Source organism: Tachypleus tridentatus, chromosome 1, assembly GCF_004210375.1.
Source record: "Tachypleus tridentatus isolate NWPU-2018 chromosome 1, ASM421037v1, whole genome shotgun sequence".
In the NCBI taxonomy this organism is placed as follows: domain Eukaryota; kingdom Metazoa; phylum Arthropoda; class Merostomata; order Xiphosura; family Limulidae; genus Tachypleus; species Tachypleus tridentatus.
Window position 1 is genome coordinate 16038496 of NC_134825.1, and position 67586 is coordinate 16106081.

Sequence of the window (67586 nt, forward strand, 5' to 3'; positions counted from 1 at the left end):
CTACTTTCCAATTTTCGAACTTCAGTGACTTTAGTTGTTTTTGTTAGCTGGGCCTTGCCTGGACTTCATTGTTGTCAACTGTAATATTTTCGGTTGTATTCTATTTTTGTGTTCTCTCCTCTATTATTATTGCGACTTACCGCTATTGTTTGTTTGTTTATTTATTTATATTGTTGTTGTTGTCTTTAAGGTAACAATACGAACGCAAATACTTTTACATGTTTATTCTACTACTTGACCTCGATATCTCATCCAATCAAATCAACCGAACACATGTAAAGGGGCGGGATTTGATAACAGCACGTGAAAGACCAGAGCAGTTCACCTTTAGTACATAGTTTGGGTTTGTCTGTTGTAGTGTTGAGCTTCGAGATACTGTTTAATTTTTGTGGTTAAAACGTTACGCTATGACATGCAACCAAGTCTGATCCCTTACAAGGATTTTGTCAATCATGTATTTTCCAGAGACTGTGATGGTTTCGTACACTGTGGATAAACTATCATGACGCAGTGGATCTGGAAGATCTGTTTCCTGGGTTTGTTCCTTGTTACAGGTACGTGGAAGCCTCGCTGATTTTTACCAGTTACGTCATCTACGCATAGGTGTGAATGTGTCTTGACCTTTCTTTTAGCCAAATGTGACACACGTAATTTTAAATAACCTTCATAAACATCCTCAAAATCAATCATACAAATAGGAATAGACACTTTGATCGATCTGAAGCGACTGAAAACTTTATAGTTCGTTTACTTCTAAATTGTCTATTAATTAAATAAGAAGTTATATATGTTTCAGATAGAGAGGCAGAAGAAGTAATCAGTAAACCAAATTGATTTAAATTATTCATGTACAATAAAAGAGGAATATTTTTTCCTCTCCTGAAAATAACATGCGGCCTCTGTGTTTCCACACACGTATGTCGAAAACATATAAATCGATGAACACAACAATTTCACAAAAGATGGGAAGGGCCCGGCATGGCCAGTTGGATTTAGATACTCGACTTGTAATCTGAGGGTCGCGGGTTCGAATCCCCATCACACCAAACATGCTCGCCCTTTCAGCCATGGGGGCGTTATAATGTGACGGTCAATCCCACTATTCATTGGTAAAAGAATAACCCAAGAGTTGGCGGTGGGTGGCGATGACTATCTGCCTCCTCTCAAGTTTTACACTGCCAAGTTAGGAACGGCTAGCGCAGATAGCCCTCGTGTAACTTTGCGCGAAATTCAAAACAAACCAAACCAAAGATGGGAGGTCTGTGTGTTTGTGTTTTTTTGTATAGCAAAGCCACAAAGGGCTATCTGCTCAGCCCACCGAGGGAATCGAACCCCTGATTTTAGCGTTGTAAATCCGGAGACATACTGCTGTACTAGCGGGGGGCAATGGGAAGTCAGTATGGGACATTTCTCCCAAACTTGATCCAGATTCAAATTGGGATTCTGGATCACTTTAAAACATTTTTATAATGAGAAAATAGTGCATTTTCACGTTTTGGAGTTAATAAGTGCAAATTTTGATCGCACTTGTATCAAATGTCATGGACCCATTAAGTTTGAGCCTCCTCATCACATTAGATACTGAAATACACAGAGTTTCAACTAGTATATTTTGGTCATCACTAGGATTTGGTTAAACTTTAAATTAATCTGAGTTGGGTCTACACAAAACTGGGGCGAAAGTAACAATAACATAGTATTATTGATAAAAAGCACGATCAGAGCAACTAGGGGAGAAAACACGTGCGTAACATGATAAAATCAAGATAATATGACAAAATCAGAGGCGTCGCTAGATACTTAAAGGATTCAGGGCTCGGGCGCCGGGAGATTTCGGCGTTTCAGTGTGATATTGAATATGGTTTTCTATTCTAATTTTTCAAGACCCAACTGGCGAAATAGAATCAGGTTAAGGGCGTTGTGTACTAGCGACGCCTCTGATTAGCGATATTATAAAATAACTTATTAGAATCAATATACTGGTTAATAACATCACGTGCGTTATTTCAAGACCCTCTTCACTTTTAGCCGGGTGATCAACAATTTATGAGAGTGAGAATTGAAATGTGTGAACTGTGTGGGTCAAAACGTACGTTACATAAGGAACCACGTTAGTCTTAGCCTAATGATAAACAAACTATGATAGTCAAAAGGTCCATCATTTCTGGACCTATATTACTCTTACCACGATAATGACTAAGCTATGCCAGTCGAAAGGTCGCGTTTTATGCGTTAAATGTGTTTCTTTACTGAAGTTAATAAATAACACTACTTGTTTTATGATGTTGGAAAACAGATTTGTTGTGCTTAACAAATAGTCATGTCTAAAATTATTTAAACTTCCTTATACATAAATAAAAAGATGGAATATGACTGAAACTAAATGTCTGAGCTTAAGAAAGATCCTGATAATGTATTAGAGATGTTTAATTTGGCTTGTGGTACGTACCCTTATGTGTAAAATAACAAACCTTTTAGTAAGTCAGTCCTTCTCATATCCTGTTTGTTCCGTGCTCTCTCTCTCTAACCTGAATCTGGCGGAAACCGTAAAAGTAAGACCGTGTCGTGACATCACGCCTCGCATATTATATTACCGCCATTCAAAGTCACAACATGCCAATGCATAAGCACGTGTAGAAAGTTGCACGTGATACGTGCTCACGTGACTACGAAAATCATTCCTTTTATTTGTAAAACTATGTCGTGAAAAGCGAGTTATGTTAGGGTTAAGGTAGATGTTAAACCGTCTCTCTAAACTGGTATAGAAGTTAACAGTCGATATATTATTTACTTATCTCGTATTCAAGGGGAACGTTTTTTGCCTTTTTTTCAGTTCTAGCGTATTAAATTATAAAGATACAATGTTTCAGGCAAAAACATCGAATTTCTGGAAAGGTATAAATTTTAATTAAATTTATTATTACTGTTTAAACTTTAATTTTTATTAGATCTTTTTTATGATTTTCTTCAATTGCAGTTCCAACTTTTCGTGCTTAGGCGTAATAGGGATTTATACCCAGAAAAAAACAAGGTGGGTATTAATTAATCTATGCCCATCTAGCTAGCTGTTCATTCTAAATTGCTAAGATGATAAAGGAAAGCTTACATTGGCCTTTTCTTTCAAAAACTGTCGGTCTGATGAAATTCAATCGGTTTCCTCGTTGTTTAAGTCAAGTTTGTACGCGCTATTCGAAGAAAGAAGCATAGTTCTCGCAAAGATATTTCATTCTTTTTATAGTAGTAATTTTAGTAGCACGTTTCATAAATGCAATTTAAGGACAATGTTCAAACCATGAAATTTAAAAACAATGTCCAACATGTCATGGTTAGACTCGCGGCTGGTAATATGACTATATAGAGTAAAACGTCTCTTTGTTACTTTATGTACGGCAATTCTTTTTAGAATTAGGGTTCTAGAATAGAACACCGTTGTTGCTATTTTCTAGATAACTATCTTCTCATGAAACTCCTATTTATGTGGTAATCATGAAGCGGCGAGAGCAAGTGAAACAGGTTTTTCTCTCGTGACACTATGTACCCTTTCTGTCAATCTTCCAACAAACTGCTAAACAGAACGTGACTGGTAGAAAATGTTAAAAATTCGGCGCTCCTTGTTCTATAGTCCACGTTCATTATGTCGTCCTTGTATTGCTTCGTTTCTTAATATTGTTAGGTATCGTTTAATATGTCATGTGCTAACCGCTAAACGCCAAAATGTTTGGTCCATAAATTCGACTTTTTGTCTTTTAAATTTTCAACATGTCCAGACGATTAACGCTAGCCTTGTTCATTAAATAAAGGAAAACTAGAGAGGGTTCATTTTCAGCAGGTCTAGACGATTAACTCTAGCCTAGTCCATTAGATAAAGGAAAACTAGAGAGGGTTCATTTTCAGCAGGTCTAGACGATTAACGCTAGCCTAGTTCATTAGATAAAGGAAAACTAGAGAGGGTTCATTTTCAGCAGGTCTAGACGATTAACTCTAGCCTAGTCCATTAGATAAAGGAAAACTAGAGAGGGTTCATTTTCAGCAGGTCTAGACGATTAACGCTAGCCTAGTCCATTAGATAAAGAAAAACTAGAGAGGGTTCATTTTCAGCAGGTCTAGATGATTAACGCTAGCCTAGTTCATTAGATAAAGGAAAACTAGAGAGGGTTCATTTTCAGCAGGTCTAGACGATTAACGCTAGCCTTGTTCATTAGATGAAGGAAAACTAGAGAGGCTTCATTTTCAGCAGGTCTAGATGATTAACGCTAGCCTAGTTCATTTGATAAAGGAAAACTAGAGAGGGTTTATTTTCAGCAAGTCTAGATGATTAACGCTAGCCTAGTTCATTAGATAAAGGAAAACTAGAGAGGGTTCATTTTCAGCAGGTCTAGATGATTAACGCTAGCCTAGTTCATTAGATAAAGGAAAACTAGAGAGGGTTCATTTTCAGCAGGTCTAGACGATTAACGCTAGCCTAGTTCATTAGATAAAGGAAAACTAGAGAGGGTTCATTTTCAGCAGGTCTAGACGATTAACGCTAGCCTTGTTCATTAGATGAAGGAAAACTAGAGAGGCTTCATTTTCAGCAGGTCTAGATGATTAACGCTAGCCTAGTTCATTTGATAAAGGAAAACTAGAGAGGGTTTATTTTCAGCAGGTCTAGACGATTAACGCTAGCCTTGTTCATTAGATGAAGGAAAACTAGAGAGGCTTCATTTTCAGCAGGTCTAGATGATTAACGCTAGCCTAGTTCATTAGATAAAGGAAAACTAGAGAGGGTTCATTTTCAGCAGGTCTAGACGATTAACGCTAGCCTTGTTCATTAGATGAAGGAAAACTAGAGAGGCTTCATTTTCAGCAGGTCTAGATGATTAACGCTAGCCTAGTTCATTTGATAAAGGAAAACTAGAGAGGGTTTATTTTCAGCAAGTCTAGATGATTAACGCTAGCCTAGTTCATTAGATAAAGGAAAACTAGAGAGGGTTCATTTTCAGCACGTCTAGATGATTAACGCTAGCCTTGTTCATTAGATACAAGCAAGGTAGAGAGGGTTAAGTGTAGAACACAGTTGTAACGGCTATTATTGTTAAATGAATTGTTTTGCACTATTGGGTGTAAGCAATAATACAATGTAGAGTCCACGGAATAACTAGAAATATGTTTATTTATTGGACTAGAGATTTTACAACTATCACCAGTAAATAAACATTTCCCTAGTTATTTCAACTGAAACTAAAGAATATATACCATTAAAGAGTAGTTACTTAATTTAGGCGTTTCTATTTGTTTATACGAGAGTTCTAGTAATTGGTCTTTCATAGTAAAATGTTAATAACCACCGATTATCGTGAAGTCAGACAAACCATAAATATTGTTTGAATTTTATCTCGTAAATAGTCTCCATGTCAAAATAAGTTATCTTACTTTTTAACCGAGTAGCTGTCAGAGGCGGTGACAGTACCAAAGTTTTGGGAACAAGTGGGTGGCAAGCCTTTTTTTGAAGGGGGAATAAAACATCTTTTATTCACGTGTAATATTTACAGGAACTCGTGTTTCCCCATCACGTTAAACTACATTGGGTTTCAAAAAGTAATTAGTTGTGCGTTTAGAATCAAACCGAGAAATTTAACTGAAACGTAGTAAATAATATTATTTAACTTCTGTACCACGTGATAACTCTAGATAAGTTGACAGTACACTTAAGCCAAGATGTGGTAAATTCTGGTATTTAACTAATGTACCACGTAGTAGCTCTGGATAAGTTGACAGTACAACGTATCAAAGATGTAGTAACTTATATTATTTAACTTAAGTACCATGTGGTAGCTCCAGATAAGTTTACAGTACAACTTATCAAAGATGTAGTAACTTATATTATTTAACTTAAGTACCATGTAGTAGCTCCAGATAAGTTTACAGTACAACTTATCAAAGATGTAGTAACTTATATTATTTAACTTAAGTACCATGTGGTAGCTCCAAATAAGTTTACAGTACAACTTATCAAAAATGTAGTAACTTATATTATTTAACTTAAGTACCATGTGGTAGCTCCAGATAAGTTTACAGTACAACGTAGCCGTGATATAGTAGCTTACATTATTTAATTAATGTACCATACTCTCTTGTTTTCTAACGTCGAGTGTCTTACTGCAATAACTGAGTTGTATCTTTGAAGATAAATGTCTTAATTTTTTTTTCTTTTTTTCCTCTTTTAAAAATGTTTCCTCTTTTAACTAAATTTTCTGTTGATAACGTTCTTAATAATAAGCACTAGGTTTCACTTTAAGAGAGATTTATTTGACATAGAGTTAATATCGTTAACACTGGCCTCAATTTAGAAACAGAAAGAAATATGGTGCAATATAATAATTGATATTTTATCTAAACCAACTCATTTCCTGATGGACAATTCGAAGCATCATCAACGTATCAAATTGGCCTTGAATGTTCTTCCCCGCGCCACTAAAATTCCGGCCCACCAGGCCAGATGTTTATCCGGAAGCAATGCTCATCCTTGACTTTGTGTTTCATACTTAGATCCCGTTATTTCAGGAATATCACAACCGTTAAATTTAACACACCAATGTAACATGTTACATGCACAGGTTTCGAACGTCATGTAGGAGTTCTTGGCAGCCTAACGTGGCAGTGTTGAAAGATAAGATGATGTCATTAGACATTGAGAGAAGGTATTAAAAACAGTTTAATTACAAGTCCACCTGAAAATGAAATGATTAATTTTAACCGATTAAGATAATTTGAAAGTAACACCTTGTGATGGACTCTTTCACTAATTTGTTTTCACATTTCGGATTTGAAGTCTACAAACGTGATATCATGCACTCAGATCCCTTCACGTAGAAAAACTTCTAACGATACGATTAAAACGAGTTTTAGTAATTGTTGTTATTCCTACACATAATTTATAAATAAATCCGATCTCGTCAAAAGTAAAGTATAAGACCATATTTAACACAAAAAACTTCATATAAGGGTGTGAGTGATCAGTTTCAGTTAGGGTGTTAGTAACATAACGTTCTTATTGGTTAGAACACAGTGAATTTTAATTAAGTTGTCATAAACATAAGGATCGTATTGGTTAGAATAAATTTCATTTAGGTTTTGGTAACAAAACGGTCTTATTCGTTAGTTTGTTTTGGAATTTCGCACAAAGCTACTCGAGGGCTATCTGTGCTAGCCGTCCCTAATTTAGCAGTGTAAGACTAGAGGGAAGGCAGCTAGTCATCACCACCCACCGCCAACTCTTGGGCTACTCTTTTACCAACGAATAGTGGGATTGACCGTCACATTATAACGCCCCCACGGCTGGGAGGGCGAGCATGTTTGGCGCGACGCGGATGCGAACCCGCGACCCTCAGATTACGAGTCGCACGCCTTAACGCGCTTGGCCATGCCGGGCCCTTATTCGTTAGAACATAGTTTTAGTAAGATTGTTAGTAACATAACGGTTTGACTGGTTAGAAGGAAGTGAGTTCCAGTTAAGTTGTTAATAACATAATGTTGTGGCTGAGTGAAAAACAGTGAGATTCGGTTAGACTGTTAAGTAACAGAATGGGCTTATTGGTAGGAACACAATGAGTTTCAATGCGATTATCAGTAATACAACTGTCTTATTGGTTAGGAAACAGTGAGTTTCAGTCAGATTGTTAGTAACATAACGGTTTGATTTTTGTTGTTGTTTTCGCGCAATCGTACAGGATGGATTTTTTGCGCTACACGTTCCTAATTTAGCAGTATAAGACTAGAGAGACTGTAGCTCGCTAATACCACCCAACGCCACCGTTTCGTTTTATACTCTTTTACCAACAAATAGTAGGATTCACCCGTAACATTTTAATGTCCCCATGGTTTAAAGGGCGAGCATATTTGATATGACGGGGATTCTCACCCATCAATTTCAGATTACCAGTCGAGCGCCCTAACTACCGAGGCATGCCGGACCTAACATGATAGTGTGGTTTGTCAGAACACTGTAAGTTTCAGTTTGGTACTTAGTAACTTAGCGGTCTGACTGATTAGAACACAGCATGTGTCAGTTAGGTTGTTAGTAATAGAATGGTGTGACTAGTTAGAACACAGTGAGTATCAGTTAGAATGTTAGTAACATAATGTTCTTATTACTTAGAACACAATGATTTTCAGTGAAGTTGTCAGTAAAACAACTGTCTTATTAGATAGGAAACAGTGAGTTTAAATTAGGTTGTAAGTAACATAAGGGTCTGACTTACTAGAACACAGTTTCAGTTAGGTTGTTAGTAACATAATTGTGTTATTAGTTAAAATACATTGTTTTTTCTTTAGATTGTTAGAAATATAACGGTCTGACTCATTAGAACACTGGATATTTCAGTTAGGTCATTTTTAACATAACGGTATTACTGGTGAGAACACAGTGAGTTTCAATTTGGATGTTAGTAATATACTGGTTTGACTTATTAGAAAACTGTGAGTTTCAGTTAAATTGTTAGTAATGTAATATTCTTAGAACACAATGAGTTTTAATGAGGTTGTCAGTAACACAACTGTCTTATTGGCTAGGACACAATGAGTTTAAATTAGGTTGTTAGTAACATAAGGGTCTGACTGGGCAGAACACATTGAGATTCAGTAACGTTTTTACTCAGATAACACTGCACAACAGTGGGTATTCCTTATAAATATTTGGCTGCTGATCATGAAAATCACATCCAAAATTACCCATCACGTACCGTTTCATCGAAATCTTCAGTTTCGCCAGGACATTGCTACAATGGAAAAACAATATCAGGGCAACTTGAATCCGTCAATGCTTGCTGACTGCTGTTGAACACTGCAACGTGATGCACCGGACATTGAGTACAAACGAAAATCAGGAGAAAAACACTTTTAATTATGTTGAATTTAATAGCGTATTAGAAACATAAACGCAATTAAATACATTATTGCCGGTAAACAGTTAACTGTCTATTTCTCAGAGATCTTACGTGATGAAGCAAAACCAAAACTATATTTGTGCATACCTACCCAGGTACCTGTCACAATCGGAAAATATCTTTTCAGAAAGCAAAACTTTTCAAAAAATTGTTGTGCAGTGTAATGGTTCAACTGGTTATAGCATAGAAAGTTTCATTTAGTTTGTTAGTAATATATCGGTTTTTCAGGTTAGAACAGAGTGACTTTCAGTTATATTGTTTGTAACATAACATGTCACTGGTTGGAACACAGTGAGTTTCAGTTAGGTTGTTGGTAACATAACATGTCACTGGTTGGAACACAGTGAGTTTCAGTTAGGTTGTTGGTAACATAACATGTCACTGGTTGGAACACAGTGAGTTTCAGTTAGGTTGTTGGTAACATAACATGTCACTGGTTGGAACACAGTGAGTTTCAGTTAGGTTGTTGGTAACATAACATGTCACTGGTTGGAACACAGTGAGTTTCAGTTAGGTTGTTCGTAACGTAACATGTCACTGGTTGGAACACAGTGAGTTTCAGTTAGGTTGTTGGTAACATAACATGTCACTGGTTGGAACACAGTGAGTTTCAGTTAGGTTGTTGGTAACATAACATGTCACTCGTTGGAACACAGTGAGTTTCACTTAGGTTGTTGGTAACATAACATGTCACTGGTTGGAACACAGTGAGTTTCAGTTAGGTTGTTGGTAACATAACATGTCACTGGTTGGAACACAGTGAGTTTCACTTAGATTGTTGGTAACATAACATGTCACTGGTTGGAACACAGTGAGTTTCAGTTAGGTTGTTGGTAACATAACATGTCACTGGTTGGAACACAGTGAGTTTCAGTTAGGTTGGTGGTAACATAACATGTAACTGGTTGGAACACAGTGAGTTTCAGTTAGGTTGTTGGTAACATAACATGTTACTGGTTGGAACACAGTGAGTTTCAGTTAGGTTGTTGGTAACGTAACATGTCACTGGTTGGAACACAGTGAGTTTCAGTTAGGTTGTTGGTAACATAACATGTCACTGGTTGGAACACAGTGAGTTTCAGTTAGGTTGTTGGTAACATAACATGTCACTGGTTGGAACACAGTGAGTTTCACTTAGATTGTTGGTAACATAACATGTCACTGGTTGGAACACAGTGAGTTTCAGTTAGGTTGTTGGTAACATAACATGTCACTGGTTGGAACACAGTGAGTTTCAGTTAGGTTGTTCGTAACGTAACATGTCACTGGTTGGAACACAGTGAGTTTCAGTTAGGTTGTTGGTAACATAACATGTCACTGGTTGGAACACAGTGAGTTTCAGTTAGGTTGTTCGTAACGTAACATGTCACTGGTTGGAACACAGTGAGTTTCAGTTAGGTTGTTGGTAACATAACATGTCACTGGTTGGAACACAGTGAGTTTCAGTTAGGTTGTTGGTAACATAACATGTCACTGGTTGGAACACAGTGAGTTTTATTTAGGTTGTTGGTAACATAACATGTCACTGGTTGGAACACAGTGAGTTTCAGTTACGTTGTTGGTAACATAACATGTCACTGGTTGGAACACAGTGAGTTTCAGTTACGTTGTTGGTAACGTAACATGTAACTGGTTGGAACACAGTGAGTTTCAGTTAGGTTGTTGGTAACATAACATGTCACTGGTTGGAACACAGTGAGTTTCAGTTAGGTTGTTGGTAACGTAACATGTCACTGGTTGGAACACAGTGAGTTTCAGTTAGGTTGTTGGTAACATAACATGTTACTAGTTGGAACACAGTGAGTTTCAGTTAGGTTGTTGGTAACGTAACATGTAACTGGTTGGAACACAGTGAGTTTCAGTTAGGTTCTTGGTAACATAACATGTCACTGGTTGGAACACAATGAGTTTCAGTTATATTGTTTGTAACATAACATGTCACTGGTTGGAACACAGTGAGTTTCAGTTAGGTTGTTGGTAACATAACATGTCACTGGTTGGAACACAGTGAGTTTCACTTAGATTGTTGGTAACATAACATGTCACTGGTTGGAACACAGTGAGTTTCAGTTAGGTTGTTGGTAACATAACATGTCACTGGTTGGAACACAGTGAGTTTCAGTTAGGTTGTTCGTAACGTAACATGTCACTGGTTGGAACACAGTGAGTTTCAGTTAGGTTGTTGGTAACATAACATGTCACTGGTTGGAACACAGTGAGTTTCAGTTAGGTTGTTCGTAACGTAACATGTCACTGGTTGGAACACAGTGAGTTTCAGTTAGGTTGTTGGTAACATAACATGTCACTGGTTGGAACACAGTGAGTTTCAGTTAGGTTGTTGGTAACATAACATGTCACTGGTTGGAACACAGTGAGTTTTACTTAGGTTGTTGGTAACATAACATGTCACTGGTTGGAACACAGTGAGTTTCAGTTACGTTGTTGGTAACATAACATGTCACTGGTTGGAACACAGTGAGTTTCAGTTACGTTGTTGGTAACGTAACATGTAACTGGTTGGAACACAGTGAGTTTCAGTTAGGTTGTTGGTAACATAACATGTCACTGGTTGGAACACAGTGAGTTTCAGTTAGGTTGTTGGTAACGTAACATGTCACTGGTTGGAACACAGTGAGTTTCAGTTAGGTTGTTGGTAACATAACATGTTACTAGTTGGAACACAGTGAGTTTCAGTTAGGTTGTTGGTAACGTAACATGTAACTGGTTGGAACACAGTGAGTTTCAGTTAGATTGTTGGTAACATAACATGTCACTGGTTGGAACACAGTGAGTTTCAGTTAGGTTGTTGGTAACATAACATGTCACTGGTTGGAACACAGTGAGTTTCAGTTAGGTTGTTGGTAACATAACATGTCACTGGTTGGAACACAGTGAGTTTCAGTTAGGTTGTTGGTAACATAACATGTAACTGGTTGGAACACAGTGAGTTTCAGTTAGGTTGTTGGTAACATAACATGTAACTGGTTGGAACACAGTGAGTTTCAGTTAGGTTGTTGGTAACATAACATGTCACTGGTTGGAACACAGTGAGTTTCAGTTAGATTGTTGGTAACATAACATGTCACTGGTTGGAACACAGTGAGTTTCAGTTAGGTTGTTGGTAACATAACATGTCACTGGTTGGAACACAGTGAGTTTCAGTTAGGTTGTTGGTAACATAACATGTCAATGGTTGGAACACAGTGAGTTTCAGTTAGGTTGTTGGTAACATAACATGTCACTGGTTGGAACACAGTGAGTTTCAGTTAGGTTGCTGGTAACATAACATGTCACTGGTTGGAACACAGTGAGTTTCAGTTAGGTTGTTGGTAACATAACATGTCACTGGTTGGAACACAGTGAGTTTCAGTTAGGTTGTTGGTAACATAACATGTCACTGGTTGGAACACAGTGAGTTTCAGTTAGGTTGTTGGTAACATAACATGTCACTGGTTGGAACACAGTGAGTTTCAGTTAGGTTGTTGGTAACATAACATGTCACTGATTGGAACACAGTGAGTTTCAGTTAGGTTCTTGGTAACATAACATGTCACTGGTTGGAACACAATGAGTTTCAGTTAGGTTGTTGGTAACATAACATGTCACTGGTTAGAACACAGTGAGTTTCAGTTAGGTTGTTGGTAACATAACATGTCACTGGTTGGAACACAGTGAGTTTCAGTTAGGTTGTTGGTAACATAACATGTCACTGGTTGGAACACAGTGAGTTTCAGTTAGGTTGTTGGTAACATAACATGTCACTGGTTGGAACACGGTGAGTTTCAGTTAGGTTGTTGGTAACATAACATGTCACTGGTTGTAACACAGTGAGTTTCAGTTAGGTTGTTGGTAACATAACATGTCACTGGTTGGAACACAGTGAGTTTCAGTTAGGTTGTTGGTAACATAACATGTCACTCTTTGGAACACAGTGAGTTTCAGTTAGGTTGTTGGTAACATAACATGTCACTGGTTGGAACACAGTGAGTTTCAGTTAGGTTGTTAGTAACATAACATGTCACTGGTTGGAACACAGTGAGTTTCAGTTAGGTTGTTGGTAACATAACATATCACTGGTTGGAACACAGTGAGTTTCAGTTAGGTTGTTCGTAACGTAACATGTCACTGGTTGGAACACAGTGAGTTTCAGTTAGGTTGTTGGTAACATAACATATCACTGGTTGGAACACAGTGAGTTTCACTTAGGTTGTTGGTAACATAACATGTCACTGGTTGGAACACAGTGAGTTTCACTTAGGTTGTTGGTAACATAACATGTCACTGGTTGGAACACAGTGAGTTTCAGTTAGGTTGTTGGTAACATAACATGTCACTGGTTGGAACACAGTGAGTTTCACTTAGATTGTTGGTAACATAACATGTCACTGGTTGGAACACAGTGAGTTTCAGTTAGGTTGGTGGTAACATAACATGTAACTGGTTGGAACACAGTGAGTTTCAGTTAGGTTGTTGGTAACATAACATGTTACTGGTTGGAACACAGTGAGTTTCAGTTAGGTTATTGGTAACGTAACATGTCACTGGTTGGAACACAGTGAGTTTCAGTTAGGTTGTTGGTAACATAACATGTCACTGGTTGGAACACAGTGAGTTTCAGTTAGGTTGTTGGTAACATAACATGTCACTGACTGGAACACAGTGAGTTTCAGTTAGGTTGTTGGTAACATAACATGTCACTGGTTGGAACACAGTGAGTTTCAGTTAGGTTGTTCGTAAAGTAACACATCACTGGTTGGAACACAGTGAGTTTCAGTTAGGTTGTTCGTAACGTAACATGTCACTGGTTGGAACACAGTGAGTTTCAGTTAGGTTGTTGGTAACATAACATGTCACTGGTTGGAACACAGTGAGTTTCACTTAGGTTGTTGGTAACATAACATGTCACTGGTTGGAACACAGTGAGTTTCAGTTAGGTTGTTGGTAACATAACATGTCACTGGTTGGAACACAGTGAGTTTCAGTTAGGTTGTTGGTAACATAACATGTAACTGGTTGGAACACAGTGAGTTTCAGTTACGTTGTTGGTAACGTAACATGTAACTGGTTGGAAAACAGTGAGTTTCAGTTAGGTTGTTGGTAACATAACATGTCACTGGTTGGAACACAGTGAGTTTCAGTTAGGTTGTTGGTAACATAACATGTCACTGGTTGGAACACAGTGAGTTTCAGTTAGGTTGTTGGTAACGTAACATGTCACTGGTTGGAACACAGTGAGTTTCAGTTAGGTTGTTGGTAACATAACATGTTACTGGTTGGAACACAGTGAGTTTCAGTTACGTTGTTGGTAACGTAACATGTAACTGGTTGGAACACAGTGAGTTTCAGTTAGGTTGTTGGTAACATAACATGTCACTGGTTGGAACACAGTGAGTTTCAGTTAGGTTGTTGGTAACGTAACATGTCACTGGTTGGAACACAGTGAGTTTCAGTTAGGTTGTTGGTAACATAACATGTCACTGATTGGAACACAGTGAGTTTCAGTTAGGTTGTTGGTAACATAACATGTTACTGGTTGGAACACAGTGAGTTTCAGTTAGGTTGTTGGTAACATAACATGTAACTGGTTGGAACACAGTGAGTTTCAGTTAGGTTGTTGGTAACATAACATGTAACTGGTTTGGAACACAGTGAGTTTCAGTTAGGTTGTTGGTAACATAACATGTCACTGGTTGGAACACAGTGAGTTTCAGTTAGATTGTTGGTAACATAACATGTCACTGGTTGGAACACAGTGAGTTTCAGTTAGGTTGTTGGTAACATAACATGCCACTGGTTGGAACACAGTGAGTTTCAGTTAGGTTGTTGGTAACATAACATGTCAATGGTTGGAACACAGTGAGTTTCAGTTAGGTTGTTGGTAACATAACATGTCACTGGTTGGAAGACAGTGAGTTTCAGTTAGGTTGTTGGTAACATAACATGTCACTGGTTGGAACACAGTGAGTTTCAGTTAGGTTGTTGGTAACATAACATGTCAATGGTTGGAACACAGTGAGTTTCAGTTAGGTTGTTGGTAACATAACATGTCACTGGTTGGAACACAGTGAGTTTCAGTTAGGTTGTTGGTAACATAACATGTCACTGGTTGGAACACAGTGAGTTTCAGTTAGGTTGTTGGTAACATAACATGTCACTTATTGGAACACAGTGAGTTTCAGTTAGGTTGTTGGTAACATAACATGTCACTGGTTGGAACACAGTGAGTTTCAGTTAGGTTGTTGGTAACGTAACATGTCACTAGTTGGAACACTGTGAGTTTCAGTTAGGTTGTTGGTAACATAACATGTCACTGGTTGGAACACAATGAGTTTCAGTTAGGTTGTTGGTAACATAACATGTCACTGGTTAGAACACAGTGAGTTTCAGTTAGGTTGTTGGTAACATAACATGTCACTGGTTGGAACACAGTGAGTTTCAGTTAGGTTGTTGGTAACATAACATGTCACTGGTTGGAACACAGTGAGTTTCAGTTAGGTTGTTGGTAACATAACATGTCACTGGTTGGAACACAGTGAGTTTCAGTTAGGTTGTTGGTAACATAACATGTCATTGGTTGGAACACAGTGAGTTTCAGTTAGGTTGTTCGTAACGTAACATGTCACTGGTTGGAACACAGTGAATTTCAGTTATATTGTTGGTAACATAACATGTCACTGGTTGGAACACAATGAGTTTCAGTTAGGTTGTTGGTAACATAACATGTCACTGGTTGTAACACAGTGAGTTTCAGTTAGGTTGTTGGTAACATAACATGTCACTGGTTGGAACACAGTGAGTTTCAGTTAGGTTGTTGGTAACATAACATATCACTGGTTGGAACACAGTGAGTTTCAGTTAGGTTGTTCGTAACGTAACATGTCACTGGTTGGAACACAGTGAGTTTCAGTTAGGTTGTTGGTAACATAACATGTCACTGGTTGGAACACAGTGAGTTTCAGTTAGGTTGTTCGTAACGTAACGTGTCACTGGTTGGAACACAGTGAGTTTCAGTTAGGTTGTTGGTAACATAACATGTCACTGTTTGGAACACAGTGAGTTTCAGTTAGGTTGATGGTAACATAACATGTCACTGGTTGGAACACAGTGAGTTTCAGTTGGGTTGTTGGTAACATAACATGTCACTGGTTGGAACACAGTGAGTTTCAGTTAGATTGTTGGTAACATAACATGTCACTGGTTGGAACACAGTGAGTTTCAGTTAGGTTGTTGGTAACGTAACATGTCACTGGTTGGAACACAGTGAGTTTCAGTTAGGTTGTTGGTAACATAACATGTCACTGGTTGGAACACAGTGAGTTTCAGTTAGGTTGTTGGTAACATAACAAGTCACTGGTTGGAACACAGTGAGTTTCAGTTAGGTTGTTGGTAACATAACATGTCACTGGTTGGAACACAGTGAGTTTCAGTTAGGTTGTTGGTAACATAACATGTCACTGGTTGGAACACAGTGAGTTTCAGTTAGTTTTTTTTAGTAACGTGACGGTCTGACTTGTTAGAACGCAGTGAGTTTCAATTAGGCCCCTAGTGATATAGAGGTCTGACTGTTTTGAACACGTTAAGTTTCATTTGGGTTGTTAGTAAAAGAAGAGTGTTAATAGTTAGATTACAGTGAGTTTCTGTAAAGTTATTAGTAACATAACGGGCATACTGGTTAGAAAGAATTAAGTTTCACTTAAGTTATTAGTAACAAAATGGTGTGACTGAATAGAAAACAGTAAGTTTTATTTAGGTTGTTATTAAAGGAACTGTGTTACTGGTTCGAGCACAGTGAGTTTCAGTTGGGTTGTCAGTAATATAACGGTCTTGTTGGCTAGAACACAGTTTCAGTTTGTTTGTTAGTAATATAACTTTCTTATTGGTTAGAACATGTGTATCAGTTTGGTTGTTAGTAACATAACGTTCTTATTGGTTAGAACATGTGTATCAGTTAGGTTGTTAGTAACATAGCGTTCTTATTGGTTAGAACATGTTGTGTATCAGTTAGGTTGTTAGTAACATAACGTTCTTATTGGTTAGAACATGTTGTGTATCAGTTAGGTTGTTAGTAACATAACGTTCTTATTGGTTAGAACATAGTGCGTATCAGTTAGGTTGTTAGTAACATAACGTTCTTATTGGTTAGAACATGTTGTGTATCAGTTAGGTTGTTAGTAACATACCGTTCTTATTGGTTAGAACATGTGTATCAGTTAGGTTGTTAGTAACATAACGTTCTTATTGGTTAGAACATGTGTATCAGTTAGATTATTAGTAACATAACGTTCTTATTGGTTAGAAAATGTTGTGTATCAGTTAGGTTGTTAGTAACATAACGTTCTTATTGGTTAGAACATGTGTATCAGTTAGATTGTTAGTAACATAACGTTCTTATTGGTTAGAACATGTGTATCAGTTAGATTATTAGTAACATAACGTTCTTATTGGTTAGAACATGTTGTGTATCAGTTAGGTTGTTAGTAACATAACGTTCTTATTGGTTAGAACATAGTGCGTATCAGTTAGGTTGTTAGTATCATAACGGTTTGAATTTTGTTGTTGTTAGTTTGTTTGTTTTTCGCACAATCCTACAAGTTGTTAGTAATTAAACAGTTTGACAAGTTAGAACACATTAACTTTCTGTTAGGTTGTCAGTAACATAATGGTCTGGCTGATTGGAACACAGTGAATTATAGTTATGTTGTTAATAACTATGATTTGAGTGATTGGAACGCATTGAGTTTCAATTGGGTTGTTAATAAGAGAATGGCGTGATTCTTAGAACACAGTTTCAGTTAGGTTCTCAGTAACATAACAGTCTAATTGGTTCTAACACTGAATTTCAATTAGTTAGTAACATAATGGTCTGACTGATTAGACAACATTTAGTTACAATTAGATTATTAGTAACATAACGGTGTGATTACTTAGAACACAGTGAGTTTGAATTAGGTTGTTGGGAATATGCAAATATGAATTGCACCTTTCAGAAAACCATCAATACAAGACCAGAAACAACTGATGAGTTCAAAACAGTATAATATTGAAATATATTAATGTAATGTAAAGACGGCGTCCGTACTGCAATAGTGATAAACATAAAGATAACTTTTGTAAAGATAGTATCCGTACGTCGGTAATGACAAGCATATCGAAAAGGTTTCTAAGGAGAGAGGAGAAATACAATAATAATGACACTTTTTGACTTCATTATTAGTCACACGTATCCACTACTGGGTATGACCCCCTTTTGTCTCCAGAATAGTCTGAATTCTTCACGGCATGGATTCAACAAGGTGCTGGAAACATTTCTTAGGGTTTTTGACCCATGTTTACTCAATAGCATCACGCAGTTCCTTTAGATTTGTCGTTCACGCTGCAAACCTCCCGTTCCACTTGATCCTACAGGTGCTTTATTGGATTGAGATCTGTGGTCTGTGCAGGTCATTGTATTATGCTGAAGTCACAATGCAGAGAACGCAGTAATGGAATCAGCTCGAGATGATGCGTGCTTTGTCACATGGCGCATTATCCTGCTGAACATAGCCATTGTAAAACGGGTAGTTTGTGATAATAAAAGGATACAGATAGTCAGCAACAATGCTAAGTAGCTTTCATATGATGCTCAGATTGTATTAAGGTTCCTAATATGTGTCAAGTAAATATTTTCCACACCATTACGCCACTACCAGCAGCTTGTACCGTTGACACAAGGCAGGATGGATCCATGGATTCACGCTGTTTTAGCCAAATTCTGATCCTATCATCTGCATGTTGCAGCAGATATCGTGATTTGTCAGACCAGGCGACGTTTTTCTAATCTTCTATCGTCCAGTTGTGGTGATTTCGTGCTCACTGTTACCTTATTTTCCTATTCTTAGCTGACATGAGTGAAACCCGATGTGGTCTTCTGCTGCTGTAGTCTGTTTCAAGATTCGACATGTTGAGCGTTCAGAGATGCCCTTCTGTACATCAATGTTGTAGAGTGATTATTTGAATATTTGTGGTCTTCCTGTCAGCTTGAACGAGTCTCACCATTCTCTCCTTGGCAAAGTGTTTTAGCCCACAGAACTGCCATTCACTGGATGTTTTTTTTTTCGTTGTTGTTTTCTACACCATTCTCTTTAAACTCTAGAAACTGTAGTGCGTGATAACCCCAAGAGGTCAGGAGTTACTGAAACCATCACGTCTGGAATTAACAATCATTCCACGGTCAAAGTCGCTTAGATCACGCATCTTCCTCAGTCTAATGCTTTGTCGAACAACAACTGAACCTTTTGATCATGTCTGCATGTTTTATATATTGAGTTGCAACCACATGATTCACTCTTTGGCTATTTACGTTAAAGAGCAGGTGTACCTAATAAAATGGTCACTGAGTGTATAACTATTCTAAAGAAATTGTCCATACCACGTTAATGACAGGAATACAGACAAGTGTTATAAATAATTCGTCCATACTACAACAATGGCAGCATTATAGACAAGGATTGTAAAGAATGCATCCATACTGAAACATTGATAACAATATATGATAGATGTGTATTTTAAAGAAGGAATTCATAAAACAATAATGAATAAAAGAAGTATATAGCAGGTGTTTTCTTGGTCTTGACTACACTGGATTTTTATGAACAAAAGTTCATTATTCGAAACTGATTACTCAGCAGATAAGAACGATAGTGAGTTCACTGTTGTAGTTGAAGTTGTATGAGTAACGTGTGTGGTTGTTTATAGTATGTGAACATATCACTATTCTTCTATATTTGTACAATAACTTAGAGAATCTCTACAGTTCATGGGTGTTCTTAGCAATTACCTGAAGCAAAATACTCCAGCTGTTCGATAATATTTACTATTAAAACAACCGGTTCTAATGTCCTTGATCCAGTTTCTAGAAGATGTAGAGTAATCTGTTTTATTCATTTTTGTGTCATCCTAATCGCGTCTGAAGGCTGTTTCTTTCTTTTTTTTTTGATATTGATAACTCTGTTGCTAAATAATCAACCCAGAAGGTTCTTCATATTTTTACTTATAAAGATCAATTACAGAAACTCAATCGAATCTCTCGAACTGAGCTAATTCTGTTTTCTACACATTTTATACTTTTCAACCCTTGAGTGGTTATGGTTTGCGTTATTTTTGTCAATTTATTTACCGAATTTTTCAGATACTTAATGTTTTACTTTAAACGCAGCGACCGAAGTCTTCACTTAAATTGTAGTTAGTTGCGGATCATTTACTCAACTATTTATTGTGCTAAACTTTGGAAAAACAGTGGATATTGAAATTATCTTACAATAATTGACATCAACAATTATAGTAATTGTTAGTCTACAGGAATTACTGTTACAATATTATCAGTATTCATTTATGTTAATAACATTTAGGTATTCACTCGTGTCATTGTTCACTTATCAGTACTGTTATTTTACAGGAAATACTGTTACAATATTCTCAGTATTAATTTATGTTGATAACATGTATGTATTCGCTTGTGTCACTGTTCACTTATCACTGTTGTCAGTTTACAGGAAATACTGTTACAGTGCTGTTCTACAAAGTTATCCTGCACTACAAACTCTTACTGTGCTACAATACTATTAGTAAAAACTAATAGTGTGTTACAGTACTGTTACTACAAACCCTTATTGTGCTACAATACTATTAGTGAAAACTAATAGTGTGTTGCAGTACTGTTACTACAAACTCTTATTGTGCTACAATACTATTAGTGAAAACTAATAGTGTGTTACAGTACTGTTACTACAAACCCTTATTGTGCTACAATACTATTAGTAAAAACTAATAGTGTGTTACAGTACTGTTACTACAAACCCTTATTGTGCTACAATACTATTAGTAAAAACTAATAGTGTGTTACAGTACTGTTACTACAAACTCTTATTGTGCTACAATACTATTAGTGAAAACTAATAGTGTGTTACAGTACTGTTACTACAAACCCTTATTGTGCTACAATACTATTAGTAAAAACTAATAGTGTGTTACAGTACTGTTACTACAAACCCTTATTGTGCTACAATACTATTAGTAAAAACTAATACTGTGTTACAGTACTGTTACTACAAACTCTTATTGTGCTACAATACTATTAGTGAAAACTAATAGTGTGTTACAGTACTGTTACTACAAACCCTTATTGTGCTACAATACTATTAGTGAAAACTAATAGTGTGTTACAGTACTGTTACTACAAACTCTTATTGTGCTACAATACTATTAGTGAAAACTAATAGTGTGTTACAGTACTGTTACTACAAACTCTTATTGTGCTACAATACTATTAGTGAAAACTAATAGTGTGTTACAGTACTGTTACTACAAACTCTTATTGTGCTACAATACTATTAGTCAAAACTAATAGTGTGTTACAGTACTGTTACTACAAACTCTTATTGTGCTGCAATACTATTAGTGAAAACTAATAGTGTGTTACAGTACTGTTACTACAAACTCTTACTGTCCACACTACTGTTAAAAGAAACTTGCACCGTGCTACAGAACTATTAGTACAGACATATACCGCGTTACAATACTGTTATTACAAAGTGATAGCGTAATACACTACTGTTAATACAAATATGTACCGTACTGAAGAACTGTTAATATAATCTTATACAGTGTTAAAATACTGTTATTAGAAATTGATATCGTACTATAGTACTGCTAGTGCAAACTTATATCGTTCTACAGTAGTGTTGCTACAATCTGATACTGTATCTACAACGTGTAACAATTACTTTGTGTAATAACAAATACTTTATAAAAACGTATATGCGTGTAAACGTGTAATGTAATAAAAACTTGTAACTGTTTTTACCTGTAATAATTTCTAGTCTATATAAAGTGTTATAGCACGATTAGTACAACCTAATACCACATTAACAATGTGTTAAGAATTTGCTTCTTTAATAACTACTCGTTTGTATAAAGTGCTAGAGTACTGATAGTGTAAATTTGTTTTATCCTAAGTCACAAATTGCGTTCGGTATTTTGACTATTTTGATTTACAATTAATGTCAATAAAAAATGTATTTTTTAAAACGTCTTTCTTCTTAACTAACTCAAGGCGGTAAGTATGTTTGTTTGTTTTTGAATTTCGCGCAAAGCTACTAGAGGGCTATCTGTGCTAGCCGTCCCTAATTTAGCAGTGTAAGACTAGAGGGAAGGCAGCTAGTCATCATCACCCACCGCCAACTCTTGGGCTACTCTTTTACCAACGAATAGTGGGATTGACCGTCACATTATAACGCTCCCATGGCTGAAAAGGCGAACATGTTTGGTGTGACGGGGATGCGAATCCGCGACCCTCATGTTACGAGTCGCACGCCTTAACCCACCTGGCCATGCCGAGCCCGGTAAGTATGAAAACTTTGTCCTAGTTTAGTCTGTTACGTACATTAGTTACGGTTATCGAGTTTCGCTAAGTGAAGCAGTAAACACTTCCTTACCATTTTCTTAAAACTAGCCCTTATAATCAATTAATTAATTAATGTGTTATAGACTGAGAAAATATTAAACACAAGAGTCCTACGTTGTATACTTGAAAAGCGTTTTTAACGGACTGCGTCTGTCTGATGAGTGCTTGAGCTAACATTTCAATCTGTCGTGTAATTCTTCATCAGGACGTTGTCCAAAAACTTCTCAAACGGATGCAGTCCATCACAGTGGAAGTATTCTCTCCTCATTCTAAACCTTCTCTAAAGCGAGGTTCGTGTCTAATAAAAAAATATTACACGTATAAAATTGTGTTCAAATTGACATGTATTTTTCTGAAGTAAGAAATTCATCCTTCATTAATGTTTCGTACCTTATTCTGGCCAGTGTATCAGTAGCAAGTCTGAAGGCTTATAACGCTAAAAGCTGGGTTTCGATATACTTGGTTGGCACAGCATAGACAGCCAGTTGTGTAGCTTTGTGCTTAACAATAAATAATCAAAACTTATTCCAATAAATAATGATTCATTACTTCTTTTATCAGAACAGAAAGTATCAGTTACCTCTTGTTAGGTAAGACTCATGGAAGAGTCATTATGAACATTTAATTATATTAAATTCTTGCTAAACTGATCAACAAATTCAAGTTCTTTCTTCTGAGTACGTGAGTTTAATTTAAGACAGAGTTTCTGTTATAATATTTAATCTTGGATATGGAGCAGGTTTCATCCTCTAAGGTCTAGTCTTGAATAGAAATCAGGTTTCATCCTCTAAGATCTAGTCTTGAATAGAAATCAGATTTCATCCTCTAAGGTCTAGTCCTGAATAGAAATCAGATTTCATTCCTTAGGGCGTAGACCTGGATAGAAATCGGGTTTCATCTTCCAGGACATAGTTCTGAATAGAAATCAGATTTCATTCCTTAGGGCGTAGACCTGGATAGAAATCGGGTTTCATCTTCCAGGACGTAGTTCTGAATAGAAATCAGATTTCATCCTCTAAGGTCTAGTCCTGAATAGAAATCAGATTTCATCCTCTAAGGTCTAGTCCTGAATAGAAATCAAATTTCATTCCTTAGGGCGTAGACCTGGATAGAAATCGGGTTTCATCTTCCAGGACGTAGTTCTGAATAGAAAGCAAGTTTCATACAATAAGATATAGTTCTGAATATGACTGATATAACCCTCTGATGCAATCTTAGAGAGAAAAAAGGTTTCACCCTTTAGGATGTAGTCCTGTAAGAAAGGCAGATTTCTCCCTTTAGGATGTAATTCTGGGAGAAAAGTGGGCTTCTTTTCATTCACGTAGTTCTGAATGGAAAGTGTTTATTCTTATAGGATGTTGTTTTAGGTGGTAACCAGCTTTCCACCTCTATGGTGTAGTTCTAAATGTCAAGCTAGTTTTTTCCTCTAGAATATAATCCTGCCTCGGAAATTGGTTTCCTCTTCTAACATATAGTTTTGGATAAGATGCGTATTTCCTCTTCTAGTAGGTAGTTCTGAATGAGGAACAAGTTTCCTCTTCTAGGATGTAGTCTTAGGTGAAGAACAGGTTTCCTTTTCTAATAAGTAGTCCTGAATGAGAAACAGGTTTCCTCTTCTAGGATGTAGTCTTAGGTGAAGAACAGGTTTCCTTTTCTAATAAGTAGTCCTGAATGAGAAACAGGTTTCCTCTTCTAGGATGTAGTCTTAGGTGAAGAACAGGTTTCCTTTTCTAATAAGTAGTCCTGAATGAGAAACAGGTTTCCTCTTCTAGGATGTAGTCTTAGGTGAAGAACAGGTTTCCTTTTCTAATAAGTAGTCCTGAATGAGAAACAGGTTTCCTCTTCTAGGATGTAGTCTTGGATCAGGAACAGACCTCCTTTTCTGGTAGGTAGTCCTGAATAAGGAACAGGTTTCCTCTTTCAGAATGCAGTTCTGAATGAGGATCGGGTTTCCTTTTCTAGAATGTACTCCTGAATGAGAAACAGGTTTCCTCTTCTAGGATGTAGTCTTGAATGAGGAACAGATCTCCTTTTCTGATAGGTAGTCCTGAATAAGGAACAGGTTTCCTCTTTCAGAATGCAGTCCTGAATGAGGATCGGGTTTCCTTTTCTAGAATGTAGTCCTGAATGAGAAACAGGTTTCCTCTTCTAGGATGTAGTCTTGGATGAGGAACAGATCTCCTTTTCTGGTAGGTAGTCCTGAATACGGAACAGGTTTCCTCTTTCAGAATGCAGTCCTGAATGAGGATCGGGTTTCCTTTTCTAGAATATAGTCCTGAATGAGAAACAGGTTTCCTCTTCTAGGATGTAGTCTTGGATGAGGAATAGATTTCTGTTTTAGGGTTCAGTCTTGAATGGAAAACAAGTTTTCCCTTACATGGTAACCCTGGAGAGAAATCAAGATGGGAAGAGGGTTAAAGTGTGAAAACTACATCCGTATCTTCATCAGCACGTTCCAATTTATTTTGCATTAGCAGTTTAAAAGTTTTACCTAATTGTCATAACATGATACAATTCTCAACTGTCTCTACCTGTGTTTTATAAAAAACATCTACGTATTTCTGCTAAGCATATAACTCTAAAAATAGTGGTGTCAATTTGTATAATAATTTATTTCATATTACTCAATTGAGTCACTTTGTAAACGATATCATAAGTGAATTTAGGGTTCAAAGCTCTAAGTGATAAAACTGTACTTGGATTTAACAGGGGGTGGGTGAAGATCGATAAATATGAAATGTATATAAAGCTTGTTAGTAGTAGTATTTACCTTTAATATCGAACATCGAGTTACTAAGACAAACACTTACGGTTTATTCATACAGAAGGAAAATTACCATTTCATTCGAGAACAAATATTGAAAATTGTTGAATTGAGTCGTAAACTATTATCGGTATTATCTATGGGATTTTGAGATTGTTTTATTTCATCATATAGTAGCCTAAATTAATTTAAATATGTGAATAATGTCATGACATTTCGTGAAGTAAGACAGACTCAATAGCTATTATATGTACTTCACCATAAGAGGCTTAATGGCATTTCCTTGGTTTGATGAGCCAAGGCCTGCTAATGAGCTTTGAACAGGTGAAACTGCAGTCTACAGCAGAGTGTACAGCCAATTAAAGAAAGAGTTAGATCTCCACGTCACAGTTTTTTTGGTGTGTGTTTTTTTTCAATTTCACCACTGATGAGAAAGAAAATAAATCCTAACATACATACATATATATATCTGTAAAAACTGCTCGTTTGGGTTGAGAAGATATTTTACGTAGAGGAGCGAACAACGTTTCGACCTTCTTCGGTCATCATCAGGTTCACAAAGAAAGAAAGAGGTAACTGACCGGAAACTGACCACAAGTTTGAAAGAGGTTGTGTAACTGAGTGTCGGAATGTAGAGGGCGTGCTTAGATGTTTGAATATATAATTTTATATTATTTATTTTATTATTATAATTAAAATCCGACTCACGCATACCACAAATATACGGCTTCCCCAAACCTCATAAACCAGATTGTCCATTACGACCATTAATGTCCACATATGAATCGTTTAATTACAATCTTGGTAAATACATAGCATGGGCATTCTCCAAATATGTAACATCAGCCAGCTCATTCATCAAAGACTCTTTTCATTTTAAGTCTAATCTTAATCAACTTAATCATAAAGTCTTAATGGCCAGTTTCGATGTTATATCCCTCTTTACAGAAGTTCCAACCACTGAAGCCTGCAAGATAGCCTTAGAACTCTATATCCAAGACTCTAACCCATCTATAGACATTCCCAGCAACCAATTAGCAACTCTCATAGAATTCATCACGATAAAGACAAACTTCATGTTCAACAACCACAACTATATACAAACAAATGGCCTAAGCATGGGCAACCCAGTATCACCAGTTCTAGCCAATATTTTTATGACACAAGTTGAAACAAGCAATTAACACAGCATTACATCCACCACTATAGTGGTACAAAACCATACGCATGGTTTTAAATACAGAATTAACTTGAATTAATTATATCAGGTAAAACATGTTATAAAGGCTGCATTTCGATCCCACTTCATTCACGAATCATTTAAAGCAGCGTTTCCTAAACGTTTCCAACTGGAGACTCGTTTACATTTGTAATTTTTCATGAGGCCTGGCTTCCTCAAATACCTAATTAGACAACCCACTAAGACATAGCTAAGCCTTAACATCAAGCTGAAAGCAATAGTTCTATCAATACATCATCGATTATATATAATATACGGGTGTTTTATTGTACTACTGTGTAAAAAGAAATAAAATATATTATACTTCATTGTTATTTAATCTTTACATTAACTGCATATTTATTAATGTTCTTTTAAGAACTAACTTATCAAATAAGAAAGATGATATTGTCTTATCATCACACGACAACTTCAAATCAGGAGGAAGAGAAGTCACTTTGATCCTCAAATCTGGCTCGACATCTAATCTGTTCCTGTACTAGTTTTTTTACGACAACCAACGCTGAAAACCCTGATTCGCATTTATAAGTCGTTACAAAGAGCATAAGAAATTTCACTGCTTTTTCTGATAAATTTGGATACTCAGCATGACAACTGAACCAAAAATTAATTAACAAGACTTTACTAAAACGGTCTTTCAGTGCATTGTCACAGAACAATTCAATAATAGAATCAATTTGTAATTCACTGAGTTGTAATTCTTCCTCATTTTCCACGTCAACAGTAAAAGATCCATATTTTACTGCTGTCAATTAGAGAAAAATATTCCTTCAAGTTTGATTTTAGCCCCAAAAGATGCTCTTTGATTCATAAGGAAATGAATATTATCTTCTCCATCTTGGCTTAATAATTCTGTTAAAGTAGAGAAAGACTTATAATTTCTCATCTGACTTCAATGTATCCGCAAGTTAATTTTTTATAGCTGCTTCTATATTTTCGTGGACTTTAAAAATATTTATTTTAGCATCTTGTAAATTTAGATTTAACGAATTTAAGAAGCTAAAAATGTCACATAAATATGCCACTTTAATTAACCAAAGCAAGTTATGAAACCTGTCTCTGAATTCAAATATTGCATCTTTTGCTGATGGTGTACGTTGTTCCACAAACAAGATAACTTCATTCTTCATTTCGATGAGTCTTTTAAGACATTTCTTTTTAATAACCACCAAACTTCACAGTGTAATAGGAGATGCCCATGTTCACTTCCGAATTTTTTTGCACAAACCATTTAGATTCTTAAATTCAACGAACAAAATTTTATACAGTTTATAAATTTAACACATTCTTGCATAGTTGAATTCAAAAGTAAATGTATTTTCTTTACATCTATGCACCTATTCACAGTCTGATTCCACTGCTCGGATCCTCTAGAAAACTCCTTTATGGGGACCTGCCATTGAGCGAGTACCATCGTATTCAATCCAACACATTTTTTTTCCATTCAATACCACTCTAAATTTTAAAATTATTGATTAAATTAACATTTTCGTCAGCCGTTGTTCTTGCTGGAAGTGGTTTACAAAACAATAAATCTTCATGAATTGTATCCTTATAATTATATCTTACAAAGCACATTAGACTGACATTATCTGCTATCTCTGTGCTTTCATCCACTTGTAACTAAAAAACTGACTACAGTGAACTCGACGTATAAGAGTTTCTTGAATAGTTTTCACCATATCCACAATTCTACCTTCACTGTATTATCAGATAGGGACAATAACTTCAACTGATTTTCTTGTTTGTTTGTTTTTTATAAATACGAGATGTCATTATTTTTACTGGAGGAAGTTTTAACGTTTCACCAATAGTATGCCAATAACCTCTCTCGGCTACTAGTTTTGAAATTTCCTATGAGGTCATAACCAAGTCTTCATTGGAAAATCTCGTAGACAAAATGCGTGAAATTATTTGTTTGGAAAAACTATTTCATTCTTCTTATCTAAAAATCTACTGACTTACTCGAGTATTCTGGATGTCTGGTATCCAAATGGTGTTTCAGTTTCAATGGTTTCGAGCTCTAATTTGATAATGTTGAACAACAAAGAACACATAGTGGCAAGATATTATTGCTACCAACCACTTATAAAGGCATACTTCAAATATTTATCACGATATTGTCGAGTCCAGCAGGCCTTTCTTTTCTTTTCTTTGCTACCAAGCTGCTCATTACTTAAACTAGGCCTGTTATTTTCAATAACTCCAGTTTCACTAAAACTAGGCTGCATTTACGCATCGCTTGTCAGAACAAACTGACGCTTCTGTCACTGGTCACCAGCAATTTGTCTGCTTGTCTGCTGCCACCTTGGGCTACTAGACGAAAGACTGAGGTTTTGCATGCCTGTCAATTTCCATTAACAGAGTAAGCAAATTTAACACATTTGGAATAAAGTTTTTAAAACTCTGGTGTCGAAGAACCACTTAGCTTGAATGAACAAGTGGTCCTTTTATGCGGGAAAAAATCCCTTCTTTGATCTTACCTTCTGACAGAAGAAGATTGGCTTGGACTCAGAAGAGGAATGTGTATAGCTAACATGTTTAAATTTGCGGCATTTCACGAGAATCTTAAGGTTATCTACACTGTAAAACTTAATCTTAGACTGGCTAAATTGCATTAAATGAAAACACTTTCATTCCTGAGGGACTGAAGGTATAAAAGCATCCGTAAACTTGTGAATTCTACAGTTTCGTAGCCTTAAGTACAAACTCTCATTTTGCCTTTCTGTTATATTAGCTTAGTTTAAATACCGAGAGAACCAAGTTAGATGAAGTTTTGTTTTTTGTTGTTTTGTTTTTTTTTTCATTTCGATAAAGCTACTCGAGGGCTATCTGTGCTAGCCGTCCCTAATTTAGCAGTGTAAGACTAGAGGGAAGGCAGCTAGTCATCACCACCCACCGCCAACTCTTGGGCTACTCTCTTTACCAACGAATAGTGGGATTGACCGTCACGTTATAACGCCCTCACGGCTGAAAGGACGAGCATGTTTGGTGTGACCGGGAAGCGAACCCGCGACCCTCAGATTACGAGTCGCACGCTTTAACCCACCTGGCAATGCCGGGCCCCAAGTTAGATGAAATGAAAATTTAAATTATAATGTATTTGAATACATTAATTTTATTAAAATATATTTATATTTACTGGTTTCATACACATTTCTGTAATATACGACAAGAGCTTAGAGAAAGTTGAAAACAATTTAAATTTAACCCTTTCATTTAATTGTATTTATTTTAGTATTTTGTGGACCGGCATTTTTTTTTTCATGGACTGACACCAGGTTGCGGACCAAACTTTGGGAAATGCCAATTTAAAATGATAGAGTTACATTGGTAAAACCAAATATCAATTATCTGTACAACTCCACATACACATGGGAATTTACACTCACACTATTTATTCCCCACGAAACCTCATCAGTGATATTTTAAAGTTTTAGTTGCGATCTGGTTATGAAATACAATCCCCTCAGCTCATAAGAAATGCAACTCTTGTCGAATTAAACTTGTTTCAACTTTTCTGTGTCACTATATTCTTACTTACTTGCTTGATAAAAAACCAAGTTAATGTAATGTTTTTACCGCCTTCTTCCCTTTCAGTCTCAACAATTGTTGATCGTAGTTGTGTACTTCTATTTAACGTAATTGTTGTTTTGTGTTAACTTTAGAAATTTGGTATAGAACACAATCGTTAGATATGTTGGCATGTGTTAATTCTATAGTTGTGTTAAACCAATGGAAATACAGTTAAAACGTTATCTTTAAAAAAAAAATACCAGTTATCTATCTAAATTAGTCGTTATTACGAACGTATCTAACTCTAGTACTATATAGCTGTAATAATATAGTTATGATGAATATTTATAACTACAGTACTATATAGCTGTAATAATGAAGTCGATAGGACAAGCATTTGTAACTGTGGTACTATATAGTTGTAATAATGTAGTCAATAGAACGAGCATTTGTAACTGTGGTACTATATAGCTTTAGTTATGTTGTCTTTATGAGGAATGTTTGTAACTGTTGTATTATATACCTGTAACAATGCAGTCATTACGACAAATATGTGTAACTGTAGTGCTATATACCTGTAGTAGTGTAGGCGTTATAACAAATATGTGTAGCTGTATTACTATATACCTGTAATAATGTAGTCGCTATGACCAGCATGTCCAACTGTACAACCATTTCTGCATACATGATAAAAATAGTCCTAAGTGCCTCTCCACCACTAACACTTATGTTATAAAAAATACATTTATACCACTAAAACAATATATGCATATCATCAGTAATTTAATTTACCGTGAAAGTATGAAATAAAGGTTTTATATGTAACTTGTCTTGCCGAAATTTAAAATTATTGAAAATTGTGAAATGAACAGTTCGTGTAGTGTGGACTTTTAACACAATCGAATAAAGTGAAAATGTATTTAACCCAGCATTATTAACATAATTATATATATGGTCATGGCTCTGTAAGTGGTCAAATCGTGTTCTAGTTAAACTCTTGTAGTAATTAAATGAATACTGAGAGAAATTAATTACAGAAGGGTTGAAGAGATCTTTTGAATCTGGCCTTCCTAGGTCTACAATCCATAGAACATAAGAACCTTACCTTCCTAGGTCTACAATCCATAGAACATAAGAACCTTACCTTCCTAGGTCTACAATACATAGAACATATGGACCTTACCTTCCTAGTTATACAAGACCTAAACATTGATACCTGGTTCCAAGAATCTGACCCTTCTAGGTATACGAGACCTAAATAATGATACCTGTAACACAGAACCTAGCCTTCCCAGGTCTACTAAATCTAAATTCACTATCTAGAACACAATAACCCAACCCTCCTAAGTCTACAAGACCTAAATGCCGGAACCTTGAATACAAGAACCTGGCCCTATTAGGTCTACAAGACCTAAATACAGATACCTGGAATACAAAAACCTGAGCCTCCGAGGTCTACAACACCTAAATAGTGATACGTGTAACACAGAACCTAACCTTTCCAGGTCTACAAGACCTAAATATCGCTATCTGGAACACAGAAGTACTATATAGGTGTAATAACGTAGTCGTTATAACGAACATGTCTAACTTTGTATTAGTTAGCTTATTAAGATAGCATTCTTTATTTAAACGTGCTTATTAGCATTTTGTTTAGCTAAGTACAATCAGGAATTGTTGTGTCACATGGACATACCTGTTTTCAGCAAGGAAAATTATTAATACATAAGGTAAAGGTTCTTGAAAAACGTGTAAATTATTAAAAGTACAAAGGACCAATTGGTTTTATGACCCACACCTGTCGGGAGTTGTTGTCGACTCTTGGCAGCACTCCTCGTGCACCTGTTTTCTCCCCTGCTGGTTGGTAGATTAATGAAGGACAATACTATGTTGTGATTAAATGTTGGAAAACAGCCACTCGATCTCCACGCTGATATCATAAGCATTTTGGGAAAAGTGTCGGAGTAAAGAGGAAATGGTTGAGGTACTCCGAATAATTTTCAAACGTTTACTCTCTTTCCGTTGAGAAAGTTTAGAAAAATAAACTTCTTATAGTTGGCTGTTTTATTTTTATAACCTATCGAGCAGAATACTAAGTTTTAAAAAAATATCACAAGTGAAATTAAATCCAGCAGTTTTATAATTTTTGAAAAAGGTGGCAAGATAGATCACAACTGGAACAAATGGGTTCCATTACCAATAAATATGGCACGAATATTTTCCAGCAATTGTAGAAATAAATATTTATTATATATATATATAAACAACTGGTATGAGTAGAGAAAGCACTATGTAGAGGAGCGAACAATGTTTCGACCTTCATCGGTCATCGTCAGGTTCACAAAGAAAGAAAGAGGTTTTTGTTTGTTTGTTTGTTGTTGAATTTCGCACAAAGCTACTCGAGGGCTATCTGCGCTAGCCGTCCTTAATTTAGCAGTGAAAAGGCTGAAAGGGCGAGCCTGTTTGGCGCGACAGGGATGCGAACCCGCGACCCTCAGATTACGAGTCGCACGCCTTAACACGCTTGGCCATGCCGGGCCAAGAAAGAGGTAACTGACTGACAGCTGACCACATGTTTGAAGGCGGTTGTGTAATTGAGTGTAGGAATGTAGAGGAATGTTGAACACGAAATACAAAGAACTTTATCACGGATTAAATGCGTATTTCAACTTTGAATGTCAGAATTTAAATACAAATTGCTGTTCAGGTTTGTGATGACAGAGAAAAATTGCTCGGTTGTTCTTAGTTTTATTTTATTCTTATTTATATACAAAATGCTAATCTGTTGAAGAACAGAACAAGTATATAGTGCCATATCACAATGTTGCCTTGTCTTCTCATGTAGAGTAGTCATACCACTTCTGATGTACTATCTCTATTTCTTGTTTAAGATATGCCAAATAAAAAAAATCGAGAATTATATAACTAGAGTAACTTCCAAAAACATTTTCAGAGTAATCAATATTTAAACATCACATTTTTATATAAAAGTTTAAATAATATCATGACTTTATATAAAAACAATTTACTTCATTTTTTATTTTTATATGAGATGGTTTAAAACAAAAAGATATTAAATATGACATTTCTTATTAACGTAATGAAGAATGCTGTCCTGGAAATACGTATTTATAAATTTAGGCTTAACTGTTCTAGGACTTACATGTTTCTTTTTCGTATTATTAATAATCTGTGAACTTCAATGACACAATTTAAACATTTCATCCATCGATTGTTTCAAATCTATTTCTAAAGTTCAAATTGTAACAGTAAATTCAGATTAATGATAATGTTTGTTTGTTGGTAAGCACAAAGCTGCTCACAGATTTACCGCTGAACCACCGATGAGCCGAATTACCGAATCTTCTTTTGTTTGACAAACTGACTAGAGTTAAGTAAAGTTGTCAAACAGTTTACGAGAAATTAAAACCTATGATCATATTATATACTTCTTCTTTCTTCACCAAAGGTAAAACTGAGAATATAATCTGTGACGTAGACACCTAATGCATTCTTTGATTCGCCGTAAGCTCTTCTGTGGACTGCAGTATGGCCTGTTCAAGGCTCATCAGCACACGATGGGTCAGCAAACCATATCGCTGGTAACTTAGCTCCCGTGTTCCAAAATATTCACTTCAAAGAATATCTAAAAATTAATTTGAATAAAATTTTTTCAAAAATTCTAACTTTAAAGCAATATATTCTAAAATTGAAGGAAACACATAACATACTATGGCAAATAATCGTATATGTATTTACGTGTGGTATCGTACCAACATTTAATGTACAAGTAAATGAACGACCTAGTGTATTTTATATATTAACTTACAACACAATTCCAACGTTTAAAGAACAAGTAAATGAACGACCTGATGTATTTTGTACATTAATGTGCAGAAAACCTTGTTTACAAATAGGGAAAAAAAGATACATAGCATCAAACATATGCTGTTCTGCCAATCATATTAGTTATTGTACATTTTACATAAATAACAACTGTTATGATGACTGAAACATGTCAGGACACAGAAAGATTCAACAGAGAACCTAATTATTTGGCATGATGTTTTAAAAATATTACTCGTTTTTTTGTAATATAGACAGTAAGTTCCAGTTTTACTTGTAGTAGTAGCAATTACAGTCGTTTACAGTATATATATCATTTAATATCACTTTGAAAAACTGATTTAAGATGATAAATGTTACTGGATAAATAACTACATTTATTTGTTTTTTCCTGTTAATTTTAGGGTTATATATCCAATGTAAAGTTTGGGGTTAAATATGATAGACAGGGTGTTCCTAGCCCATCTGGTGTTATGGGCTAAATCTTACAGACAACGTATTCCTATTCCATATGAAATTTAGGACTGAATCTGTTAATCGGTGTATTTTTATCCAATGTGACGTTTTTGGACTGAGTCTGATAGATAGTGTCTCCCTAGCCCAAGTGAAATTATGGACTAAACCTTATAGTGTATTTCTATTCCATGTGGAGTTATGTCTGTATAGAAGGAGCTCAGTCCCAGAACCCATGGTCTTAATGGGGATCCAGTGATAATTTTATTGTACGTAAAAATTACATGGGATGTAGGGCCCACACAACCTTAAATCCGTCGCTGAGCGTATCCTTGTCCCATGTGAAGTTTGTGACTTGAGTTTAAACCTATGACACCCTGTTCTTCCTATACGTGTCTTGCTAGAGTATATCTTAACCTTTTTAAAAATTTTAAAATTCCTTATCACTTGTGTAATATTCAATGTTTAAAACCACATAATTATTTTAAAACTACGATTATTTAATACACAATTCTAAAATGGTCTCCAGTCTCAAAAGTATGATGAAACACCATGACTTATTATTTTCACACTCCTGAAGATGACACAGTGGTACACGTCGAAACATGTGTGTGTGTGTTTTCTTATAGCAAAGCCACATCGGGCTATCTGCTGAGCCCACTAAGGGGAATCGAACTTCTCATTTTAACGTTGTAACTCCGGGGGAGGGGGCGTCGAAACACAGAGAGTGTGTGTTTTCCAGTCTCGGAGTTTTTATTGATTTTAATTCTGTATAGTAAGTTACGGTTTTTATTATACTTTTGAGACTGGAAACTCTTTTAGATTTATGTATTAAGTACTTGTTGGTTTAAAATAATTCTGTTTTTAAATATATCTTAATCTCCTTATATCTTAGTTTGAGTCATTTAATTTTTTGTATTTCCTTTTTGTGAAAGGCTTTCCACATTATTCCTGTGGTCTGATGTTGTTACAAAGTGTCCTTCAATACAAGTATGCTTTTCAGTAGTACAGTGATATGTCTTCGAACTCATACTGCTTAAAATCGAGTTTCGATACCCGTGGTGAGCAGAGCACAAAAAACCTTTTATGTAGCTTTGTACTAAATATCAAACGATAACAAGAACATAAATACGTATTATTATGTTACGTTGTCTGTTAAGGATGGTGACATGTACAAACATTTGTGCGTGTATACATACATATATATGCGTGTGATTGAGCGTACATATTAAAAGTGTAAAAGATTGTGTATTTTTAATGTATGATATATAATTACAGTAATGTGAAAAAGTTAGGACACCCTATGAAAGCCTGTGTATTTTTGTAACATTTTTGGATATATAGATATTTAATCTCAATTTTAAGGAATAGGAATATAACTAAACAATTAAAACTGAAGAAAAGACTTTTCAAGATCTTCTGTAAATGTAATTCTACAAAAATGCGTATTCTAACTGAGGAAAAAGTTAGGACACCCACACATTTATTCCCACTTAAAATGGCTCAACTCACACACAAGTGTATCACACTAGGTGCACATGATTAGAAGATCGTTACTTAGCATTTTGAATGATGCTTGCCCTGTTTAAACCTCAGACATTTAGTTTGGTGTGCTCCTGACTGTTAAAGTGAGAGTGAGCACCATGGTGAGAACAAAAGAGCTGTCTGAGGCCTTCAGAAAGAAAATTGTAGCAGCTTATGAGTCTGGTAAGGGATTTAAAAAGATCCCAAGAGATTTTGAAATCAGCCATTCCACTGTCCGGAAAATAGTTAACAAGTAAAGGGCTTTCAAAACAACTGGCAACATGCCCAGGTCTAATCGTCCAAGCAAGATCATCCCGATAGCAGACCGCAAGATGCTAAAAGATGTCTCCAAACACACTAACATCACGAGACCTACAGCAGGCTCTGGCTACTGTTGATGTGAAAGTGCATGCCTCTACAATCAGAAAGAGACTGCACAAGTTTAACTTGCATGGGAGGTGTGCAAGAAGGAAACCTTTGCTCTCTAAAAGAAACGTCAAAGCCAGACTGAAGTTTGCCAGAGAGAATGTAGACAAAGACTAGGACTTCTGGAATAATGTTCTTTGGACAGATGAGTCCAAAATTGAATTATTTGGACACCAGAACAGAGGACATGTTTGGCGTTAATCAAATACAGCATTCCAGGAAAAGAACCTCATACCAACTGTGAAGCATGGAGGTGGAAGTGTCATGGTTTTGGGCTGCTTTGCTGCAGCAGGACCTGGACAGCTCACAATCATAGAATCCACCATGAATTCTACTGTGTATCAGAGGGTGCTTGAGGATCATGTAAGACCATCTGTACGAAAATTAAAACTGAAGCGGAACTGGACCCTGCAACACGACAATGACCCAAAACATACCAGTAAATCCACCAAGGACTGGCTGAAAACTAAGAAATGGAGAGTCCTGGAATGGCCAAGTCAAAGCCAATATCTTAATCCCATTGAGATGCTGTGGGGTGACTTGAAACGGGCTGTACATGCAAGAAACCCCTCAAACATCTCACAGCTGAAAGAATTCTGCATTGAGAAGTGGGGCAAACGTTCTTCAGACCGATGTCAGAGACTGGTAGATGGCTACAAGAAGCGTCTCACTGCAGTTATTTCAGCCAAAGGGGATAACACCAGCTATTAGGGGGTAGGGTGTCCTAACTTTTTCACATGACTGTATATATATGTATTTTACCCTTTTCTCGAATAAAAATGTTTCAAACTGTTACTTTTAAAGTTACCGAAGGTTAACTTAATGGAGCAGCTGTATTTTAATCTCTGTCACTAGTTAGGCTGTTGACAATCTGACTTCAAGCATAGATTGCCAGAGTGTTAGCAATTGTTGGAATTAGTCGAAGACGATCAAATGACAGACAAGCCTGTCAAACAAACGAATAGCGTGGGCATTAAAACAACGACCTATTAGACAACCGAGCAGGATGGACGTTCAAAAAGTACCTGTCAAACAAACGAACAGAGTAGAAGCTCGCACAACAACCTGCCTGACAGTGAAATAGAGTGGACATTCCAACGACGAACTGTCAGGCAACTAAATAGTGTGAGAAAAAGAAATGTCATATTTTACTGCTGTGTGTTTCAGATATAGATGTTCAGCAACTTAGAGCGTAATGTTGATTCACCCAGTGTAGTTTGTAGTAATTATTCAGGCATGCCACAGAACGTGAAAGAAAGAGAGAACTCGAAAGGGCGTATAGTGCTAACCCTCCTATTGTTTTCTTTTCTCTGTACTATAATCACCACCCAGTTCTCCAGCCTTTCGAATAAAGCCAAAGAATGTGGTACAATGTTGACGTCATAAAGTATTCTCCCACACACACACACACAACGTTCTGGATTTCCTAATTTTTTAAGCCAAATACCTGGGTTTCCTGTAGTGCTGTAAACCTTGAAAAGAAACCTGTTAAACTGTTTTTCCCTTTCTATAAAACACCCATATCTGGAATTAACTGTAGAGTGTTTTTTCAAGAAATGCCCAAGTCTGTCTATCATCTCTTAACTTATTACCCTATGAATATCAATGAAGATGATAAATCTTGTCTCATGAGTGTAACATTGTTTAACTGACAATTAGAAACTAAAATTTCCTTTACTCAATGTATAGCGAAATTTCAAGTATGTAATGATCTCTCTTCCCCAGAAGTTCCCCACTTAAACTCCGGCAATCACATACCAATTTGTGGTTCACGATAAATATAAAGTTCTAGCATCTGCTGTCAGCTCTTTTACCATTCGGTGAAGAAAACCGCGAGTAATCGAGTTTAGTGTTTAACTTTTCTAATCCTTATTAATCATAATCAATACCACAGTTTTGAAGTATACATTAATTCCAACACATATCACACCGTACAAACTTTAGCCCACTTCCTGAATTATCTGTAAGGTTCATCAGGGCCAGATTAGCGAGAGAGAAGTCAGCGACAGGACAACTCGGCGACCCTCAGCTCATCAACAATACTAATGTGTGTGTGTGTGTTTTCTTCTAGCAAAGCCACATCGGGGTAGCTGCTGAGCCCACCGAGGGGAATCGAACCCCTGATTTTAGCGTTGTAAATCCAAAGACAAACCGCTGTACTAGCGGAGAGTAACAGTACTAATAGTCGACAGAAACCTCGGCGCCAGTATTCTTGGTCGACAAACAGCTCGGCGACAACCCAGGTGTTGAAAATATTATCAATTGTTTGGCAGTGCTGTAGCTTCTTTGACCATATAAATCATTATTGCGTCATTTTAGCTTTTGCTGTGAAGCATCTATGACACATTAATTTTCAATATTTTTTTTTTTACATTCTTTTCTTATTTGGTTCATTTTCGAGGTATAAATTCAATACTTCGGAAACCATTGTATTTTATATTTATGTATTCAAAATGCAACAAATTAGTTATATACGTTGTAAACCTGATTCATGTACACGTAAACATGTATGCATTCCCCTTAGTAAACGTTAATATTATATCAAATCCATCTCACAATTGTCGACAAGATGATTTTTCAACCGACAACTTGTCCAGTCGACGGCCTCTCTTTCGATATAATTTTCTTTCGCCCATTATCACCGAACCATCTTTAACCTTAATGAAGACATGTTGACATCAATCTTCATTCTTTACTAGTAGTATTATCAATCTAACCGTCTATTATTTGTATATTTAACTAAACTTTAGCCATTTCACACATAAAGGTAGCATTCTAATCCTTTTATTTATTATTGATATATTTAATTACTAGGTATCACATCTATAGATGTATACGTCTAGTTATAACTAAACAATTCAGTAGCTTCTAATTCTAAGCAACTTACGAAAATTACCAGCTAACAAATAATATTGGGGATAATTTATCTTTGAAGTTAATTAACTTCTCTTTCTTATTCAGCAAAAACTTGAGTTAATTCTTTATTTTAATTTGCTCCAATAGCGATATGTCTGCAGACTTACAATGCTAGAAATCGTGTTTCGATACCTGTTGTGGGAAGAGCAGAGATAGCCCATTGTGTAGCTTTTCGCTTAACTGCAAACAAACATTTTAATCTATTAACTTCATTATCCACAAATAATATAAATACTTATAATCAACTAAAAAAGAGAAAAGAAATTGTATAGTTAGTCCTAAAGACCAGTTTATACTTATAATTTTGATATACATACGGTGGTAACAACTGTACAAATAGTCCTAAAGACTAGCATATATTTATTATTTCAATGTACCCACGAAAGTAACAACTGTACAATAGCTTAAAGACTAGCGTATATTTATAATTTAGGAGTAACCTTGGAGATAACAGCTTTATAGTTACGCCTAGAGACTAGTGTATCTTTATAATTTTGGTGTACTGACGAAAGTAATAAGCGTATAGTTACGCTAGAAGACTAGCATATAACATAGGTGTAATCACGGAGGCAATAGTTGTACAGTTAGGCCTCAATACTATTGCAGGTTTTTAATTTTGTTATACTCACGGAAGTAACTATTGTACAATTAGGCCTAACGCTAGCATAAATTAATAAACTAATTTTTCTTATGGAGGTAACAATAGTACCGTTATGGCTAAAGACTGGCGTATATTTATAATTCTACTGTACTCATAGAGGCAGAGATGCCAACTATTTCAAATGACTGAGCGTAATGACTGCAGACAGTACCCTTTATTATTTGCGACTACTAGGCCTGACCAATGTCTCTATGCTGTTTATTATTACATTATTATTACAACTATTATTATTTATTACTGCTATAGATTGCTCATTTATGACTGTGTTTTGTGTATTTAATAAATAAATTTAAAAAATGCTTTTGAAATTATGTCTTATATTTAGTTCAGAGTAACAAACTGGTAAAACAACATCGAACATGCACAAACAGTAAGCATAAAAAGCCTTTATGTAAGGACTAGTTTATATCATGTTTATGACACTTATTGTAATAGTTTTGCAGCTGTTGAAACCTTTGCTTTCATGAGAATGTCTCTGGATGGTTGAGAGTTATAACAACATTGTCCATTTGACTGCATACACATCTTGTGTGTTATAATACTACTCAAAACTGAGGTGCTCAAGTTTGGTCTGAACTTGCTTTTGTTTTTAATCACTAAACCAAATATCCTTTCACTGTCAGCATTAGAATGGAAGATTGTAAGAATCCAAGCATGTCATATTTCTGGTTGCCATTTCCATCCTTAACTGTAGACAGCTGAACCCAAAACTTGTCAACATTCAACTGAAGGACAGTTTCTGAGAAAGTATCAATTTGATAGTTCAAATATTGCCCTTCCAACTTGTCAATAGTGTTGTGCTCATGTGTACTGACAAGGACAGGATACCTGTCTGTGAAGAAGCGTAGAGAAGAGAAATCTTTGCTGAGTTTCAGTTTTGGATCAGCAACCTCTGCATGAATCAGAAGTTCATCATTTAGAGGGAAATGTTTCATCATGTAATTTGTAGCTGCAATTTAGTATTTCTTGACACTGGTGTAGAAGCTGATCAGGTCCAGGTTCTTTTCATATTTAACAATGTATTCCTTGGCAGCATTTCCAATAGAAACTGCCTCGTCAGATTTGTGTAAGGATTCATTGTTGTTGTCAAGTTCAGTAATGTTGCCTTCAAGATATTTTGGTTGATGTATCTGACAAGTATATTTTTAACTTGTGTAATCAGAGTTCTATGCATAATGTGTATGCAAGGTTCTTCTATTTGAAATATCAAATTGGCTTGCTCAAACAGAGGAATTGCAGACTGAAGAAAAAGAAAAATAACAAGTTCATTTTGTTGTCCAAGAAAACTGTTAACTTATCTAACTTGCTCTGCGCATAACTTTTCTTGGTTACTTCCTTGCTAGCTTATGTTTTCTTCTCTTTTTTCATTGATTGTCTCTTCTTTAGTTCAAGGTCAGACTGCCTAAACATATATTGAGTTATATCAAATGTTTCTTTGTCTGCTTTTGGAGACTGTTGTCTTATGTCCCTGTGTGGCTGAGAAGATGTCTTGACTGTGTTCCTGTGTGGCTGGGAGGGTGTCTCGACAGTGCCCCTGTGTGGCTGAGAGGATATCCTGACTGTTAAAGTCTTGCTGCCTCACTGAACTGCACGTTTAGATCCTTTTGAATCTAGTTTTTCCTTTTAACAGTGAAAATACTTCTTCAATGGCTTCCACATGTCCAATATTCTGTTGAGGCACACCCAAAGTGATAGCCATCTTGTTTTAACAAGTTGTAGAATTGTTCTTGTTTCTTTCTCATACAATCCTTGAAACTCTTTTATTTTGTTTTTCTTCTTTTTATCTACTCATATCGTTTACGTTCGATTTTCTTCAACAAAGTACTATATATAATATTACGACATAATCACCTTTAGAAATCCAGCATACTATTTCCCCGAAATAGATTAGTTCCTTTAGTGAAGTTATAGGACCACCTTTAGCAAAACAACATAATGCATGCGTAATAGGATTAGTTATTCTAATGAAACTATATAATCACCTTTAGGCTTGGTATGGCCAGGTGGCTAAGGTACTCGACGTGTAATCCGAGTGTCCTGGGTTCGAATCTCTGTCACACCAAACAGGCTCGCCCTTTCAATACTATCAATCATCTTTACAATCTTGAACACCTCAATAAGATTCCCCCATAACTACTTTTTAAAGGCAAAACAATTTGAAATATTTTACCCTTTGATCATATGACAACCCCTCCATTTTAGGTACCATTCTAGTAACCCTTCTATGAACCTTTTCCAATGTTGATTACATTATGATATAATAAGAAAATTCTACCTCTGATTAAAAAGTCTGCATTTCTGTAAAATCCCAAGAGTTACACTTAGAATTAAATTAGATAACTTGTCTGAATGCCCGATCACACCAAACATACTCGCCCTTTCAACTGTGGGGGCGTTATAATGAAACGGTCAATTCCACTATTTGTTGGTAAAAGAGTAGCCCAAGAGTTGGCGGTGGGTGGTGATGACTAGCTGCCTTCTCTGTAATCTTACACTGCTAAATTATAGACGGCTAGCGCAGATAGCTCTCGTGTAGCTTTGCTCGAAATTCAAAACAAACCAATAACCTTTAAAATACAACATATTCTACGGGAAAAAGAATTACTTGCACAGATAACACTATATAATCTTCTTCAGAAAGCCAACATATTGTACGGGTAATTGAAACAGTTGCTCTGACGACACCTTTACAAATCCAACACACTGTAATGATTACTGGATTAGTTGTTCTCATGACGCTATACAATCACCTATAGACATTCAACTCAGTATACGAGTAATTGGGTTAGTTGCTCTAATGACTCTGTGTAATCACTTTCGTAAATCCAACTTACTGTACAGGGTTATTGAATTAGTTGTTCTCACGTAGAGGGGGATATTTGAAACGAAAAAATTAGAAAAGTAATTTTAATATTCAGAATTTTTGTAATGTTATTTGGTCTTACTATTTTTATCTTTAGAAATTAGAAGTAAATAACAAAAACTATACTTAGTAAGATTGGGGAAGAAAATAGTAGGTACAAGATTTTAATTTAGATTTTAGTAGTTTGACGTTTAGTATAACGTTATATTAGGCTTAGTATGCATAACGGTTCTTTTGCCTTAATTATAATTCAACTTGCAGTGATATTCTAAGACAAATTAAATACATTATTCTATTTAATGGATAAAATCCAAAACTAGTTAATTTTCAAACTTCGGCTTAAAGTGTTAACAACAGGCTACTGGTATTTAATCATGGTATAGAGTGCTTACTTTAATTCTAGAAATATAAAATGGTTTGGACCATTTACTATTGTAATGACAGAAGTATAAGATATAAAATAGATTACTTTAGGACACTGGTAGGAATAGAATATTTTGATGTAATGGGAATAACTGAAAGATAGTTAAATGTAGATGACTTTTAATGACAGAAATGTATTTGAAGTATATGGTTATAGTTTATTTAATACGGACAGAGTAATAAAGAGCGGGGAAACAGTTGATCTATACGTAAAATCTGAGTTACATCCTGTTGAAGTTGAGAATATTAAGGATAATAGCAAGGTAATCGGATCTTTTTGAGTTTCTGTTAGTGAAATTTAAAGGAAGAAGCTCTTTGTAGGAATTTGTTACAGACCACCAGATGAAACTGATGAAATTAGTGAGAAACTTTACAGTGAGGTTAAGATTTCAGTTGTTAATTAATTCATAATTATGAGTGATTTTAATTTCAGACATTGATTGGGAAATGCTAGAGTTAAACCATGAGTGAAAAAAATTTCTGGAAACTGTTCAAGTGAATTTCTTCGTTAATTGGTGAAGAACCCTACTAGAAATAATACTATTTTAAATTTGGTGTTCACTTCTGATATGAAAATAGTTAAGAAGGTGGCAACTAGGGAACACCTAGGTACAAGTGATCATTGCTATATTAGGTTTAATGTTTTGCTGCATATGGAAATCAGGAATAATGATATTTTGATTACAAATTTTAAAAAAAGCAAAATTTGAAGGAATGCAACAAGAATTATCTGTTAAGAATTGGGCAGCTGAGTTACTTGAAGACACTAAGAAAACGTGTATATTTTTTAATATTCAAAACAAATATATTCCTTGCACAAAAGGTATAAGAGATAAAATTAAACAAAGCATCAGAAATTCAAATTGACTTGATATTATATGAGATCTAGAAGATTATAGAAAGCCAAGAAAGTAGACCAAACAGGAAATTAGGTCATCCAAAAGAATGTATGAAAAATATTTGAATGAAAACAAAAAATAACAGTAAGGATTTTTAAACGTACATTAGGGGTAAACAAAATGTTGAGATGTGGATTAGGGCCTTTGAGAGATGTTAAAGGAAGGGTTGTATCTGATTATTATAAAATTAATAGGCTATTAAGTTCTGCTTTTTTATTTTTTTACTAATGAAGACTAATATTTCTAATCTTGAACAATTGATAGATGAAAAAATTGACCAAGACAATTGGATAAATTCTGAGATTGTTAAAATAAAGTTGGAAGGTGTAGAGAATGATAAGACTCCTGGGCCAGAGATAGTGGACAAGTACTAACAGAATGGAAATTAGTTAACATCACTCTAACTTTAAGGGAAGAAATGGAGGTTGTTCCAGTAATTATAGACCTATTAATCTTACATTAATCAAAAATAACTATAAAATCATAAAATAATAGAGGTAGGAAAACAAAGTACATGATATAAAAACAAAATAATTGTTGTTTTTTTACTGTACCATGGTCGTTACATTTCTGAGGTAGTTGTGGGTAATTTAAGAGAACTGGGTACTTAGCATTTACTTCACTATTCCTTCTTTAGTATATTTGTAATGGATCTGTTTGTGTATTTGTAATGGATCTGTTTGTATATTTGTAATGGATCTGTTTGTGTATCTGTAATGGATCTGTTTGTATATCTGTAATGGATCTGTTTGTGTATTTGTAATGGATCTGTTTGTATATTTGTAATGAATCTGTTTGTGTATCTGTAATGGATCTGTTTGTGTATCTGTAATAGATCTGTTTGTATATTTGTAATGGATCTGTTTGTGTATAAAGGCACAAAATTAGTCATTCCTCAGCAATATCTGAATTCTTATTTTTAATTTTCCCGACTTAACAATGTGAGTTTACTATGTCTATAGCGTGCATTCAACTAAAACCCAAACGTGATCCATAAATGTAAGGTGTTCTCATCGAAATCTACGAAAACAAAAATTTCAAAACCTGTTTACTATAATGCTTCAACAAGAAATTTGAGAGTCATTGACATTTGTAATAAATATTTGTTTATGGTAGAAACATACACCTTTTTTGCCGTAGCAATTACAACTATTTATTAATCCAGATGTGTCTTCTAAGGTGTAGTTTATGTGTATTCACAGGCTTACCTGTCTTTTGCGAAGATGCTACCACTCCAGTCTACAGAGGAACCATGGATGACCTATCTGCTGCTGCAGCTGAGATAATGGTGGTGAAGAAACCTAGACCAACTGTAACTGTCCGTGGGTTTCTTAACTTTCGAACAACTGTAGATAATACAGTGATCATATTTACACCAGGGAGTGACGATAAAACTCAAAGACCCAAACCTCTTCAAGTGTCATCATTACACACAACTTCGTCAGCTGTGATAAGTAACAATAACGAAAATATGAAAACTGAAAACGTGGCCTCCACACAAAACACTAATTTATTTAAATCTCAAAATAGTCTTCATCGTACAGTGAAAGAACCTCATTACCAAAAAACATTTAATAATGTCATTCCAAGCTCAATTACTTTTCATCCATCAAGGACACAGTCTTCATTATCTCGTTCATCTTCCAAATCGCTGACATCGACCCAATCATCCAGAGATTTCCCAAGTACTTCTACCAAGTCAACAGTAACATCTGCTCTACCTCATTATCCAACAGGCTTAGTAACTATTTTGGGGGGAACACTGGTAGGAGGTGGAATCACAACAGTCTATGAAACCAGTGTCATTGGAACTTACATAGAAGGAAAGTATGCTCAAATCCTTCAAAGTACTTCGTTAATTATCTCTTCCGTTTCCAGTACATCTGTACAGAAAAAGACTCAACCTTCTGCGACTCCTGTTGCTCCGCAACAAACCACAAGAAAACCGAGGTTTCAATTTTCCCGCCGAGTTACAGCCTCTAAAAGTTTAAAACAAAGTAACCATCCATCCACAGGTTCAATTCGACATCCAGTTGATAACAACAAAGACTCAGAAGCAAACACACATGATGATAGATTCCCCACACGTCTTGAGTCGTCCTTTAGGTCCCCGGAATCCTTCCAACATCAGTCTCACCGACCAACACAGTCCCTTGACACTGTTCACACTCGGACTCTGGCCATTCGACCACGTTTCTGGGCCTCTCGGCAGTCTGAAAAAGTAGAAGACACTGTCTTTATGCGCTCACTCAGAAGACCTTCAATTAGGTTTCAGTATGTTCCCAGGAAGAGGAAAACGAACACGGTTTGTAGCATAACACCCTAGTTCTTACTTTTGTAAACTGTGTTCTATACAAACTAAAGTGATCAGTTATTTTTACAAGAAGGCTGTTTTTGATAAAAGTTGTAAGGTATGTTTGTTAATACAGAGTAGTGTTATTGCAATACATGTTAATATAATACAGCACTGTAATAGAAGATAATATTTTGTAGTGCATGTTAACATTACTGAAATGAGATTAAAATTACAATGCATGTTCATATATTGTAATGAATGTAAGTATATTTTGCTACGCAAGGTAATACTATTGCTATGAAGGTTTATATTACTGTAATTCAGGAAAACATTCTGCAATGGAGGTTAATATTTTGGAGGTGATTATCTACTTTAGGTTTTTGTTTTGAACCATTAATTGATAAAAAACAACAGTAATTTAAAGATCCATAATGATTGAGATATTTTAATTTTTAACATTAATAACTTGTATGACATTTAAGTTGGAAATGTACTTTGTTTTGTCTTTCAGGTTCGTTTGAACCGCTTCAAAGTGAGGTTGGCAACGCGTCCGGAAATCTACAAAACGCAAAAGACGTTTTCTCTAGAAGATAACAGCGAAACGCTGCCAAATGAGGATTCATTTGATCCTAATAGTGTAGTATACGAACTAACTACCGTAACTAGTGAGGTTACTTTACACGTGGGTCGTCGTAGGTCAGTACGGACACTAACCATAACCACCCAGGTTCCTCATACACTCGAGGCAACAGAACTTCTATCCAATGATCTATTCGAGCTCACTGAAGACGACGATAATCTATTAACGAGCTTTAAACCGTCTCTTACCGTTATCACACGGAGTTACTCCACTACCCAGCACACGTGGCGGACGTTTCTAGTTCCCGTGTTTGATGGAGAGTCCACAATCTCTCGCACTGTAACTGAAAGTTACATTATCCGGAAGACTATCACTGCCTACAGAACAATGCCTCCAGCAGACCTGTTAGTGGTAAACGCTTCGGAATTTCAATTTCCAGACATTATCGGTTTGGACTCTCAGTCAAGCGTCACTGTCCAAACCCCACTGCCTGGGATCCGAGGTTCGAGAAACGACAATCCTCTACTGTCACTGGAGTCGGCTTTGTCCCAGAACCCCTTAGCAGCTGTATACTTGGGTTTGCAACAACTCAACCAACAAGTAGCCCTTATGTCAACCATCACTAAAACATCTTCGTACGTGACGACTGAGACCGTTTACAGCACCAAGGTCGTCAGCTTCTATGATGGTCGAGCTACTCGGTTTAGAACATTATCCGAGGTTCTGTCAACCATACAACGAACGTTGTCTTCTATACTGACCACAGTACAACCAGTGGTCAACACAGAGGCGCTTCAACAACGTCAACAGTTCCAGCAGTTATTCGCGACCCAGCCACAGCCACAGTACACTACCATCACTTCGTCTTACACCACTGTCACCACGGCAACCAGTACCAAAGTCCGTGTCTATACGCTCATTTATAATGCATTTAGCACTAAGTACCGTACGGTTACAAGTACTAGTTTCATCCCAACAACCGTATCAACGTTTACCACGATAAAAATGCCTGTTACTCCTGTCTATACTTAAGTGTATTGTATATTAATATTAAACTTTGTATTTCTCAGGAACTCACTGCCACTAAGGGGACATCAGGCTATTAGTTCTGTAACCTCTGGAGCCTGTCGTTGTAATCAAATGAGTACAGACAACGATCAGATAAACTAACAGAACACAAATAACTTTTTGATCGACACGTTAGATAAACAACGGCGTAAACATCATAAAGAAAGCTAAACTTTGGTTCACTGAAAAGTTCTTATGGTTGAATGTTTAGTGTGTGTAAGTTACGAATGACAAATTGATGAAGACATGCACGTGGTTATTGTTGAAAGATTTATACTTCATTCCAGTTATCAGTTCGTGAAATCATAATTGTTCCCATGTGAACCTTGCAACGTTTATCACGTGATAAATCAACTTATTTCTTGGAACAGCGGATACGTAATTGTCCAAATCTCTAATACATAGCGGTTCATTTAGATTAATTTAGGGTTTTTAATGTATTTGTACTTATACGATTTCGACCTCTTGAAGACGAGCCCTAGTATTTTTACTTCACTCACGTCTCTGATTGAAGGTTGTAGTGGATGGTGAAATAATATTTTAATACCCTCTAACACCTATAACATAAGTGATCGTGGCGATAAGAGTACAGTGGATAGTAACGTAATGTTTTTAATACTCTCTAACACTTATAACAGAAGTGATTATGGTAATGAGAGTACAGTGGATGGTGAATTAACGTTTCCTAATTCATAGCGAAAATAATTATGTCAGTCATTATCTGGTACCCTATCGTTAGTATATGTAATGTAAAATTTAAGTTTAATGTAAAATAATATTTATACTAGATGAACTTGGGTATTATAATGTTCTAATATATATCTATATATGTTCCTAAAGTGTCTCGTGGTTCCGGCTTGTATTAGGCTGAGGAATAATTCGTGAGCGTTTTTAAATAATTTCATTCAAGCATTACATGAAAGACTATACAATACTTCAATGCATGAACACATTACACCCAAAACATTTATTATGATACTTTATTTCATGTAATACCTAGGTATATAGTATGCATTGTTTTAAACGAAATTGCAAGAAATTAAATGCGAAAAGCAGATGGTGTCGAAAATGCTCGATTTTGTCCACTTGACATTCCATTTAATGAGCTGAAAATGAAAGCAAAAATTAAAGACATATGAAAATCAAACACACCATCTATTAGAGCAAAAATTTATCTACCAAATGACATGAAATATTTTGCGAAAGCGTTTCATTTATGAATATTTTTTTTTAACTTGAAAAAACGCTCACGAATTATTCCTCAACCCAATAGATTTGGGTTTCTCGATCTTATGTTGTTTCAATTCTATTTCAGGTGTCAGTATTTATTTACAGGTCTAGTACGATATGTATAACAATTAATTTGAAACCTATTCGTTTACGTCACCATGGGCAGTCATGTTCTACGTGAAAGCCGTGTTAATTAACAATAGTCCTGTACAGTAAGTTCTATTGGAGAGAGCCCTGTAGTAAGTTTTTTATGTCCCAATCACACCACTTCACCATTTCTGTTTTCCATAGTTTACCAATTCCATGATATCGATGATTTCTCATAGCCCGTTTCAACAACGCAATAGCATAAAAATACTGTAACAATTAATTTGGTCGATATGTCTTCTAATGCAATAATAGTAATACCTATTTAATTTTCTTGTGGCTTACGGTATTTTACAGTTTAGGTGGAGGTATCATTTTAAAGCGTACCTATTTCAGACTTCTTGTTTATGTCCAATATTGCTGCTAGGCACGTGGACTACTACTGTCATTCAAATCCGTGCCCCAGGATTCTCACCTATTATAAGACACCACATTTTTTTACTTTGATCTTAGAACAATCTGTTGTAAACCTTCTAACCGGTCCGGTTTGTCATATGCTTTTGTTTCCAATGTCATTAAATACACGGAATATCTTCTTCTTGGAAATTCTAAATTCCCGATCTGACCGTATCTTTTTTATCCAAGCGAATGCATTTTTTTTCTCGAAAATGGTTGTTACGTGACTTTCTCAAAAGTGATGGTAAGAAATGACCAACTGAATGTCGTTTAATGTGTAAGAAATAAGGAACAAAAATATTTTCAGTTATTTATATATTGAACATTATCAGGTGTCGTAAAACGAACATTAATGGAACATAAACTTTTGTTTCAATTTGCAGGTGTTTCAGTCAGACATATTAACGATTTGAAAGTGGTTTAGTCAAGCGTGTCTACAGTTTGAATATGTTATAGTCAAACATGTCCACAAGTTGAAGATGTTACATCCAAATATAACAACAATTTGAAAGTGTAACAGTAAAACAATGACTTGAAAATTCATAATACTTATTAATATTTTCGAACTATTTATAAAATAAACCTATTTTATTTTTGCCGATTTATAATGTATGTTTTATTAATCCGTTAAAATTATCTTTTTATTGCATCTTTGAAAAGCTAAATAATTATGTAGAAATATTGAAAAATTATTTAGAATATTGAATATAATTTCATAGATATTCTAAAATAAAAGAGTAAATAATACTTCAAAACATAAAATAAATAAATAAAGATCGAGTAGGAAAGTATTAGGAATGGTTAACAGAAATGGGTAATAAGAATCTAGTATTACGTTAAGAATCGCTAAAATAAACACAGAAATGAGGAAAATAACAATCTACTTCAACGATTCCTTAACAGGAACATAGAAATAAAAAAGCGAGAATTTACCTTTGTGTTAAGAACCGTTCATAAAAAACATAAATATTGGTGAAAACAAGAATCTACCATTGTGTTAAGAATCGTTCATAAAAACATAAAGATGGGTGAAAACAAGAATCTACAATTGTGTTAAGAATCGTTCATAAAAACATAAAGATGGGTGAAAACAAGAATCTACCATTGTGTTAAGAATCGTTCATAAAAACATAAAGATGGGAGAAAACAAGAATCTACCATTGTGTTAAGAATCGTTTATTGGAAGAAAGAAATTAGGGATTGTAAGAAGACACCACGGACACTCCTTGAACACAATTTTATTTGTTTAGAATATCACGTGGAAACACACTCATAAATGAATGTCTTATCTCCAAAGGCTGAGATAAAAGCAGAAGCGTAAACCTGTTGATTCCTAGAGTTATAACATAGAATAATAATACCGTTAGAGATGAAATATACTGAATCATCTGAGAAACAGAAACGTGAATCTGGTGGGTCTTTAGTGTTAGAATATACGGCCATAATATTCTTATGTACAGAATATGCCAAAATATATTATCTTATAAAAAGGACAAAAAGAAACGTGAAACTAGTGATTCAATAGAAAAAAAGTTCAATTATCTTAAACCCTTTAAATTCCTCTGAACCCTTTCCAACAATCATTATCATATATAGTAGCCCAAGACTGAACACATTACTCCAAATGTAGTCTTAATCGATGACATATACTACGACATTATAACCTTTTTACACTTGTATACAGTTTTTCCGTAGATAACCCGAAAGTTCTCTCACTTCTTCTACCAGTAACAGCACATTGCTTGGATGGCTTAAGAGACTTACCAACAAGCATACCAAGATACGTTTCTTCCGTAAAACTGTAAAAGTTATCTCATCAAAGTTATACTCATGTTTTAAATTGTGGTACCTCAGGTACACTACCTTACATCTATTTCAATAAAAACCATTTGCCATTGTAAATTTATTTGTCCAATGCATCAGACGTTCCAAACTCCAGTCAGGAGATTACAGTTATCCCAACTGTGGCATTATTTCAGTTTCACTCCATTTATGGCACTCATCTGCTTTTCTCAGTCAAGACATTTTCTCCACTCAGTGAGCCAATATGTCCTCAACGTTCTCAACTTTCATAACAACATGTTATGAAGTACCCTGCAAATACTCTTAAAATCCATAGGCACCAAGTGCACGCCTATATCCTTATGTACATAACCTGTAACCTCTTTAAAGAATGTCAGTATATTAGTAAAGCTAAATTTTCCCTTGCTGAAATCATGGTGAATATTGAACAAGATTTTTAACCTTTCTAAAGTATCTTGAACGTGACTTTTAAAACTCTTCCCACCAATAATGTAAGGTTAATAAGACTATAATCACTGGGATATTTTCATCATCTCTCTTTAAAACAGAAGTAACACAAGCCACGTCCAATCTTCTGACCACTAGTCAAGGACTTACAAAGAATAGTGGCCCAGCATGGCCAGGTGAGTTAAGGCGTTCGACTCGTAATCTGAGGGTCGCGGGTTCGAATTCACGTCACACTAAACATACTCGCCCTTTCAGCTGTGAGGGCGTTATAAAGTTACGGTCAATCCCACTATTCGTTGGTAAAAGAGTAGCCCAAGAGTTGGCGGTGGGTGGTGATGATTAGCTACCTTCCCTCTAGTCTTACACTGCTAAATTAGGGACGGCTAGCGCAGATAGCCCTCGTGTAGATTTGTGCAAAATTCCAAAACAAACAAATAAACAAAGAATCATAGCAAGTGACTCACATATTAAATATTAACCTATTTTTAAAGGATTATTAAAATATTCTTTGCACCAAGATCTTTATCATTCTTTAAAGTTCAATTTATTTTCTAAACACACTTATCGCTATCTAGCAACTGTTTAAGATGTGGAATACTGCTTAAATATTTATAAACACAAAATATAATTAAATAACTCAGCTATTCCATAGTTATCTGGTAACAGCCTTCATATATCATAATTTAAATTCTATACTTTCACTCTAACATAATTTTTTTTTACCTTTAATGCATTGAAAATATTATTACCGTTGATTTTAACATTTTAAACCAACGATTTTTCATGTAGGTTTTCTTAACTTCCTGTTTCACCAACTCTCATGACCTATAATAGTTTTAGACTCCAATCATTGTAGTGAATTTAAAATTCTTATATCTATAACGCTTTGTTTTATATTCTTTAACAGCCAACCGAGTTTTTTCCTTTCCAGATGTCCTCTTTTGTGTGTAAATGACATGTCCATCTTAAATATTTATCACTTTGTTCTAAAATATTTTCCACCATTTTATCACTATCTTCAACTAATTTATTTGCCCAAAACATAGAACATAATTATGTATCATTCATCATCATCTACCACTCGATTCCGTCAAGGAACATAGGGCCGCAATCACTTGCGGTTTCATGAACAGGTATTTAAGTGAGTAGGTTGTTAGCCCACTGCACCGAACCGTCCCTAATTTAGTAGTGTAAGACTAGAGGGAAGGCAGCTAGTCATCACCACCCACCGCCAACTCTTGGGCTACTCTTTTACCAACGGATAGTGGGATTGACCGTCACATTATAACGCCCCCACGGCTGGGAGGGCGAGCATGTTTGGCGCGACTCGGGCGCGAACCCGCGACCCTCTGATTACGAAGCGCACGCCTTAACGCGCTAGGCCATGCCGGACCCCTATTATGTATTACTGTCTTGAAATCTGGAACCAAAATCTCATTATTCCTTATCACCAATAGCAACAAAGTACCAAATCTGATTATCCAATAAACAATTGTAACAAATGTTCTCCAACCTCTATCACATTTATTAAAAGTTAACAATAAATATAAAATAGCATTTTTTCTGGTGGGTTCCTGAACCAATTTTTGAAGAAATCCAATCATAGCAGGTTTTAAAAACCTTTCTCCTTCATAATTTTACTATGATATTTTACAATCTATATGTCCCGAAACTGAAACCTAACACAACTATAGCAACAATAACAGTTGAATTCTTTATCTACTGTAATGTTTCTTATCAATTTTATCTGATACTTCGAAGAAATTTCAACTAAAAATCTTTTTCTCTTGTAATCACTTAGAGAAACTTAAATACATTAAACCTATTTGTTTTATATCCTCAACTTGAACATGCTGTAACTCATATGTTATACATAAAAACACAATTCTCTGTATTTTCACTACTATATTACTATTAAACAACGTATAACCATGTAATCCTACTTTATGATTTTCCGCGTCGTTGAGTTAATAGCCCTTCAAACAAGCCAACTCATCCCCCATTTAAATATAAAACATCCATTCCACAAACCTTCCTTTTCCAGTTGAAATGTTCACATAAATGCTATTAGATAACCAGGTCCCCCTTACATAATAACTTAAGCTTAGTATTCAGCCCTAGTGATTGACTTATAATATTATTCCCACAGTTAATTCTTGGGACTATTCATGACAAAATAAATTATGACTCCATTATTAAAATACCTTTATTTAACGATACTGACCTATCATTAGTTCGTGCATGCACTGAAAATGCTGTATCACTACAACAGTCATATACTCCAGACCACATCTTGGATAATTATCTATTTATTCCTTATTACCAGAAAGGCACTTAAAATCAAAGATATCTTTCTTTCTTGGCCTCCTCATCTATAAAATATTAACACCATAAAACGTGACTTTTATAACTTATTGTACTCTCTCTGAATATTTGTACCACTGATTTTAACGAACTTATAACGCTATTAATTCTGCGCCGCCCGGGAATCGAACCCGGGTCACAAGAATGGGAATCTTGTATGATACCACTACACTAGCGGCGCTGATTGGCCGATTTAGTTTTTGATCTAGTCAGCAATAAATAGATGGTGATTTGTGTATTTAATCTTGTGATTTTTTTTTCACTGTATACACACTTTCTGTAATAAGATATAGTAGCGACTGATCCGGATGTGAAAGATGAATTCAGTTCGTGTACAACACATCCTAGAAACTTACAAGACAATGTATGTCAGTCATGTCTTGAGTTCCATACTACTTCCTTGTCATGGCGCTACCTATTTGGGTCTGATGAGAAATGTTATCCAACAGTTCTGTGCAATTGTTTGTTTAATTTGTGTCCAAAGTAAGTAATCATTAAATTTACTTTTTGTTTTATTAAAACGATGTGACTAATATAGTTCATTTTTCCCAATTTATTCAAGACATAAATCACTTCCGTCCTTCATACCATCTTCCAGTATTCTTCCCACTACTATAATTACTATTGTCACATATTAGGTAAGTCGGTACACCTAAAAATACCACAGTTTAAAGTATAAAAGTACTCGTCATTTCTAAAACTTATACAATCAGTTATGAATGTTGAAAGTTCTGTGGGATCGTTTTCAGAACGAACTAAGATGATTCTTAACTTCTGATGTACAGACTAAATGTCATCATGATTTACTTTTACGTGCGATCATTATCTAGTATTTCAACAAGCCTGCCAAATTTTCTCCATTCATATATAAGTTAACACTATCCATCACTGACGTCCTGTGACACAATTTGTAGCATATAGATATAAGACCTAAATTACTACCGTGTTAGTTAGTTTGCTTTACAACAAACTGACATTGGACTATCTGTTGTGTCCACCGTGAGGAATTGAACCTAAATTCTTTATCTGGAAAACGGAATTTCTTTCGTAAATAGCAGATTGCTTAGTTCTCCAACAGGATTAGTGCAATATGTTAATTAAATTACGTATGCGCTTCTTGACGGCTAATCAGACAACAACTGCACGTGGTCACGCCCATAGTTTGTACCTTCTGCTGACTCAGTGAATTCAAAACATCCGTCATGTGTTTCTTTCTGTACTAAAAGGCTGAGGTCAATTGGTATATTTACCATGAGTGTGTTGCTTTTTTTTATAGCAAAGCCACAGAGGGGAATCGAACCACTGATTTTAGCATTATAAGTTCGTAGACTTGCTGCTGTCCGGGGGTAGCGGGGTATTAGGCTCGGCACGGCCAGGTGGTTAAGGCGCTAGATTCTTAATCTGAGGATCACGGGTTCGCCCTTTCAGCCGTGGGGATACTATAATGTAACTTTCAATCCCACTATTCATTGGTAAAAGAGTAGCCTAAGAATTGGCGGTGGGTGGTGATGACTAGCTGCCTTTCCTGTAGTCCTACGCTGCTAAATTAGGAACAGTTAGCGCAGATAACCCTCGTGTAGCTTTACGCGAAATTCAAAACAGAGAAACAAGCGGGTAAATCAACGCGAGAGAAACAACATAGACTATATTGTATACAAAACAATAACAAATCCTATAACCCTTAAACCTACGTGTTTTCCTGACATCATGACTATATTTTGTAAGCAACATAGACTATATTGTATACAAAACAATAACAAATCCTATAACTCTTAAACCTACGTGTTTTCCCGACATCATCACTATATTTTGTGAACACGTTTCCACGTGTTTTTTTTACCAAAACTGATTGTATACAAAACAATAACAAATCCTATAAAAATCTTCAACCAGTCAATTAGAATAAATGGTATGTCACCTCTTTATCTTTATTTTAATGTAGATTTTAAACATGTATTTCGGTAACCCTTGGAACTGAATTGTTATTTGAAATTAACTTCGAGTTTTTAAATATTTTTGATAATTCTATTAAATTTAGTTTATATTTAGTTTTCGAATATTTAATCAATTTTGACATTGTTCCAAGTAACGCTGTGAGAAAGAACATTGTTCAGGTAATGTCGATTCATTGATTTTTTAGTGAAATATAAAACTATAAGGTCATTCCTGCTAGTAAAAGGTGAAAAGATAAATAGTCATATAACAAACTCATTGATAAATTCCGAAAGTCGTGATTAAAGAGAGGAAAATTATAATAATTTAAAATTAGCTAACAATAACCTTAAGTCAGTTTGGAATAATTTTCAAACGAGAAGTTTGTTAAAAAGCGAAAACGTAAAGTTTAAGGATAATGTGAAGTCAAGGAACCTAACTAAAACAGAAACAGAACAACGTAACGAATCATGGACGATTTTAAATGGAACCCATAAAAGATTTGTACAAACCCAAACTGATATATTAGCCTGAAACAAAAATGACACCAGGAAGAGGATTGGCGTTGAAATTAACTAAAAACATTTCTCATTTGTAATTGGTAGAGTGGTTAGTAAAAGAGGGTGGTGGATAATGTAAATATTTTAAGTATGGAGGTGTTAAACTAGTAAATTCTCATAAAGGTAACAATAATAGAATTTTCACAAAAGGTAGATTATAATGTATGGATTGCGTTATTAAAATGAATGATTTACTGACAGATGAACTTTATGTAAAACAAGCTGAGGTATCCGTCCTTTGTTCGAGTTACGAATTTAAAAAAAAAAATGTGGGTGTATCCTTTGATAAGTAACACAACAATTCCAAATTTCACACAATTTACTTATAGCATAACATAGTATTACAGTATTCATTATGAACTCATCATAAGTTTTGCATAAGTTTTAATAACTCATAATTTACACATTTAAAACATGGTATACACCGTATGATTGTGAGGCTGAATTTGAGCCCGACATGGCCACGTGGGTTAAGGCGTCCGACTCGTAAACTAAGGGTCACGGGTTCGAATCCCCGTCGCACCAAACATGCTCACCCTTTTAACCATGAGGGCGTTATGATGTGAAGGTTAATCCCACTATTCGTCGGTAAAAGAGTAGCCCAAAAGTTGGCGGTGGGTGATGATGACTAGCTGCCTTCCCTCTGGTCTTACACTGCTAAATTAAAGACAGCTAGCGCAGATAGCCCTCTTGACGCTTTGCGCAAAGTTCAAAAACAAAATAAGTAGAGAAAAAATGAAGTAAAAAGTTCATCAGAGAATCCTAACGTTGTGAGTTATTTCATATTTTAATTATGCACCTATTTTAACGTTATATATTATTTTAACACAGTATCGAAGTGCCAACAAGTAATACTCAAACACATCGTGTTTTGATAAACTCAAATGGAAAATCCCTAGTTGAATAAATTTTGTCTGTTTTTACTTTTTCTATGTTATCACTGTAATGTGTGGGTTGATTCACAGATGGTTGGTTATGTCTGGCTAGAACTGTCTGCGGAGCTGAATTGGGGAATATCCGTTATAAACAACAAATCAGTTTTTATGAAATTTAAATTTGTAGGCCACTAGTATTATCTCAAGTTAGATAAATTTCGCTACATGCTAAGTGAGAGTGTTTATTTAATGATGCAATAACTGAGTGAACTCGTAGAAGGTTTGTAGTACTAGCTTGCATGGTTGTCATGATATATCTAGTTAAGTTAGCGACTTAGACGAGTCATTGCTAATATCTTAAATAATAGATAGTATAAAAGTCAATCATTTGATCATAATGTTAATACTGACGTACGTAAACTGAAACTGAAGATACAAACCAGTAGAAAGCCATTTGAAACTAAGATGATCGGATGTTCATTGATGTTGTTGGGGGAATAATTTAGTTATGAAAGGTTCAATATTCACGAATCGGTACATGTTTCTTTAAAGAGCTAAGACTAACTGGAGTTCGTATTACGAATGATTTTAACTATGTAAGACTCTGTTTCCATAACATCCAGATAGTCAGATAAGATTCACGTGTACGTGACTGATAATTTATTTCCCTGTGGTCAACACGAGACAATAACACAGTAAGAACCAAAACCAAAAAGAAGTATTTAAGTATTTATATATTTGACTGTCTTAACTGTAATTATAGTGTGAAGGTATTTATATGTACAGTGAATCATCTTTTTATCAAAATTTTTAATCATAGTTAAATGTCTGTGTTAGTATGTTCCTAAATGCTCTATTAGTGTCTTCCTGAGTGTTCTGTTAGTATGTCTTGTTAAATGTTATATTAATATGTCTTGTTAAATGTTTTATTGGTATGTCTTGTTAAATGTTATATTAATATGTCTTGTTAAATGTTTTATTAGTATGTCTTGTTAAGTGTTTTATTAGTATGTCTTGTTAAATGTTTTATTAGTATGTCTTGTTAAATGTTTTATTAGTATGTCTTGTTAAATGTTATATTAATATGTCTTGTTAAATGTTTTATTAGTATGTCTTGTTGTAATGAAGAAGTAAATAAAAAAGGAAATAGATATATTTTCCACTTAGTTTAGATAAGAAAACATGAAATGTTCACCGAACATTTTAAAATATCTTTCACTCTTATTTACCTTTAGAAACATTCATAAGTTTAGCATATGGGTAGACCAACTCTGATGTGTAGCTAACTTGCTACTGTTCTAATTGCACAATTTCAATAATGGTTACCTTCTGTTATTGACAAATTCCTTCTTTGAAGGAATCACTAACGTCTATGTTATTTAATAGAATATAGTTTCTCCAGAAAAACCAACTGTGTGGTGATCTAGGAATGCTTATAACTATGTCCTCTCTGTTTTGAGAGATTAAATTTCCAAAATGGATCAAAAACAGATCTTCTAACGGGTACAAACACATTACAAATTTATCATCCACATGGATTAAGTACAGATCCCCTGGTGGATAAAAACGTGTTACAAACACATTGGACAAACTACTGATCGTCTTATTTAAAGCTTTCAACTAACAGACGTTTATAATATTACAGTTTTAGAATTCAGACGCATGCTTTAACACTCTTACATTACTTAACCATCGGTAAATGTCGGGTCTATTTCGTGTTCTAAACAGTTTTTGTTGGTTCATTTCTTACACCAGCACAGCCTTTTATAGTACATATCAAAACAATTAATATTTTAAAAGCACAACTTTTATTCAGGATCATCACAATAAAACAGTGAAGAAACAATGTTTACAGTTTATTCTTTTTTATTTCCACCAACTGACCCCAGGTTTAAATAGCCTCTTTAACAATATATTGTAGAAACACATACACACATTGCAACTCTGTTTATTTATTTATTGTTGTCTATTAGAGCAAAGCCAAATTCTTCTGTAAGCTTCTTGTTCATTTCCAAAATCCAGACGTTAATAAAGAGCAAAACTCAACTTTACAAGCTCTGCCTGTCTCTTATCTGTTACAGCACTGGTATAACGAAGTTGTAGCTGACAATTTGTATACATATTGTACTGTTTCAATCTGATCAACATCGGTTCATTTCTTTTCTGATCTCTACGAGTTTTCTCAGAAGTAAAACAAAAATTATAACATATTTGAGAATCATTATGTGATGGCAAAGCCAATATATTTTCTCTTAATGATAATTTTACTTAAAATTTATTCATAGTACGTCTTTAATATTTGTCCCTAATAGTATTCGCAACTTTCTATAAGAAATAGGTGCGCATGTGCGACTTATGAATATTTAATCAGTCCATAATTGTTCACCATATCTTTTCGTTACCGAAAGACATAAAACTAATAGCTTGGTGATTTATATTCTAAACAGAAAGTAACTAATATTGAAGGTGATTAGAACAACTGAATTGGCACGTTTCCAACATTTCCCAGAATTGCTGGCTAGTCTTAACTTCTTTTGCTCTTTCACTTTTTGTGTTGAACAATATTCTGTTCCACCCACTTCTTACTCATGACTGTATATACATACGAACAGATACGAATTTCCTTTATGCCTGTGTCTGAGAGCAATAAAAACAAGAGTTACATCCATGTACTTACAACCTAAGACTGGATAACTGAGACTGCCGAAAGATCTCATCAATTATACGGTTGATTCACTTATAATCTACTTGTTCTAAGACGCCGTAATTTTATGTACCATTACTGTGATATAACATTTTGCAGGCTTCTTTGTGGTTGGTTTAGTTTACAAAGTTTACTAAATTAATTCGTGTTTACCACCCGGTGGGACAGAGGTAAATTTATAAAACCTAAGATTCGGTTTTCCGTGTTGGATACAGCATATAATCCAATGTGACTTTGTTTCCTATTAAACAATCAAATCTTTTGTTTTTATCTGTGTCACTAAATACATGATATTTCCTGATCGGAAATTTCAATTCCTTATCACACCACACCTTTATTACCTAAATACTTTGTGTAACATACTTTTGTTACACAGTTTTCTTAAAAGTGAGAGTTATAGAATGCATGTTCTTACCTGAACAACATGTTAAACTTTGTCAAAATGTAGATCTGATACACACAGTTCCACCGTCAGTTTGTAATTGTTGTGGTTGTCACACAGCTTGCTGATGTATGTGCTTAAATGTGGTTTATTTTAACATACACTACACTCTGTATTGCTTATAATGCCTTCAGTTAACTACTAGAAGTAAAATCACAATAATAAAATTATATATTTTTTTTGAAACAATGTTAGAGCACTAGCTGTCTACCCTCTAGTCTCTGAGTAGGAAATATACTTTGATTTACATAAACGTCTCCATTCTATCAGCTTCACAATACATTTTACTCTAAAGGTTCAACAGGAAGGTTATTGGAACTTTCTAGATGTTTCTGTGTTAAACAAAGAATGACTCTCTATCTAATTCTGTATACATGAAACCATTCGCATGTTGTCACTTTTAAATCGTGTCACTGATTATTACAACAAACGTCAGTCTTCTGTTCATAGGACCATTAACGAGTGTTCGTGTAATGACGATATAACGCTGGAATTGAGCTATTTACAATATGTAGCAAGTTATAAAGGTTATAATCTGATATTATAGATTGGATCCATAATAAAAAACCTTGCAATAAATTACAAATTTCTGAATATACCAAATTACAGACAATAAGTAAGGGAAATAATATGTTTGTCATAATTTCTATCACTATTAACAAAAATAGGTAAGGTTTTTAAGAGAAATACGACTTGTCAAATAACCCTTTACTTCTCTGTTGAAATTAATTAATATTATTTATGGTAATGAAGATAAAACTAAAGTAAAGAAGATACGTAGAATATATATATATTTTTTAGTTGTGGTTTAAGTTATATCAGACAAACAACTATAAATATAAAGTTATATCAGACAAACAACTATAAATATAAAATTATATCGGACAAACAAGTATAGTTATAAAGTTATATCAGACAAACAAGTGTAAATATAAAGTTATATCGGATAAGCAAGTATAGTTATAAAGTTATATCGAAGAAACAAGTATAAATATAAAGTTACATCAGACAAACAAGTATAATCATTAAGTTATATCAAACAAACAAGTATAAAGTTATATCGGACAAACAAATATAAATGTAAAGTTATATCAAACAAACAAGTATAAATATAAAGCTTCCTATTAAATAACATAAGAATGTTGTTCATCCAATCCATTATCATTGCATTTCAAGTATAATTACCTTTTAAATTCTATATCACAAACTGTATTACTTCCTTTCATTATGATATATACTGAACTTTAGAAGTACAAAGTGATATTTCTATCTAGTTTCGTCTCTCTGATACAAGTATCATTATGATAGAGACCGTACACTTTGTGTATGCGGAGTTGGCCAAGGTACTCAGTAGGTACAATACAGATGTGTATAATAGAAATGTACACTAACAGAGAGTTTTGTTCTTAAAACTTTTTACCTAATTTTCACTTAACTTTCTACCCAACTAGCACCAACACCTGACAAAAAACCATTGATAATAAACCAAACCATAAACAAATCAATACAACAAATCTTTGTTCATCTTTGTTCTTCTTGGTTCAGTAGTTTAAAACTAAATCAACTCTATGTGTTCGATGTTGATCTTAGTGTTAATATTTAGTAGTTATTTAAAAATATATATTATAATTATAGTATAAAAGATGTTATCATTACCCTGGAAGTTAGCCTCCTTACGGATAACTGGTGTTCCTTTAATTAAAAAAAAACAACATAATATCAGGGTTAAACAAAAATTACTAGCATACTATTGATAAATATTATGGGATTGTGGCACGTAGAATGCTCAATGCTTTGTACAGTATTGAATCGTTGTCTTTAGGGAACCAGTCCGAATCTTATCTACGAAAAATTAAAAAGAAATAAACGCAATTATTAAATTTTATTACTCGTATTCGTAGAATACCCTATTTTTAAGTGAAGGTAAAAAGCGTCACGACACAAGTAATAAAAACATTTTATGAATGTAAAATGATGTGGTGGCGTAGGTAACAAAAACAATGCAAACAAGAATATAGAGAGGACAAAATCTATACAAAAATCATCCGAACATGACTTCCAATATTAAACTGTACAATACATATTTAACTTCAATATTACCGTAGCTGGAAGTTATATATTTCTGTCCGAATACAGTTTGTTTTTTTATCACAGTCATATCAAGGTTGGTATCACTGTCGTGTTACTGAGGATTCACGTACAAGGAAAACCGGCCCGGCATGGCCAGGTGGTTAAGGCACTCGACTCGTAATCCGTGGGTCGCTGGTTCGAATCACTGTCAAACCAAACATGCACGCCCTTTCAGCCGTGGGGGCGTTATAATGTGCGGTCAATTCCACTGTTCTTTGGTAAACGAGTAGCCCAACAGTTGGCGGTGGCTGGTGATGGCTAGCTGCCTTCACTCTAGTCTTACATTACTAAATTAGGGGCGGCTAGCACAGATAGGAAAACAAGGAAACCACATTGTCTGAAAATATGTCTTGATTATTACAGACTATTACAAACTTTCACTACGATGTTGGTCGTATTTACAACGCTAAAATCAGGGGTTCGATTCCCCTCGGTGGGCTCAGCAGATAGTCAGGTTTGCCTTTTATATAAGAAAAACACACATTACTTTTATAGTTATCTTTGAGAGTCCGATATTTATAATGTTCTTCTATTAAAGGCATAAGGTTTATTTAAGACATGTTGAAATTGTGAAAAAATTATTTGTGTTACATTAATATTAATTCTTTATTGGCAAACATAAGTCAAAATACACATAACCCAAACGGCAATGTAACAAGAGAAGAAACTCTCGTTAACAGTTGTGTCACCAGTTGTCAGAATTTTTATGTGGATTCAGAAGATAGAAGTGAAGGGTAGTTTAAATCTATATTTTGTTAATTTCGTTCTTACACATGTAACATGTATTTTGGTTAACTTGGTACTTGCACTTCTATCATATCAACAGATAACTCCGCATTTACAGTTGAATCATGGATTTAGTTACATCTGTACTTCCACTAATGGTGGATATAATATAATTTACTTACGTATACCTGTAACTATATTGTAATCAGACATATCTGTTTAACATCGTTCATAGACAATTATATTAAGCATTGCTTTAAATGCACATGAACTTATTTGTGTGTCTCATTATAGAGCAACGAATTTCTCTCTTTTATTATATTTCATTACGTTTCAATAAAACAGTCAAAATAACTATTTGTATCTTTCAAGATATTTTAATAGTTTATCTCACTTAGTGGTTTTGTTATCAGTAAAAGTATTCCCCAACATTGGCTATTTCACCAGCCTGATTTAACATTATCAGTGAAAGTATTCATTAAATATTGATGCTTTCTAAGTTGTACGACACAAACAAACAAGATTAATCCTCCTCCTTCTGTATTACAGATTACGTTTCTGTTTAACATAAATCATTTTTTTCTGATTACTTTTATAAGTTTCTTTTTTTATGGAAGCCTAGAAATACAATTCCTCCATTTCTGTGCGAATGTCTGAAATGCATTAAACATATAACAGTTAATTAAGCTACAAAACCTCTTACTTTACATTAATATTTGTTGACATTCCTACATATTTTCACTTTGTTAGTCAAAATGCATGTTAAATTGTTTACATAACTGAAGTAATAATACATCTAAATTGTTTTCATTGTTTTAATCCCTATGTTTGGAACTGTTTAAATTACTTTAGCCTAAAACTAAATCTTATTATTTCTTTGCCTATGCTCATACTAAACTGTTTATCTTCGGATAGCTTACCTTATTTTAACTATATTAAAAACAAAACAGAAATAGCAACATTGTGTATCAGATGCAAGTATCACCCCTATTCATCTTAGTTTATCCAGTGTATAGATAAATATTAAAATGTATCACCAAGAAGAATATTGTCATATCCTTTTTAACACGAACGTCTGTCACATTGTATACTTTCATTCCAACAGTTTACATAAATAAAGCAAAGCAATCGGTTAGACACCATGTTGATTGTTTGAACTCTCAACGTGTATGTACCTGAACCATAAGTCAAGCATGTTGAACTTGTAATACAACATTTTTGTACCTGTACAGCGGATTAGCGTACTCTATGTTAATAATGTTACAGGTTTTGTGCTACCCTTGAAACTAGTTTCTAAACGTTGATCATGCTTATTCTGTAATAGCCATTATTATATTTTCTTCCTTAAGTTTACACATTTTTCATTGTTACAGTCTACGAAATAGAAAGAGATCAACATTCAATCACACATATCCATTAGCGTTTCTCAACTTATCTATTGAATGTGCATATTGACTTCCAAAATCACGTTTCAACTCATTAAAGGCAAAAAAAAATGCCATAATATTATTCGTCGGGAGATTCTCAGGTATGAGACAATATCGAGGTATTGTTATGAGCATATGATGGTCTGGTTTCTGAGTCTTTATCAAGGTGCAATCATTGTTTCATGTGCTGTTGATAATACCAAAAGTTCTCTCTGAGTTTTTATATTTTGGATTAGAAGGTTCACATCTTTACTGCAGCATTAAATACATGTAGAACAAAGTTTTAAATGTATTCTAGCTTTATTACACAACTGCTTATTCTCATATTTTATGTTGTTCCTGAAGTACAACCTTTTGGAATTTTACTATAATATTATATTTCCGTATTGCGTTGTTTATGTACGTGTACCACAATGGTTTGTACCTGTACTACACAATTTGTACCTATCATAAAACGTTTAACATTTTACATGTGTTATAAAATTTCTGGTTGTTACAATAATATAATATTTTTATGAGCGTACCACTATTGTCAAGTTTACTCAGAAGAGATCACATAACCATTTTGTTTGTTTGTTTTTTGAATTTCGTGCAAAGTTACATGAGGGCTGTCTGCGCTAGCCGTCCCTAATTCAATAGTGTAAGACTAGAGGGAAAGGCAGCTAGACATCACCACCCATCGCTAACTCTTAGGATACTCTTTTACCATAGAATAATGGGATTGACTGTCACATTATAACGTCCCCACGGCTTAATGGTCGAGCATGTATAGTGCGACGGAAAATGGAACCCGCGTCCCTCGGATTACGAGTCGAACGCTACCTGCCCATGCCGGATTTATAAACTTACATATACTTTTTTGATATCTTTTACTGCTTCACTTGTTTCATACTTTTATGCTGCACAGCACATAAATATAGATGCTCTAGCGCCATCTTTAGTCGAGAAAAAACGATTTAGTTAAAAATTCGGTAAAGCAAATATTGTCTATATTAAGATTCATGTTAGTTGTTGTGTGGAGATAAAAAGATGTTATCCAAGGGTAGCAAGTTCTCAAAACTTTAAACTATTATTGTGTCATAAAATATCTTACAAAATGAAGAATTCGATGTTTTCGTATGAGATATTTTGAGATGTTTTCATCTTTCATGTTGTCATGGTAAATTTTGATTTATTGCTGAGTTTTACGTTGCTGTAGGAACTTTTCACTTGTTCAGATATTGAATCAATTTTATGAGAATGGATGTTTTGGTAACTTAAAGCTGAAAACATGACAAAATATACATGTAGTGGTATTACAACATTTATAAACAATATAACACGTTGTATAGAAAGTTTAATAAGGTTATAACTTTCTTTAAATGAGCATGATTTATCATTACATTCCTCATAACAACATTGGGATGTTTTGTAAAATGTTAGTTTCTGTGCAACTAAAATGTCTTCCAGAAACTGATATACAAATATATTAACACACACTCACAAACGTAAACACTTGTTAACACACCGTTTGGTAACCTTTATCTATAAACATCAGTGTTTGTATAGTTGCAGACATAGTAACACTAGAACAATATTTTCTATGGAAAATGAAAATGGCAAATGAAAATAATGAATTTTATGTGCTCGAAAACTGATTTAGATTTAACAAAACTTGGAAATCAGTTCATAGAATTTCTGATATCCCGAGATTGGTTATTTCCAGTCAATATATTAATGTTTAGATACTTTTCATGTTATGGTAATTACAAGAACCCATAACTGAAAGCAAAGGAGGATAGGTTATACACTAATCATGTTACATCTGCCATCTCAGTATATTAATATTAAATATACAGTGGAAAGGAAACAAAGTATAACATCACACTTCAGACAAAACTTTGTATAAATTCAATCAATTATAAAAAAGAAATAAAAACGGGAAATATAAAAAAAACCAATCACAAAACAAAGAAGATATCCTGATGTATTCCCAGGCTTGTTTTATTAAGTTCTTTTTATGTATTAACAACTTTCTCTTCTAGCAAATAAACAATTCAACTGTTTTCAAACGCTTCGCTATAATTCGTTTCATCTAACAAATATAGTTGTTATGTTATAGTTTCTTCAAATATCTAAAGATGGTAGTAGCGTTTTGTTACACACTTAGGTTTTGGTGTTATTGAGCTGAAAACGACACAACCTCCTCACGGCGTAAAATATTTTACATCTGGTTCGGTGATTTGATGAATCATATCACGTTCGTGAGGCAGAACCGAGCCGTTTGTCTGGTAAAACAAAAAACTTAGTTTTGACATCTATGGGCTTGCTTGTCTGTTATTTAATATTTGATACTTGTTAATATACTGTATTACAGCCATGATGACGTTTCTTTCCTCCGTATCCAATCTCTAATACCGTACTTAACACACTATAGTGCCCTTCAGTAGCGCAACATTATATACTCCTGCAAGAAATGGGAAGTGTAGGGAGAGTACAGTATCTATCGGAAACATAATTTGAGTATAAAAGAATACTAACATTGATATGATATCTTACCAAAACTCACATAATAACAGGAATC

General features: G+C 34.9%; 1 protein-coding gene and 1 non-coding gene across 2 annotated transcripts; one reads left to right on the plus strand and one right to left on the minus strand.

Moving 5' to 3' along the window:
• Positions 1-344: 344 nt before the first annotated feature.
• LOC143243478 (uncharacterized) lies at positions 345-50206 on the plus strand. The gene is made up of 3 exons (XM_076487279.1): positions 345-554; positions 45099-46201; positions 46704-50206. The coding sequence occupies exons 1-3, from the start codon at positions 503-505 to the stop codon at positions 47802-47804; spliced, it is 2256 nt and encodes a 751-aa protein (XP_076343394.1). The 5' UTR covers positions 345-502; the 3' UTR covers positions 47805-50206.
• Positions 50207-54337: 4131 nt separating this feature from the next.
• TRNAG-CCC (transfer RNA glycine (anticodon CCC)) lies at positions 54338-54408 on the minus strand. The gene has a single exon. It is a non-coding gene; the product is annotated as a tRNA-Gly (tRNA).
• Positions 54409-67586: the final 13178 nt, after the last annotated feature.

Coding starts and splice junctions, on each gene's coding strand:
- LOC143243478 (XM_076487279.1), top strand. CDS start 503: ATGACGCAGTGGATCTGGAAGATCTGTTTCCTGGGTTTGTTCCTTGTT. Junction 555..45,098: donor GGGTTTGTTCCTTGTTACAG/GTACGTGGAAGC, acceptor GTGTATTCACAG/GCTTACCTGTCTTTTGCGAA. Junction 46,202..46,703: donor GGAAGAGGAAAACGAACACG/GTTTGTAGCATA, acceptor TTTGTCTTTCAG/GTTCGTTTGAACCGCTTCAA.